This window comes from Podarcis erhardii, assembly GCF_964252035.2.
Source record: "Podarcis erhardii genome assembly, chromosome: 14".
In the NCBI taxonomy this organism is placed as follows: domain Eukaryota; kingdom Metazoa; phylum Chordata; class Lepidosauria; order Squamata; family Lacertidae; genus Podarcis; species Podarcis erhardii.
This window is the reverse complement of record NC_138503.1, coordinates 161907-233041: the sequence shown is the minus strand read 5'-3', so window position 1 is coordinate 233041 and position 71135 is coordinate 161907. Positions and strand designations below refer to the sequence as shown.

Sequence of the window (71135 nt, the reverse complement as noted above, 5' to 3'; positions counted from 1 at the left end):
TTGATTTGGTGGGATGACTTGGACCCCAGGAAATGTTGCATGTTTTTTTCTTTAACTTTTGCAACTGATCGTTCCCGATATCTGGGAACGTTTGAGAATCCAATATTGTGCAGTAAAAGTTTTTGTGACTGTATTGTGCCTGATATGGCCAATATTTCCTCTTCGCTCTCAAGAGCAGTTAATTTGCCAGGCCTGGGCATTTGGCAGAGCAGGCAAGCAAATACTTTCTGCAACAGAAAATTTAATAAATAATCATACTGGGAGTGGTATTGTCTGTTTGTTATTATGGTATGTATTTTTGAGTTTTTATATTGTAAACCGCCCAGTGATCTTCGGATGAAGGGCAGTACAGAAATTTAATAAATAATAGTAATAGCCACAATGCCTAGATTCTGTTTGTTCATGGCAAGAAACAAAGTGCTTTAAGTGAATGGTGTGTCTCCCAGTCCATAGGATTTATTGAATCTTCTTTGGAGTGTTACTTTAAAAAAGAAGAAGAATTGATTGCAATAGATTTTACTCCAAATGATTTTTGCAAGAAGTCTATTTCTAGGCATGTGGGTTTTTTTTAGAGAAGACAAGTGGCAGATAGATGGCAACTGTTCTCTAGACAAGAAACATGACACTTTTCTTCATTTTATTCCCAGCAGAAGACATCCAAGCCTGGACACAACAAGGTAAGTCCAAAAGTCCCACCCATTCACCCCCTCAAAGCCTCTTACAGGAGCAACTGCTTTTCAGCATTCAACATATCTGGGCAGATTTGTTTAGTTTTGGGTTAGATCAGAGCAGCCAGCAAGTGGCCCTCAATGCCTTTCTTGGCAGCCCTAAGCAAGTTTGGAGGCACCCCTACACACCTGTAGGCCTTGCACTGCCTTCCCAAAGCTGGGGAAGGAGGTGCTGGGCTTGGGAAAGGAGGCAGGTGTGATCTGTCAGGGTCCTAGAGTCCTCAGTTAGCTCTTTCCCACCTTTGGCAAGAAGTTGGGAAGGCTCTAGGTCCCGCCAGAGCCTCGTGCCTCCTTCCCAAAACCCAGCGCCTCACCTGCCTACCTTTGGGAAGGCAGCATGCGGGCCGGGGCATGTGTGTCAAATTTTGGCCTTGCTCCCCTCTCCCACACGACAAGTCAGTGTGTGGCCCACAGGTTCTGTGCTGAACTACTCTTGTGGCCCACTTGGTATGAGAAACTGGAGCACCCTGGTTTAGATGGTGCATATTCCTGCTCTGGCGCCTTTGGGTGAGGGGTGGATTACAAATACTTCCAGGGAATAAATGGTGCATTTTAATGTAGTTGAGTGTTTAATGAAGCCAAGAACTGTATCACAAGATTTGAAAATGTCAGAGTGCAAGGCATCCTTGCGTTGCAAGCTGCACGAGTCTGGGAGGTGTGGTCTGGTCAGTTCACATCAGAATCCACAGAAATATTGTTCTTCAAACCACCCCTATTATTATCCGGGATGAAAGGATCTCTTCAAATTGGTTCTCTAAGTGTCTCATTTCTCCATTCTTAAATTTGGTTCCCCACATTTCGCAAGAATCTGCTTACAGAATCACATTTATCCTCCATCCCTCATGATCAGCTTAGCTTAATGGTTGCCATCAATTTCATTTTAATTGATTTTATTTAATTTTTATAATGAAATGTTTTTAGAATGTTGTACTATTTTATTGTTGTTAGCCGCCCTGAGCCCAGCTTTGGCTGGGGAGGGTGGGATATAAATAAAATTTATTATTATTATTATCACTAATTGCAATCAAGAAAACGACATGTTTGACGTGCCTCATTCTCCCTAGGGAATTTCTGAGGCTATCGGTGTGGCTTCAAGCACCCATATTTCACAGGTGCTGATGGCAGTGCGGGACTTCGGCCACGCAGCCATTGCAAGGAATACTGAGACGTCTGAGGTAAGGGTGTGAAGTGAGGAAGGAGCATAGCAAGAGTGTAGGTCAGCCATCCCCAGCCTGGTGCCCCTTCCCCATCCACGTGTTTTGAATTGGAACTCCCATCAGCCCCTGACAGCATGGCCAATGGTTAGACGAAGATCCTGGTGGATTGGATCCTTAGCGGCTCTTTACATCCACACCAAAGCATGTTGGAAAAGAACGAATCCTGCCCCATTTCCAAACATGCTCTTTTTCAAGGGATGGGATCCTTACTGTCAGAGCCCCTGACACTTACCATTCCAAAAAGGCAATTGGATCTGCTCTCAGTATGGAAGCCAGACAGCTTCCTCTGTGGGTATGTCTCAGTCATCCTTCTGAAGTGGGCTCCAGCAGTCCTGTCTCTGTGGCTCCAGATCCTAGATCTGATCTGATCCCTTGGCTCAGTCAGTCAGTCAAACAGATTCGTTAGAAACCATTGGTCACCCCCCAAAGTACACTGACCCCTGTTTTTAGGTTGGTTGTCAGATGGTTGGTTGTCATTTCTTCAATAGTGGAAGCTAATGGGGACCCCCAAGGGTCATCTAGTCCAACCCCCTCCGATGCAGGAATCTTAAGCATCCCTGAGAGATGGCCATCCAACCTCCAATGAAGGAGAGTCCACAACCTCCCAAGGGAGAGTGTTCTGCTGTCAGAAAGCTTTGAATGAAGAACCTCTTAGAGTTTGGAAGAGGGGACACCTCTCCAACTGAGGGGAGAAAGCAGAACCCAAGAGAGAAGGCAGGCGGCAGGCTGGGAGAGGCAGAGAGAAAGAGGGGAGAGGTTTCAGCTGCATCCCCTGCCAAATTTGCTCTCGTGCAAGGGTTCTTCTGCCTTACGGGAGTGCCTGCTGGCCCCATTCAACTATGTTCTAGAGTAGACCCACTGAATTTAATGAAGATGACTAAGTTAGGCCCATTCATTTCGACAGGTCTACTTGAAGCAAAGCATAGTTGAGTGTCGCTCTCTGTGTTCACCTCCATATATTTGTCAATTAAGCAAATTATTACAAAGGCATGTGAGGAGAATCAGAACTTACAGGGTTAAACAGTTCTGTGTGACGTCTCACATTCTGAGGCGTGGTTATGTTCACATACGGGAATCTTTCTTTGTGTGTGAGTTACTTTCGTTTTTGGCTGAGAGGCGGAAGGATGTCTGCTCTTTCGCCGGGCTGATTTATGATGTTTTTCTACTCATTAAAAGACTGTTGGAGTTTAGCAAGAAGCCTGCATTCAGTCTGATTTATTATCCACACACAAGGCAACAGTTTCTGCCGCTGCAAAACTCTGCTAAGGACTTTGCTAAGAGAGCTAAGGGAGCTCAAGTTTTCTATCGGCACAGATGTCCATCGGCGCAGCAGAAGTGTACTGGGCGCCATCTTATCTCACAAGGCATAGTAACTGCGTGCGGATCTAACAGTTCCATAACCTGAGGGGGCCTTGGGGTCATGTGCCCCCGACTCTCCAATTCTCCAACCCAGCTGGAAGGAGATCAGATCCTTTTCCTTCCACTTTCAGTTAACTTCCCTCAAGCTTCCGGTCTCCGTTTTGCAACTGTGCTAGAGGAGAAGGGAGCAGGAGCCGATGAGTCCAAGGCTCATTCACACAATAATAAACCATAGTTTATCACAGAGGTAACCAGAATGATGCCCTTCAGATGCTACAGGCTGCAACTCCCATCCTTCCTGACCACTGGCCATGCTGGCTGAGGGTGATGGGAGCTAGAGGCCAACCTATGTTGATGCCCTCTGGTTTATTGTTACATCTGAACGCAGCCCTGAACTCTCTTGTGCTCTGCCATCCAAGAGAAATGAAACCCAGGAGTGTGGTACCTCTGGATTTTTGCTGTGAGTTGGTAAATGACCAAGGAAATTTCCCAACCCTCACTATGGAGAAGATGAGCAGATCCACCTGGTTCATTTTATTTTTTAAAAAGCAGCTCCCATGGAAAAGAGCACCAGTGGTCAGTCTACCCTACACTGTCCTGCACTTTCTCCCTGGTTGACTGACCGAACCCAAAGAGAACACCTTCATGGTTCCTCATCATCCTGGGGAAAAAGTGACCAGTGGGGTGTCACAGGGTTCTGTCCTGGCCCGTTGTTGTTCCATGTTTTTTTAAAATAAAAGACTTGGATGAAGGAATTGAGGGGATGCTCATCAAATTTGCAGATGACACCAAACTGGGAAGGGTAGCCAATGCCACAGAAGACAGAATCGGGATTCAAGATAACCTTAACAGATTGGAGAACTGGGCCCAAACTAACAAAATGAAATTCAATAGGGTCAAATGTCAGGCTCTACATTTAGGCAGGAAGAACCCGATGCACATATATAGGGTGGGGGAGCCCTGGCTTGCCTGCAGTTTGAGTTTCCTGGAGGAAAAAAAATACAAAATTTGTAAGTCTGCACAACAACTTGTTGTTGTTGCTTAGTCGTTTAGTCGTGTCCGACTCTTCGTGACCCCCTGGACCAGAGCACGCCAGGCACTCCTGTCTTCCACTGCCTCCCGCAGCTTGGTCAAACTCATGCTGGTAGCTTCAAGAACGCTGTCCAGCCATCTCGTCCTCTGTTGTCCCCTTCTCCTTGTGCCCTCCACCTTTCGCACAACAACTTACTGACTACTAATATTTTCCCAGCTGCTAAAAGGTCCCAACTAAATGGTGATTTGTCTCCAATTGCACTTAAGGTTCCCAAACTCACTTTCCCCATCCTTTCCCTCCAGAATACTAGCGAGACGAATGCCAATATCACCGTCATCCTTTGCTGTGGTCAAATGGCATCCGGGGCACGGCAGGATGACCTCCCCCTTTTTATAGACCTCATCACAGAGGAGCTCCTCTTCCAATTCCAGAACAGCAGGAAGGTATGGCTCTGATTATCACACGGACTCCTGTTGTTTGTTCTCTCAGCTATACCATACTTTTCCGTGTATAAGACGAGGTTTTTTATTATTATTATTAAAAAATTATGTTTAAAAATGAGGGTCATCTTATACACAGAGAGTGCATTGGGGGGACGTGGGTTTGGTTGCCGCTGCAAGCCGGAGATAGTCAACAGCTATTGTGTGCGTTATTGGTGGCTGCGGCAAGGGGTGGTGTTGATTGGCTGTCGCTGCGGAAATTGGGAAGACGATTGGCAGTTTCTGCCGGCGAGGGACAGACAATAGGTGGGTTTTGCGACATGTGTGAGTGGCAGCATAGGTTCAGCGGGTGAGCAATTTTTGGAATCCCCTCCCCCAAATAGCTGAACAACTGTGGGTAATCCTACCCCCGAAAAGCTCAGCAACTCTGGGCAATCCTTCCCCCATTTTCTTAATTTGGAGTCCCCCAAAATAGGGGGTGTCTTATACTCGAAAAAATATGGTATATTCTGCCTTTCTCCTGTCATACGTCTCCAGGAGGTGTGCAACCATTTCCCCCGTGGTCACCATCCAGGCACTGAGCAGACCTCCTGAGCTCCATCAAGGTCCTTGCACCACATGCCTTCAGACTGTGCCCTAGGGCAGGGTTTTTGGCTTCATCCACCGAAGGGTTGTAGACTGGGGTGTATACTGGCTCCACACTTAGGACCAGATGGGGCATTACAGTGGCACCTTGGTTCTCAAACTTAATCCATTCTGAAACCAAAGCGTTCCAAACCAAGGCATGCTTTCCCATAGAAAGTAATGCAAAATGGATTAATCTGTTCCAGACTTTTTTTAAAGAAACCCTAAAACAGCAATTTAACAAGACCACTTCTGGGTTAGGGTTAATTTTTGGATTGGTATCTGAAGAAGTGTGCATGCACACGAAAGCTCATACCTAGAACTAACTTAGTTGGTCTTTAAGGTGCTACTGGAAGGAATTTTTTGTTTTTGGATTGGGTTAGTGTTAGGGTAAGGATTAGAATTAGGATTAGGGTCAGTGTGGCTTTATGTTTCCTTGTGATTTTGATTCAAACTCAATTTCATAAAATCCCTTCTCCTTTCAGAATGAGGCTTTGAAGAAGAGCTTTATGAAGGCAGCAACTCTAACAACCAAGGCGCTTGTGCAATCGAATGTGGGATATGTCACCTTCCCCCACAAAGATGAGCTCACCTTCTGCATCACAGTGAGTAAAAAGAAAAAGAAAAAAAGAGGGGGAATCTCCTGGGGTTTCTTTTCAGAGCGTTTTTTCTTAAAAATAGCTGTGTAGATCTAGCTCTGGGTTGCATGTTCTGATCATCTGGCCCCAAACCATTTCTGGGTGGTCACGTTCTGCTCCAACTCAAGTTTCCAAACCCACTTGAAAGGCAGCCCTACATTGTGGCAACCTCAGCAGGATGTCACCAGTGCCTAAGTAAAAGAGGCTAGGTTCTCCCAGGAGGAGAGGGCTGTCGATGGCTCCCAGCCATGATTGCTATGTTCTACCTCCACAGAGGAAGGAAGCAATGTTTCTGAATATAGTTGCTGGAAGCCACAGGCGGGGAGAGGGCTCTTGGGCTCATGGTCTGCTCCCTGGTTTCTCACAGACGTCTGGTTGGCCACTGTGAGAATGCTGTGAGGATGCTGGACTAGATGGGCCCTTGGCCTGGTGCAGAAGGCTGATCTTATGCTGTTCTTATGCGGTAGTGCTCTGCCCAGGAGAAAAAGGGATCTTATTCCCAGATCCAGGAAGCCCACTCTCCTCCCCTAGGAGGACCCATGCCAATTGCAAAGAAGTTGTCAAGTGGGCTGGATAGAGAGCACAACTCAGGGCTTGGTGTGGTGGTGGCAGGGATGGTGCCTCCAGTTCCCTGACATGCTGTGTGCTTCCCCACCACAGGAGGTCATCAAAGAGGAGCCAATGGCATCACTCACCATCTTACACCCCGCAATGGAAACGATCATTCGCATGACGTAAGTACGGCCAGACACAGTACATATTTCTTCACCAGGTTTATGGACTGGTGGGTGCTGATCCTTTCCTCTCCCCTTCTTTCTCTTTTCAGTGCCTTGAGACCACGCATGGACCCCCTGCTCCGGTCTCAGCTGCTACAAAAAACCATCAGGAAGGTCTTCCAATTGCCATCATTGCAGGTTACGAAGGTCAAAGCCGGGAGCTCCGTGCCGGCAACACAGAGCCAGGTGACTGGACCTTCTGCTTCTGGAGGAAAATGGGGTTGCCAGGTTAAAGGATTTGAGGGCAAAGAGTCTGAGCCGTGTAAGCTGCAAAGAATGCTGCCCGAGACACTTGACCCATCACAATGATGTAACAGCCAGAGACTTGGGGTGTATATTTTTGATTTTAATCCTGTTTCCATATTTATTGCATTTCACCTTTGGCTAGAATGCATCCATGAATGATTCCTGCATGCCTGCATTTTGTGACTCTCATGCCTCCCTCCTACGCTGCATTTAATTTTATTTGTTTGCGTGTTTGTTTATATGCTGCCCATCTGACTGGGTTACTCTAACCACTCTGGGCGGCTTCCAACAAATTAAAACACAGCGAGACATCAAATATTTAAAACTTCCCTATGCAGGGCTGCCTTCAGATGTCTTCAGACGGAAGTATAATGATGTATCTCTCTGACATCTGATAGGAGGGTGTTCCACGGGGTGGGCCCCACCACCAAGAAGGCCCTCTGCCTTGGAACACCCCAAGGAAGTTGAGCCCAGTGTGGAGTCCTGTATCTTTATATCGCATGACCTGTAACCTTACATACATCAAGAAACGTTTGATGTTTATGACTCTTTGTGTGCCTTGCTTGAACCCCTGCATAAGCTTTGTTACGAATTTGGACTAGAAGGCTTCAGAGCATATGGGATTTCCATGGGGGTCTTCAGCTTCTAACTGCTTTTGCTTCTCTCCTTCCAGGACTGTTATCAAGAGACGATCTACATCTGGCTCAACATGCTCACCAGCTTGCTGTCGGAGGCCCCCTCTCTGGAGACGCTGCAGAAGATATTAATGGTAAGGGAGTCCCCAAGGTGTCAGAGCAGGGGGAAGCAGCAGCTCCCATGCCGGAGGACAGACCCTCTTGAAATGATTGCACGGGGGGCATCTGTGGCCAACTCGCTGGTTGTGGGTGCTGATGGTCAAGTGGGCCTCTGTTCTGCTAGCAATGCTTGTGCAAGGCACACAAGATATGTCCTCTGCTGATGGCGTATGGGGAAGGGCCATGGCTTGGGGCAGAGCATCTGTCTTGCATGCCCAAGGTCCCCGGTTCAGTCCTCAGCATCTCCAGGTGGGGCTGTGAAAAGGCTCTCTGCCTGAAAGGCCAAAGGGCCAACTGCCAGTCCTCATTACCTAGAATCATAGAATCATAGAATCATAGAATCATAGAATCATAGAGTTGGAAGAGACCACAAGGGCCATCGAGTCCAACTCCCTGCCAAGCAGGAAACACCATCAGAGCACTCCTGACATATGGTTGTCAAGCCTCTGCTTAAAGACCTCCAAAGAAGGAGACTCCACCACACTCCTTGGCAGCAAATTCCACTGTCAAACAGCTCTTACTGTCAGGAAGTTCTTCCTAATGTTTAGGTGGAATCTTCTTTCTTGTAGTTTGGAACCATTCCTCCGTGTCCGCTTCTCTGGAGCAGCAGAAAACAACCTTTCTCCCTCCTCTATGTGACATCCTTTTATATATTTGAACATGGCTTAATATCATATCACCCCTTAACCTCCTCTTCTCCAGGCTAAACATGCCCAGCTCCCTTAGCCGTTCTTCATAAGGCATCGTTTCCAGGCCTTTGACCATTTTGGTTGCCCTCCTCTGGACACGTTCCAGTTTGTCAGTGTCCCTCTTGAACTGTGGTGCCCAGAACTGGACACAGTACTCCAGGTGAGGTCTGACCAGAGCAGAATACAGTGGCACTATTACTTCCCTTGATCTAGATGCTATACTCCTATTGATGCAGCCCAGAATTGCATTGGCTTTTTTAGCTGCCGCGTCACACTGTTGGCTCATGTCAAGTTTGTGGTCAACCAAGACTCCTAGATCCTTTTCACATGTACTGCTCTCAAGCCAGGTGTCACCCATCTTGTATTTGTACCTCTCATTTTTTTTGCCCAAGTGCAATACTTTACATTTCTCCCTATTAAAATTCATCTTGTTTGTTTTGGCCCAGTTCTCTAATCTGTCAAGGTCGTTTTGAAGTGTGATCCTGTCCTCTGGGGTGTTAGCCACCCCTCCCAGTTTGGTGTCATCTGCAAATTTGATCAGGATGCCCTTGAGTCCATCATCCAAGTCGTTGATAAAGATGTTGAATAAGACTGGGCCCAAGACAGAACCCTGTGGCACCCCACTAGTCACTCTTCTCCAGGATGAGAGGAACCATTGATGAGCACCCTTTGGGTTCGGTCAGTCAGCCAGTTACAAATCCACTGAGTGGTAGCATAGTCAAGACCGCATTTTACCAGCTTCTTTACAAGAATATCATGGGGCACCTTGTCAAATGCCTTGCTGAAATCAAGGTAGGCTACATCCACTGCGTTCCCTTCATCTACCAGGCTTGTAATTCTGTCAAAAAACGAGATCAGGTTAGTCTGACATGACTTATTTTTCAGAAATCCATGCTGACTATTGGTGATCACAGCATTCCTTTCTAGGTGCTCACAGACTGTTTGCTTAACGATCTGCTCCAGAATCTTCCCTGGTATTGATGTCAGACTGACTGGGCGGTAATTATTTGGGTCCTCTCTTTTCCCCTTTTTGAAAATAGGGACAACATTTGCCCTCCTCCAGTCTGCCGGGACTTCGCCTGTTCTCCAGGAATTCTTGAAGATGACTGCCAGTGGTTCTGAGATCACATCTGCCAGTTCTTTTAATACTCTTGGATGCAGCTCATCTGGCCCTGGAGACTTGACCTGTGGATCAATGGCTGGGCTTGGTCTAAGGATGCTTCCTGCATTCCATTGCTATGGCTGTGGTGAGGTGTATGTTGTATTGTTGTAATTATCACACACACAAACACACAAATGACAGATTGCAGGGCAGTTCACAACATAAAAATACAAAATCAGAACAGAAAATGCATAATAAAACAAAAGCAACTCAAGAGCCAATTAATATCTAATTCTACTAAGCTGCCTCGAGTCCCTGTCTGGGAAAAAGGTGGGGTATTATTATTATTATTAATAATAATAATAAAATAATAATAATAATAAAAATAATAAAAATAAAAAAATAAAAAATAAAAAAATAAAAAAATAAAAAAATATTTTATTTAAAAATAAATAATAATAATAATAATAATAATAATAATAAAATAATAATAATAATAATAATAATAATAATAATAATAATAATAATAAATTGCAGCAAACTTTCTCCTTTACAAAACAACCCCCTTTTGCAATTTGTCCCCTCTATGAAGCTTTGTGAATTTGCAAACCTGGATTAAGGGTTGTCCTTCCATGTGATGACGATGATTTCTCTCCCGCAGCACACAAATGGCTGGATTGACTCCACAAAAATCAGTGAGAGGCAAAGAGCAGTCAAGACCACCAACGTACTCCTGAAATATGTCTCCGAGCATTTGGACTTTGATGTGAGTGACCAAGGCTTAACGCTGCAATTTCAAATCGTATTGCGTTGGAAAGTTCAGGTGTGAACTAGATGAAAGCTGTATGGCATGGCCATTCCAGGGGAAGGTGCCAGCCAGTGCTATTTTTCTAGAAAAAGAGGTGCCAGGACTCACCATGACTCACCACCCTTGTTCTCTTATAATGGCAATAGTGCCCATCTGAGAGGTGCCAGTGTTAGCTTTTTGCAGTATAGTAGCACTGCAGAGAGCTTGCTGGGGAGACAATGCATAAAAAGGGACTCAAAAATAACTTAAACAAGATTTTAATAACAATAACAAAAACTCCTTATACACCAAATACACCAACAACAAACCAGACCCAACCACCAACCCATCTCCCAGGGTAATGGGAAAGCCAGGTGCTGCTCCTTATATACTACACCCTGTGCCCCTCTGCCACCTTTGCCGACTGAGAGCCAGTGTGGTGTAGTGGTTAAGAGTGGTAGTCTCCTAATCTGGGGAACCGGGTTCACGTCTCCGCTCCTCCACATGCAGCTGCTGGGTGACCTTGGGCCAGTCACACTTCTTTGAAGTCTCTCAGCCCCACTCACCTCACAGAGTGTTTGTTGTGGGGGAGGAAGGGAAAGGAGAATGTTAGCCGCTTTGAGACTCCTTAAAGGGAGAGAAAGGCGGGATATCAAATCCAAACTCTTGGGGACTTTTGGGTTAGCGCCATCGGTAATGGCGGAATCCTTCTGACTAGGAGGGATCTGCCTCGAGGAAATCGGGTCTGTACCGCTACGGTGAAGTGGAGACCCTTCAGAAATCACAGGCGGGAGAAGCCTGTGAGTGTGGGATTCAGCGGGGACCTTTTGGGCCCCCCCAATTCGCGGGGAATACCGATTACGGTTCCGGAGCGAAGCGGGGTGAGCGGCGCGGTGCTGTGAATCAACTGCTTTTTCCTTGGAGCGAAGCCGCACAGCCGTTACCGGAGAGCGCTGACTTCTTCCTGTGACAATTCGACCTCAAAAGCAACTACCCGTGAATAGGAAAAATTGGAAGTATAAAAGGACGAAAAAGAATTTGGCACCGATGCGGGGAGGTTTAAACAGGAAGTCCTCCTTCTGCTTTTGTAAATAGATTTTGTAAATAGCTAAAGTTTTGGAAATCCGACTGGAAAGGATTAATTTCCTAACACAAAAAGTATCAACCCCCCCCCCCCTAGGAAGCAGGGGAAGGAGGGGGGAGTTTTGGACTATATATACCTGCAAGAGAGAGGGAAAGAAGTTAAAATCCACCGCTCAAAACTTGGGAACGGGTTGCCAATAGACAAAGACTGTTGTGCTTTGAACTGCGTATTAACTGTGAATAGACGACTTGCTGACAGCTAGCTCAGCAAGAGAGATACATTGTGGTTAGTTGTCCTCTTCTGCTCTTAAAAAGGAGGGAAAGTAATTGGAAAGTAACAAAAAATTGGAACTGTTTATTTTTTTTATTTGAGTTTAAAAGGTGTCATTTTGGACTATTGCAACTGTTTCCACCTAGAGGAAGTTTCTGAAATTGATACTAGGGGAATTTTCCACTTGCAAAGAGAAACTGTGTAGTTGGGATTGACCTTGGCTCTTCTATTGTTTAAGTTCCAGTTACAGATAGGTAGCCGTGTTGGTCTACCATAGTCAAAACAAAAAATTCCTTCCAGTAGCACCTTAAAGACCAACTAAGTTAGTTCTAGGTATGAGCTTTCGTGTGCATGCACACTTCTTCAGATACACTGAAACAGAAGTCACCAGACCCTTCTATATAGTGAGAAGGTGGGGAGGGGTATTACTCAGAAGGGTGGTGGGAATGGGTGATTGGCAGATAGCTGTGATGAGCCTGTGATGATACCAACATCCCACACAACGATGGTTTACAAGCTATAAGGAACACCATTTCAGATAAAACCACAGTGGACTTTGCTACCAAACTCTGCCAATTTGTCCTTACCCACAACAACTTCAAATTCGGTGATGACCTGTTCCTTCAGATCAGCGGCACAGCAATGGGCACCCGCATGGCCCCACAGTATGCCAACATCTTCATGGCAGATTTAGAACAACATTTCCTAAGCTCCTACCCACTCAAACCTCTCCTGTACCTGCGATACATTGACGATATTTTTATCATCTGGACACATGGTCAACAGACCCTGGACACCTTCCACCAGAAATTCAATGATTTTTACCCCACAATCAACCTAACAATGAATCAATCTATGCAAGAAATACATTTTTTTGGACACTACTATAAAAATACAGGATGGGCGCATAGACACCACCTTATACCGTAAACCAACTGACCGACAAACATATCTACATGCCTCTAGCTACCATCCCAAACATACCAAACAGTCCATTGTATATAGCCAGGCACTACGTTACAGCCACATCTGTTCCAATTCTACAGACAGAGACTCTCACCTAAGAGATCTACAGCAAACCTTTTTAGAACTAAAATACCCAGCAGATGAAGTTAGACAACAGATCAACAGAGCCAGACTGATACCCAGAGAGAACTTGCTGCAAGACAGACCCAAAAAAGAAAATAACAGAACATCTCTAGTCATCACATACAGCTCCCAAGTTAAAACAGTACAACGCATCATCAGAGATCTACAACCTCTCCTGGACAATGACAGTTCTCTTTCTCAAGCTCTGGGAGGAAGACCTTTCATTGCCTACAGACAGCCACCCAATCTTAAACAACTCCTAACCCACAATAATACTACAACCAGACTCAACACGGACACTGGCACCAGAGCCTGCAATAAACCCAGATGCCAACTTTGCTGCCACATACACCCGGACAACACCATTACTGGCCCCAACAACATCACACATACCATCTCGGGACTATTTAATTGCTCATCGTCTAACATTGTGTATGCCATCAAATGCCAACAGTGTCCTTCAGCTCTCTATATTGGACAAACAGGCCAAACCTTACGCCAAAGGATAAACGGACATAAATCTGACATCAGGAATCACAAGACAGAGAAACCAGTAGGAGAACACTTCAATCTCCCAGGACATTCTATACAAGATCTCAAAGCAGCTGTTCTATTACAAAGGAATTTCAGAAATAGACTGGAAAGAGAAGCTGCTGAATTGCAACTTATTACCAAACTTAAAACCATGGAGAGACCTGGTCTGAACAAAGACATTGGATTCTTATCTCATTATACATGACTGTCAGAGCTGCCTCTAGGTCCCAGCTCACAGAGGACCAACGCCAGGCTGATGTTATGTACAAAAGTCTTTATTGAAGTTTAATTTCCATTTCAAAGCCAGAGCGTGCAGCCCTACGTCTAAACTCTAGATCGGCGAAGTCCCGTCTGAGTCTCCGCCCCTTCCACACCAGTTTAAGATCCTAGCCCTGCTCCACCTCCTGCGCTGCTCTCTTCTCCTCTGGGTCCTCCTGCCCTCTGGGGCATTGCCCTTTCTGGACTCTTCCGACGCTGAGTCGCTTAGCTCCTCCCCCTGCCTCCGGCGTGCTTTAGGACCCGGTTCCCAATCCTCACTCTCTGCTGTCCCGCGCTCCTGTACATTTGAACTTGCTTCTCGCGCCAACCCAGTGACCTTTCTCCTAACCGTTACACTACTTCTATCACTGCTTCCCTCTTCCGGGACACTAGCCGGATCTGACCTCCCCTCCGTCGCCCGACTCTCCGACGGAGGCGTGGTCAGCTCTGCCTCGTCTTCTCTCCCTGGTGGGGAATGCACTGGCCCCGATGCTTGGGACTCTTCCCCCCCACTCTGCTCTGGTGGGGAAGCTGGTCCTGATTTCCAACTACTGCTCTGGGAGTCCCTGCTGCCCCCTTGCTCCTGGGGCGTTCCCCTTGGGACCCCCCCTGCCCCTGGCCACTGGCGCTCCCCTCTGTGAATCTTCCGATTCGCTGGAGAGGCTCATGGAATCCCTCGGACCACTGTCCCCTCCTACGCTCCCTTCGGATTCCTCCCCCTCGCTCTCCATCTCCCATCTTCCCTGTGCCTCAGCGCCTGAGCCCCTGACAATGACAAAGCCATTTTTCACCTTCTCACCCCTTGCTTTTTCCTGTAAGACCTATTGCAGTCGTTAAGAGTCATCAACAGGCTCATCACAGCTATCTGCCAATCACCCATTCCCACCACCCTTCTGAGTAATACCCCTCCCCACCTTCTCACTATATAGAAGGGTCTGGTGACTTCTGTTTCAGTGTATCTGAAGAAGTGTGCATGCACACGAAAGCTCATACCTAGAACTAACTTAGTTGGTCTTTAAGGTGCTACTGGAAGGAATTTTTTGTTTTGACTATTGTTTAAGTGTTATGGCACATGGGAAAGAAAAAGTAGACTCGTCATTCCCAGACAAAACAACAAGGTCTGGGAAGATTTGGCAGTGAAGACCATCAGCCGTTGGTCTCCCTACCCCATCTGCAACTGTACCAACACAATCTAAGCCTAGTGGAATGTCATCAGAAGATTTTTTAGCGATTGCACTGGCCAAGATTAATGAACCTTTGGAGCAACTTAATAAGAGGTTCGAAGAGACAAATAAGACGGTTGAAGAGACAAAGATGACAGTGGACGAGGCAAAAGTGAAGGTAGACGCAGCAACCACTAAAATTGACTTAAATACAGAAAGCTTAAATAGCTTGGGACAAAAGGTGAACACTAATACAGAATCTATTCAGAAATTGTTGCATGAATCTACTTTGATCCGACAGACTGCTGCTGTGGAATTTAAGATAACACAATTGGAAAGAGAGAAAGTCCCAGATCTACAGAGGCAAATTGAGGACCATAAATTGACACTTTCTATGATTGAACTTAAGGAAAAACAGACGAATTTAATGATTAGAGCTGTACCTGAATTAGAGAAGGGCAGTTTGATAGAATTTCTGACACAGGAATTTGCAGAGTTCTGGAAGTTGGATTTGAAACAAGAAGAATTCAAAATCGTGAGGGCCTTCAGACTTGGAAGAGGAGGAAACAAGAATAAAATAAGGGACTGTCTGATTACTCTCCGATCTAAAGAAGAGAGAGATAAAATTTTGGGTCTGCACTTTCAGAATTCTTTGACAATTCTGCAGTCAAGAGTGGAAATCTTTAAAGATATACCGAAACATCTGTAATGGTTATAAGGGGTTACTTGTGCGTAAGTTGCCGTCACTTTTGGCTAGATTGCCTGGCTAACCATGCTTTTGGCTGAAAGCTCTCACTCCATGGTCGTTCAGTCGCTTGCAGAATCCGTCAGTGGGTGTTTCTTTAACCTCTTCCAGCATAAGAGCTGTTTGACGCCAAGTCTCTGCCTACTCTCCCTGCGTGGGACTCTTCTGCGCAAGGAAGGAGTGGGCAGAGGCGTGCCCGTGCTCTCTCCACTGGTCTCAGATGAAGGGTCCTGGAGACCTCTCTCTGAATCCTCCATCTCCCTCCCTTCTCTACTGGTGTTACGTTGAATTCCTTCCCCCCTGCTGGTCCCCTCTCCTGCATCGCTTTGGAGCCCAGCTTCCACCTCACGCTCCAATGTCAGGTCCCTGACAACATCTTTTGGATCTTAGGTCCAACTTTGGAGATTTGGTTGCCCTGTTGAGAAGGAACAAAATCATCTTCAGGTGGGAATTTCCCCAAGGCCTATTCTTTAGCTTTAAAGGAAGAAAGATAAAGATAAGATCAGTGGAGGAAAAAGATAAGTTTTTGGGAAACCATGGAGAAGATCTGCAGAAAGAACTTGGAAAAGAGCCAGGAGTTTTGGACAGAAGTTCACCAAAAAGAGGGAAATCAACACCACTGACAGAAATAGATAAAGTACTAAGTGCTGTTGGAGGAGAAGCAGAGTAACTACATCATGGCACTGCAAGTATAAAGCTGGAATTTGAATGGACTCAACTCTCCGGAAAAAAGGCGAGAGTCTTTCATTTATTAAAAAAAGAACAATTGGATTTGATTTGTCTACAAGAAACACATGTGATAAGGCTACACAGGAAGATATTGAGCAATAAAAGATTGGGACATGAATTTATTTCATCAGACAAAGTTAAGAAAAGAGGAGTAGTACTTTATGCAAAATGAAATTGATGAATCAGGAAATAGAATGGAAGATCAAACAGATGAGACAGAAGACATTTGAATCGGCAAATAAATGTGGGAAACTGCTGGCTTGGCAAATGAAAAAAAGACAAAAGCTTAATACTATTACTAATTTGGAAGTGGAGGGAAAGAATATACAGAATCCAGTGGAGATCAGGAAGTGCTTTCAGAGGTATTTTAAACATCTATATACACAGGAGACTCAGAAAGAAATGGACATTGATCGATTTTTGAAAATAAATGGATTACAAAAAATCTCTCAAGAAAATAAGCTAATGTTGAATTATAAAATAACAGACCAGGAGGTAGAAGGAGCCATTCAGAACATGCAATTGGGCAAATCCCCAGGGCTGGATGGTTTCACTTCAAGATATTATAGATCCTTGAAAGAATGGCTAGTACAGCCTTTAAAGGAAGTTTGCAATGAAAGACTGGAAGGGAAAAAGGCACCAGAGTCATGGAAGGAAGCTTATATTACACTTATACCGAAAACAGAGTCTGAGAAGACACAGCTTAAGAACTACCACCCCATATCTTTGCTCAATGTGGATTACAAAATTTTTGCTGATATTATGGCTGAAAGACTAAAAAAAGGTACTAGTAGAAGAAATCCATAAAGATCAAGCGGGCTTTCTCCCGGGGAGACACTTGTCTGACAATACGAGGAATATAATTAACATTTTAGAAAAATTACAAGTGAATATTAACACCAAAGCAGTTTTGATATTTGTGGACGTGGAGAAAGCCTTTGACAATATTTCTTGGAGTTTCATGAAGAAAAATTTACAGGGAATGGGGGTAGGTCAAGATTTTGAAAACGGTATAGGTGCAATCTATTCAGAACAAAAAGCTAAATTAATTGTAAACAATGTACCAGTTACAGATAGGTAGCCGTGTTGGTCTGCCATAGTCAAAACAAAACAAATTCCTTCCAGTAGCACCTTAAAGACCAACTAAGTCAGTTCTTGGTATGAGCTTTCGTGTGCATGCACACTTCTTCAGATACATATGTATCTGAAGAAGTGTGCATGCACACGAAAGCTCATACCAAGAACTGACTTAGTTGGTCTTTAAGGTGCTACTGGAAGGAATTTGTTTTGTAAACAATGTAGTCACAGAGGAGTTTAAGACTGAGAAAGGAACACAACAAGGTTGCCCAATCTCTCCATTGCTTTTTATATCGGTCCTGGAGGTTCTGCTTAGTATGATTAGAAAGGACCAATTGGATAAAGGTATACAAGTCGGAGCTAAACAGTACAAATTGAAAGCATTTGCTGATGATTTGGTATTGACACTACAGGAGCCAGAATCTAGTACCAAAAGAGTATTGGAATTGATTCAAGAATTTGGTCAGGTTGCAGGATTTAAGTTGAATAAGTTGAAAACTAAGGTTTTAGAGAAAAATCTAACAGTGATTGAGAGAGAGAAGTTTCAGAAGGAGACAGGATTAACATTGGTTAAGAAAGTGAAATACTTAGGGGTTGACATGACTGCTAAGAATGTGAATTTATTTAAAGATAATTATGAAAAATGTTGGACGGAAGTGAAAAAGGATCTAGAAATATGGACAAATTTGAAGTTATCATTGCTAGGCCGAATTGCTGCGATAAAAATGAATGTATTGCCAAGGATGGTGTTTTTGTTTCAAACACTGCAAATTTTGGGCAAAATGGATTGTTTCAAGAAGTGGCAGAAAGATATCTCTAGATTTGTCTGGCAGGGCAAGAAATTTAAGATACTAACTGATGCTAAAGAAAGAGGTGGATTTGCCCTGCCAGACCTTAAGCTTTATTATGAATCAGCCGCATTTTGTTGGCTGAGAGAATGGCTGCTTCTTGAAAACATAGACATTTTGGACCTAGAAGGTTTTAATAATGTATTTGGGTGGCATGCATATCTGTGGTATGACAAGGTCAAAGCACATAAAGCGTTTAAAAACCATATTGTCAGGAGAGCACTGTTTAATGTCTGGATAAGATATAAGGATTTGCTTGAAAACAAAACTCCAAGGTGGTTGTCACCAATGGAAGCAAAGGCTCAGAAAAAGCTCAATATGGAGGCCAATTGGCCGAAATATTGGGAAATTTTGGAACAAGAAGGGGACAGATTAAAACTGCAGAGTTTTGAAAAACTAAAAAACAAAGTACGAGATTGGCTTCATTATTGCCAAATAATGGAGGCTTACAATTTGGATAAGAAAATTGGCTTTCTGGTGGAAAAATCAAAATTGGAAACAGAACTGTTAGATCCTAAAACTAAGAATTTGTCAAGAATGTATAACTTGCTGTTGAAATGGAATACTCAGGATGAAATGGTGAAATCTGCTATGATTAAATGGGCACAAGATGTTGGACATAACATTATGATGGCTGACTGGGAACAGTTATGGACCACAGGCATGAAATTCACGGCATGTAATGCCCTAAGAGAAAACTTAATGAAAATGATTTACAGGTGGCACATGACACCAGTCAAGCTTGCAAAAATCTATCATTTGCCCGATAATAAATGTTGGAAATGTAAAGAGACTGAGGGTACATTTTTTCACCTTTGGTGGACATGCCCAAGGATTAAGACTTTCTGGGAGATGATCTATAATGAAATGAAAAAGGTATTTAAGTATACCTTTCAGAAGAAACCAGAGGCCTTTCTCCTGGGCATGGTCGGCCAATTGGTGTCAAAGAATGATAGAACTTTCTTTATGTATGCCACAGCAGCAGCAAGAATACTCATTGCAAAATATTGGAAGACACAAGGTCTACCCACCCGGGAAGAATGGCAGATGAAGGCGATGGACTATATGGAACTGGCAGAAATGACTGGCAGAATCCGAGACCAAGGAGAAGAGTTGGTGGAAGAAGATTGGAAGAAATTTAAAGTTTATCTACAGAAACATTGTAAAATTAAGGAATGTTAGAAGGATGTTGGAATGAAGTTATGTGGTTTTAGCAGAAATGATATAAAGGTCTAAGTAAAAATGGATTGTTAATTGGTGAAAGAAGAGAATGTAAAATTATAGTATATTAAGATAAATTATTAGGATAAAAACAAAGATGGAAAGGATTTGCTGAAATATCTAATTGAACTAGAATACAAAAAAGGGAGGTGTGAGGAAGTCAAGGAAATAAGTAAAGGAAAGAAAGTTATGTAAAGGTTTGATTTGTTTTTTTTAATTGTCTGTTGTTGTTTTTTTGTTTGTTTAAATTGATATTTGTTTATCTTTTTTTCTAACCTTTAAAATCTTAATAAAAATCCATTAAAAAAAAAAAAAATCAAATCCAAACTCTTCTTCTTCTTCTTCTGAAAGCATGCCAGACGGTTTTCTCTTGCTGGGCTCTGTGGGACGAGGGCTGACTGTGCATCTCTCTCTCTCCACTTCTTAGGTATCCCAGGATTTCCCCCTTCTTGGACAGCTGGTGGCGCTCTTGTCCCTTCACCTCGCAGACAACGTGAAGGAGATTGGCCTGCAGTCAGCGGAGGCCTTATACCATCTCCATTACATCATGATAGCCAAAATGGGTGAGGGGGATGCTGGGAAATGGCTTGTTTCTTGTAAGCCGCAGGGTGGGAGATCTGTAGCCCTCCAGAGGCTGCTCCAACTCCCATCATCCCTGAGTGTTGACCATGCTGGCTGCTGCTGGGGTTGATCAGGGAGTTCAGGAGGGCCAGAATTGTGCTAGCACTGGCCTAACGCCAACACCCCATTGGCCAGAGATGAGAGGGCAGTCTTGGGGGAGGAATTCACTGCTGATGTTCATCAGAAAAGCCTTTTGGACCTGACCAGTGGCCCAGCCCAGTCCAGCATCCTGTTCTCACAGGGGTTGATCAGATGCTTGTGGGAATCCAGCAAGCAGAATTCAAGCTCTTTCTACTCCTGTACTTTGCTGCCTCTGACCATGGAGGCAGAGCATAGCCATCCTGGCTAATAGCCATGGGTAGCCTTCTATTCCATGAATTTGCCTCATCTTCTTTGAAAGCCATCTTGGTCCGTGGCCATCAGTGCCTCCTGTGGCACGGAGTTCCAGAGTTTAGCTGTGCATTGCAAGAAGAAGGACCATCCTGAAACTTCAGTTTCATTGGAGGTCCAGTTGTTCTCATGTTATGAGGGCAAGAGAGAAAGCTTTCTCTCTCCACTTTCTCCAAGCCATACATTGTGTCTCCTCTTCCTCGCCATTTTTCTAAACGGAACCGCCCCCCAAATGCTGCAACCAGCATTTGCTCCACAAGCACCCCAGTCCTTTTGGTTGCCCCCTTCTGAACCTTTTTTCCAATTCTGAATTATAATTTTTGAGGTGAAACCAATAATTGTTTTTGTTGGTCACAGCGGGAAAACTGGAGGTTTTGAGCAGGGAGCACTAATGCTGGGTTCTTTTGCATGCATATTCCAAAACCTGACCCTGCTTAGGTAAGGAACTGGAGAAGAGGAGGAATAAAAATAAGAAAGGCAACATGGTCAGATGGGTCCGAGAAGACTTCTTCATCCCTGGGCCCTCCCTCTTCCACTACAACATTGCAAAAGTGGCCAAGGTAGGGGTGGCCTTTTGTACTCTTTATTGCTAAGACCGCAGCCACTCCCAGTTAGCAAAGATTTGCTCACTCGGGCCAATGGGGCCCTGCCCCACCAACTTCAGCCTGCCCTCAGGCAGCCCACGCCTTCTAGGGATGAGGGAGAGATTCAGAGCAGTTCACACTGGAAGCCAAAGCTATCAAATCAAGGCTTTCAGAAACAACAGGAGAACTGAAACACAACCCGCCTTTGAAATTCACATGTCCTTGAATTTCGCAATGCCAAACAGTGTGTAAAAAAATCCATGCGTGAGCTATTAGTGTAATTAACATTCAGAAATGCATTGTATTAGAATAAATTGCTCAAAGAGAAGTGCCCGGTAGCCTAAACTGCATGCAGAATTCTACTTATTGAAATTCTACCAGGTGCTGGGAGACCTAGAGTTCAGATCCCCACTCACGAGTCAGTCACAGTCTCTCAGTCTAACCTACCTCATGAGACTAAAACGGGGAGGAGAGAGAACCATGCATTGCCACCTTGGGCTCCTCAGGGCGGAAAAAGAATAGGAAAAGTTGACTCATTCGATGCATCTTTCACAAGGCACTGCCGAGCCAATGGACTATGCCAACCTTGTGGTGGGTGTTTTTGTTGTATATTAAGAACTAAACGCACAGCCGGCAGGTTCCCACCCAGTCTGTTTGGCATTGGTTATATAACGGATAGCCACTATTATTCACCCTCTCTGTTCCTGGAGGAATTTTTTTTTTTTTAATTTTCTAGTCTGATTTTAGATTGAACCTCTTCATGTTCCAATGTCATAACCAATTTAAGATGTGGATCGAAAATAGCAAGGCGTCACCTGACTTTTAGTTGTGTTTGTTGTAAAATCTTTCAGCTACTTAAATAAACAGATAAATAGAATCACCAAATTGTAGAGTTGGAAGGGACGTGGGGGTCACTTAGTTCAACCCTCTCAAGGCAGAGTGGAGATGTCTTTCACTTGGTTTGTGAAGGCACCCTTGGACTACTGAAACGTGGTCAGAGTGTGGAGCAGAAGAAAACTCCCTCTTCTTTCTTCTTTGTGCCAGGCTTTTGGGGAGCACCTCACGCCCAGCCAGATCAACGAAGTCGTGTTGAAGGCGATTGACAACCTGACAGTGGAAGACAGAGCCGTCTCTCAGGCTGCAGGAAAGCTCCTGAGGTCCTTCCTTGAGGAATGCGGCATGGAAATGGTGGACGTAAGGCTCAAAACGGAGGCAGGGGGAGCAGGTTTCCTCTAAATCAAACATTCTCTTCGGACTTAGAATTAGCTTGTTTCTGGGAAGTAAGAAGGCATTGTGTGGGAAGTAAGAAGAGCCAGTGTGGTGTAGTGGTTAAGAGCGGTAGACTCGTAATCTGGGGGGGGGGGTATTACTCAGAAGGGTGGTGGGAATGCAATAGGTCTTACAGGAAAAAGCAAGGGGTGAGAAGGTGAAAAATGGCTTTGTCATGTATAATGAGATAAGAATCCAATGTCTTTGTTCAGACCAGGTCTCTCCATGGTTTTAGGTTTGTTAATAAGTTGCAATTCAGCAGCTTCTCTTTCCAGTCTCTTTCCTGCTTTTTCCTGTAAGACCTATTGCAGTCGTTAAGAGTCGTCAACAGGCTCATCACAGCTATCTGCCAATCACCCATTCCCACCACCCTTCTGAGTAATACCCCTCCCCACCTTCTCACTATATAGAAGGGTCTGGTGACTTCTGTTTCAGTGTATCTGAAGAAGTGTGCATGCACACGAAAGCTCATACCTAGAACTAACTTAGTTGGTCTTTAAGGTGCTACTGGAAGGAATTTTTTGTTTTGTTGTGGGGGAGGAAGGGAAAGGAGAATGTTAGCCGCTTTGAGACTCCTTTGGGTAGTGATAAAGCGGGATATCAAATCCAAACTCTTCTTCTTCTTCTTCAATTTCCATGTCTGTGGCTCGCGCCTCTGTTTCCATCCTGCTGCAGTTCGGCTTCCAAAAATCAACCACCCTGTTTTTCATCTCGCTGTCTGCTTTGGCAGTATTTTAATTACATTATTCCACCCTGTTCATTTCAGTGCAAAGGAAACACAATATGGACAACACTGAGGTCAATTAATAAAACTTTGCTATGATCAAAATGATCACCCTCCCAAAACTAACCTACCTATTCCAAACCCTCCCAATCTGGATTCCCCCAACACAACTCCACAGATGGGAGAGAAAACTATACTCTTTTGGACTTCCGGGTTAGTGCCATCTGTAATGGCGGAATTCCTCTGATCGGGAGGAATTTGCCTCGTGGGAATTTGGGTCTGGCCACCACGGTGAAGGCGGAGACCAATTAAAAATCACAGGCGCTGAAGCCTGTGAACGTGGGATTCGGCGGGCACCTTTTGCGCCTCCCCTACCCGTGGGGAAACCCAATTTCGGGGATCCGGAGTGACGTGGGGTGAGCGGCGCGGTGCTTCGAATCAACTGCTTTTTCTTTTTTTTTTTTAAAAAAAATATTTATTCAAAGTTTACAGGTTACAAAAAAAATAGTAAAAGAGAAAAAAGAAAAAGAAAAGAAAAAGGAGAAAAATACACATAAGGTAAAAAAGGAACAAATCAAACCTTTACATATTTACCTTTCTTAACTTATTTCCTTGACCTCCTCACACCTCCCATTTTTGTATTCTAATTCAAATTGTTAATTCAGCAAATCCTTCCAACCTTGTTTTTATCTTAATAATTTATTTAAAATGCTATAATTTTACATTCTCTCTTTCATTAATTCATTTTTACTAAATCTTTATGTTATTCCTGCCAAACCGCATAATTTTCTTTTTCAACCATCTTTCTAATCCTTAATTTTACCATTTTTTAAAAAACCACTTTTACTTTCCAATCTTAACTCTCATCCAAACCAATATATCTATACTTATTCTTAAAACGTTTCCCTAAGGTCAAAAAAGATTCCATTCCACAAATTTCCCAACTTTCATTAAAAAAAACAAACAAACAAAAAAAACAAAAAAAGATTGTATTATATGCACTTTGAGTTCCCAATTTCCATTCCACCAACTCCCCTCCCCGGTTTCAGTCCCCAGCATAGGTCCATCAATCCCAAAAACCATCAACCCGGAGATCTTAAGTCTGAGGCTCTTAAATCAGTTTCATGACCCCTCTGCCAGTCTTTTTGATAGTCTTTAATATTAAAAGCCAATTCTCGGGGGAGCTCCAACCCAGCAGCATCCACATTCCTTCCTGCCAAACCTCCATGGCTGAAAATAGGGCCTATAAGATGTTCCAAGTCCTGTTTCACACTCCTTTCAAATCCAAAGGTCCCGAAAACTCCAATCTCCACCTGGGTCAATTTTGTAATCCAAAGGTCATCTGGTCTCCACATAAGGAGATCTCTCCATCTTTCATTTTCCAATTCAGGCCAGGTTTCCATCTTCGAAAATTTACTTCTCCTTGTTGCCGTCATGTCAGGCCTCAAATTATAACTCGTCTTTTGCATCTGTAGGGTGACGGCTCCCCCTTTCTTCACTTCAGTCGCAACATGATTTTCCTTTTCAGAATTTCCTGTTTGTTCAGCTGAATAAATTTCCTGTGCCGAGATCTTATCAAGCTCTTTACTAGTGTCCACTCTTGTCTCCAAAGTTATAACATTCGAAGTCAAAACATTTATCTGACCTTGCAGCTTTCCCAAGAGAAAGAATGTCCTGTTCAATTCAAGCTGAGTTTCCTTCCCGAGCACCATTCTTAAACAATCCAAGGTCAAAAAACAGTTTCTCAGCTGTTCCTTAAAGCAATATCCCAAAGCTCCCTCTAGAGGAATTTAAGTTCCTTTTCACTCCTTTCAGCACAGACCCAAAGGTCCCATAAGTTAAATTGTAACAGTCATACCTTCATTGTATATATAAACTTGTAGCAAATATAGACAATAGAAACAAAGTCCTCTTTTGTATCTTGACAGCTAACTTGACAGCTGTCAAATTGATCTATTCAGCATCAACGGGCTCTCACGGACCACTCCCGGGTCCAGGGGGGTGGCACATCAAATCTCAAATTTTATTCTTCTCCTGCAGGCTACCCTGCTTCAAAAAAAAAAAAAATTCTAATAGTCTCAATCAGTAGAATTAAAGTCCTTTACATAAAACTCTCCATGACCTTAGTTGACAGGTTCTTTGCTTTAGCTTATTTACAGAAAGGGGAGGTGGACTTCCTGTTTGGACCTTCCCCGATCGATACCAAATTTGCAAATATTTTAAGAGTCCAATTTCCGTTTTACTCACGGGTTGTTGTTTGAAATCCAATTATCCACAGGAAAAAGTCAGTGCTCTCCGGCAACGGCTGTGCGGCTTCACTCCGCGAAAATAGTGGTTGATTCGAAACACTGCACCACTCTCCCCATGTCACTTTCGGAGCCCCCGAAAAGGGGTTTCCCTGTGAGTAGGGGGCGCTCCTGGTGTCCGCCAAATCCCACGTCCCCAGGCTTCCACCGCCTGGGGTTTTTAGAGGGTCTCCGCCTTCGCTGCGGCGGCAAGACCCGATTTTTGCGGAGCGGATTCTTCTGAGTCAGAGGAATTCCGCCATTTGCTGATGGCGCTAATCTGAAAGTCCGAATCAACTGCTTTTTCCATGGAACAAAGCCACATAGCCGTTGCCGGAGAGCGCTAACTTTTTCCTGTGGACAGTCGGACATTAAAGTAACTACCTGTGAGTACAGCGAAGTAGGAGAATTGGACTTTTTTTTTTTAAAAAAAAAAATTGATTTGGCATCGAAACGGGGGGAGGCTCAACACAGGAAGTCCCCCTTCCCCTTTTGTAAATAGACTGAAGCAATGAGGTTGTAAGCTGAAGCCTTGGAAAGCCTATCTGTAAAGGGCTAAACTTTCATTGGTAGAAAATATTAATATTAACCCCCCCTTGGATGCAGGAGAAGGGGGGGGGAGATTTGGACTGAGTTTGCCTGCAGGAGAGAGTGGGAAGAGAGTTAAAAGCACCACCGCTCTGACCCTGGAAACGGGCTGCTACTGACGTGCTTTGGAACGTTTGTTGACAGCTAGCTAAACAAGAGAGATACATTGAAATACATTGTTGCGACTGTTTCCGTCTGTGTTAAAAAGGACTAAAAGTCAAAAATTGAAACTAAGTTTATTTTTTGAACTGTATTTGGACATTTGGACATTACGGATTAATACAAATGGAAACTGTTTCCCCCTAGAGGAAGCTGCTATTGTTACAAGAGCTGGGCTAGGGAATTTCCACTGTAAGATAAAAACTGTGGGACTGTGGGACTGGACTGACCTTGAATCTTTAAGTGTTATGGCAGATGGAAAGGAAAAAATAGATCAACCAACTTCTGAAAAAACATTAAGGTCTGGGAAGACTTGGCAGCAACCAAGGAGAGCTTCAACATCAGGTCCCCCTTCCTCTGCGGCTGCTGTGTCAGTACATTCCAAATCGAAAGGAATGTCAACAGAAGACGCTTTAGCGGTGGCACTAAGTAAGATAAGTGACTCTTTGGATCAGCTTAATAAGAAAGTTGATGCGGCAACTACTAAAATTGATTTAAACAGAGAAAGTATAAATTTAAACACAGAAAGTATAAATAACTTGGGACAAAAAGTGAATACTAATACAGAGACTATCCAGAAATTGGTACAGGAGTCTACTTTGATACGGCAGACAGCGGAGGAAGCCAGGGAAAAAGCTGTTGCTGTGGAATGTAAAGTAACACAACTAGAGAGAGAAAGAGTTCCAGACTTGCAGAGGCAACTTGATGACCATAAGTTGACGCTTTCTGTGATTGAACTTAAAGAAAAACAGACGAACTTGAGGATCAGAGCTTTACCTGAATTGGAGAAGGAAAGTCTGATAGACTTTCTTATGCAGGAATTTGCTGACTTTTGGGATGTGTATTTGGATCAAGAGGACTTTAGAATTGTGAGGGCCTTTAGACTTGGAAGAGGAGGGAAAAAAGAGAAGAATAGAATAAGAGATTGCTTGATTACCCTTCAAACTAAAGAAGAGAGAGACAAAATTTTGGGTTGGCACTATCAGAAGAATTTAGAAGTACAACAGTCAAGAGTGGAAATCTTTAAAGATGTCCCAAAATATCTTTTGGATCTTAGGCCTAATTACGGAGATTTGGTTGCCCTGCTGAGAAAGAACGAAATTAAATTTAGGTGGGAGTTTCCCCAAGGTTTATCCTTCAGTTTCAAAGGAAGGAAAATTAAAATAAGATCAGTAGAAGATAAGGTAAAGTTTTTGGACAAATACGAAGAAGACCTGCAGAAGGAAGTTGGAAAAGAGCCAAGAGCACCAAACAGGAAATCAACAGATAGAGGACTTGAGCAAAGAGCATTGGATAGAAGATCACCAAATAAAGGAATAGTGGAGATAGCAGCATTATCTTTTGGATTGGACGCCCCCAGTGAACCTGCCGTCAACATTAGCAACAGAAGAAGAGCAAGCAGTTGGAGGAAAAGCAGAGTAATTACACTATGGCATTGCAAGTGTTGAGCTAAATGTGAATGGACTGAACTCCCCGGAAAAGAGGCGGAGAGTCTTTCATTTATTAAAAAAAGAACAATTGGATTTGATTTGTCTACAAGAAACACATGTGATAAGGCTACACAGGAAGATATTGAGCAATGAAAGATTAGGGTCATGAATTTATCTCATCAGATAAAGTTAAAAAAAGAGGAGTAGTTCTTTATGCAAAAGAAAGCCTTTCACCAAAATTTATATTCAAAGATGACCAAGGAAGATTTGTTGCAATTGAAATTCAATCACAAGGAGAGCAATTCTTGATAGTAGGCATCTATGCACCAAATGAAGGATAATCGGAATTTTTTAAGAAACTACATGAGACTCTGATGCACTATATGGATTACAATATGATCTTGATGGGAGACATGAATGGAGTGGTGTCTACAAATATGGATAAGGCTCAGAGACAGGTAGTCACCAAAGATGGTAGACTACCAAAAACCTTTTTTTGACATGACTGAAAATATGGACTTAGTTGATATTTGGAGAATAATAAAGAATCCTCTGGGAAGAGAGGGAACTTTCTTCTCCGAGCCTAAAATGACATGGACAAGAATTGACCAAATTGGGTAACTAGAGGACTGGCTCCAAAGACCAGCAAAGTGGAGATTTGCCCCAAGACTTGTTCTGATCATAATGCAGTGAAGATGGAAATGAAATTGACGCCAATTGGTTCCTTCAGATGGAGGATGAATGATACTTTGTTTAGGAATGAAGAAGTGATGAAGGCGGCCCAAAAAACTCTGAGAGACTACTTTGAGATAAATATGAACACAACAGTGGAAAAAAGAGTAATCTGGAATGCAAGTAAGGCAGTTATGAGAGGATTCCTGATACAACAGAATGCAATTAAGAAGAGAACCCAAAATGAAAAAAAGGATAAAATCTTGGAAAAAATAAAGGAAGGAGAGAAGAAGCTGAGAGCAAAACCAAAATCACAGGAGATCCTGAAAGAGATAAAGTTATATCAAGTACAATATATGAAATTGATGAACCAGGAAATAGAATGGAAGATTACAAAATTTTTGCAGATATTTTGGCTAAAAGATTTAAAAGGGTGTTAGTAGAAGAAATTCATAAAGACCAAGCGGGCTTTCTCCCGGGCAGACATTTGTCTGATAATACGAGGAATATAATTTATATTCTAGAAAAATTACAAGTGAATATCAATACTAAGGCAGTTTTGATTTTTGTGGATGCAGAGAAGGCCTTTGACAACATTTCTTGGAGTTTTATGAAGAAGAATCTACAGGGGATGGGGGTAGGTCAAGGTTTTGAAAATGGTATAGGTGCAATTTATTCAGAACAAAAGGCAAAATTAATTGTGAACAATGCAGTGACAGAAGAGTTTAAGACTGAGAAAGGAACACGACAAGGTTGCCCAATCTCTCCATTGCTTTTTATATCGGTCCTGGAGGTTTTGTTAAATATGATCAGAAAGGACCAATTGGTTAAAGGCATACAAGTGGGTGCTAAACAGTACAAACTGAAAGCATTTGCTGACGATTTAGTATTGACTTTGCAGAAGCCAGAATCTAGTACCAAAAGGGTACTGGAATTGATTCAAAACAAAGATCACCACAGCCAATCACAAACAAACAACCACACCCTAGGCCAACCCCAACCTCTCTCACCACCAAAGGAACACAAGTGAACGGCAGAGAACCGGCACGAGTAACGCTGACACCAAACCCTACATACATTAAGCAAAATAGAAACAGGTTCACCACACTTTCTCATCCTGGTCTTCTTTTATCTTCTTCCAGCTGCCTATGGTTGTGAAGGAGATTTACAACCGTCTCCACCAGATCCCCGACACCCGCACTAAAGAAGTGACACTTTCGGCTATTGTCAGCCTAGCCACCAAGCGCATGCAGCCGGTCGTAGACAGTCTGTTGGACTGTTTGATGGAGTGTGATGAGTAAGTTTTTGTGATGTGAAAATGGGGAGGGCTAGATTTAAGGGGTTTCTTAATTTATATTTATTTATATTGAATTTCGTACTTGCAAAAAATTGTGCTCCGAGTTGTGGTTTCTTTCTTTGCTAATGTATGTGCAATATAAAGAAAATATCAAAGGCCTGACTTTTTTTAAGAAAAGGAAAAAGGAAAAATTCTGTTTTGAAAAGTGCCACGGTGATCTGGAAGGCCTTGGTCGCTGATCAGTATTCCAGCGTCAAGCTGCTGAGACCCCTCCTGAAAAGGCTGCAGGATGAAGACCCCAAAGCGGAAGTCACTTCCAAGCGACGCAGCACTTCTCAAATGCCAATGGCGGTACGAAACCACTCAGTTTCTCTCTCCTGGATTGTTTTGAATGGGAGCTGGATGGGGCTGGGGGCTTCTTGCTGGGAGGGGGGTGCATCTTAATAAGTGGTCCATCCTGTGAGCACCTGCTTTGTATGCAGAAGGGCCCCAGCATCTCCATGTCGGGGAGTTCCTTGCCTGAAACCCTGGACAGCCACTGCTAGTCAGTGTAGACAACACTGAGGGAAATGGACCGGGGCTCTGAGTCGCGTCTGAGTCTGAGATCTTGATCTGACGATGACCTCTGCTGAATGCCGTTCTCCTGTCTTTGTCCCTCCAGGCTACCAACGCTCTGTGTCATATCCTGTCGTTCCCTGAGGCTGCAGGTATCCTGAAGAGCAAGTTCCACCACCTGCTGTTTGCACTTAGCACTCAGATCTGTTTTGTCCATGAGGCGAGAAGAAGAGGTTTGAGGGCGGCAAGTCTAATCCCCGAGCCCTCTTCGCATCTCGATCCACTGATGTAAGGGACCTGCTAATGCATTTGGGGGGAACCTCCCTTCTCTCTCTGACCCATAGTGGTGATGGCTCAGCCCTCCCCCAAGAGATAGGCTTCATTTGGACATGGAGGTTCTGCTTAGGTTAGATAGCTAGGAGACCCAGGCTTCCCCAACCCCTGTGCTCTTCAGTCGCTTTGGACCACAACTCCCACCAGCCCCAGCCAGCACAACTGGGCTGAAGATGGGAGTTATTGTAGCCCAAAACATCTGAAGGACACTAGGATGGGAGAGGATGTTGTAGACTCTCCCGCACGATGGGCTGATTTGGGTGTGGTGGGACTCACGTGTCATGAAACCTTAAGTCTCCATCACAGCTGAAAGGTTGCCGCTTGTGCTGGAAACATGGGGGAGGCTGCAGGGGGTGATGGTTGGGATTGGACTGCAAGATGTCAAGGACCTAAAACTCCCCAGATGAACCTACCCAGACCTTGTGCTCATCATCGGAAGCCCCTCTTTACGTGCCTCCTCCACACAAGAAGGGGCCTTTTCTGTGGTGGCTCCCCATTAGTGGGTTGCTCTCCCCAGGGAGGCTTGCCTGGTGCCTTTAGATGCCAGGCAAAAATGGTCCTCTTCAATCACGCCATTGGCTGATTAATCTCCTATGCCCTTTCAACTGCGTTTGTTGGAGGGAGAGGAGTTATTGGTTTGCTTTGGTTCTTGATTTTATTCTGTATTTTGTGCTTTTTAACTTGCATTTTTATGTTGTGAACTGCCCGGAGATCTACGGGTGAAGGGCAGTATACAAATTTTTAAAATATAATATTCTTAATTCCTTCACTTGACTCAGGACCGCTGTGCAGGCCCTGAAACAACTGATTGGGCGTGTTGAATACCTTGACGAATTTGAGGTTTTGGGGTTGCAAAGCTGCTGGGATATGCTGTCAAGTCCAGAAAGCTTTTTCAAAGGCATTCGTCTTCTGGCAAGGTAAGAAGGTGAAAAGGACTGGCAGGTGAGGCATGAAGAGCAAGGCCTGCTTTCTGGGGAAATGGGGATAAACTTCTTATTTATTTCAGAAAATGTACCATATTGTTCACTCTATAAGACGCACTTTCCCCCTCCTAAAAAGTAAGGGGAAATGTGTGTGCGTCTTAGGGAGCGAATGCAGGCGAGAGGCTCTGCTCAGCGTTCAAGTAACCTGGTGGTGGTTGTTGTTGTGCAGGAACGCTGGGTGGTTCTTCCTGCCAGCTTCAGACTTGTGAATTCTTTGTCTCTTACTCTTATGTTTCAGGACCTTGTTCACCTCCTCAACAGAACAGTACCAGAGGATTGCCCGATTGGCACGGGAATATATGTGCTGTCCGAACAACAAGAAGAGAGCCATTGGCATGGCGTTTTACTTGGAGGTAGGAACTGGAAACAGGGAATGCCTGTTCTAATGTTTCTAATGGTTTCTTTATTCCTCACAATTTAACTGTCAAATGTTCTTTAGTATTTACACATTTTTTATTTAATTGTACAACTTCAGCTGCATTCACTGCTATCATGTCTAATATATATGGACAGTGTTTTTTTGATAGAAGATGAATGTATACATAATAAAAGATGCACTTACAGTGGCTTTGCTCCAACTTAGGGGATGTCCGACTCTGATACAGACACTTCCGTGACCTAGCGCGCAAGTTACTGCAGGCAGCAATCATACAGGTATTCCGTTAATGGATGAGCAAGTCTTCACCTTTGGAAGGCTAAGATTTTTCTTAAATTACATTTTTATATGTACTATTGGAAACACATTAAAACTGGTATAAGTTGATATGTGTCAGGGGCTCAGGAGCAGAGGCACAGGAGAGGGAGGAAATGGAGAGCGAGGGGGAGGAATCCGAGGGGAGCGTAGGCGGTGACAGTGGTCAGAGGGATTCCACGAGCCTCTCCAGCGAATCGGAAGATTCACAGAAGGGAGCACCGATGACCAGGGCAAGGGGGGTGCCAAGGGGGAAACCCCAGAAGGAAGGGGCCAGCGGGGACTCCCAGAGCAGCAGTTGGAAATCAGGACCAGCTTCCCCACCAGAGCGCAGTGGGGGGGAGGAGTCCCAGGAATCGGGACCAGTGTTCTCACCACCAGCGAGAGATGAGTCAGGATTGACCACGCCTCCATCGGAGAGCGGGGAAACGGTCAAGAGGAAGGTTACCGGCCGGGCGCACGCGCGCCAAGTTCAAATGTACAGGCGAGCGGCACAGCAGGTAGCCCGGATAGGGAGCCAGGTCCTAAAGCCCACCGGAAGGAGGGGCAAGACTCAGGGGGGTCAGCGTCAGAAGAGTCCAGAAAGGAGGAAACCCCAGGGGGCAGAAGGACCCAGAGGAGGAAAGAACAACGGAAGAGGTGGAGTAAGGCTAGAGTCTTAAACTGGTGTCTAGGAGGCAGAGACTCAGATGGAGCTTCGCCGGTCTAAGATCTAAGACGTAGAGTTGCATGCTGCGGTTTGGAAATGGAAACTAATCTTCAATAAAGACTTTTATACGTTATTACTGGCTAGCGTTGGTCCTCTGTGAGCTGGGACCTGGAGGCAACTCTGACAATATGTATTTATTTTTGCCTGCTTTAAAGATTGATTTTTGTATGTCTGCTGGTTTATTATATATCTTTTTTTCTCTTTGTTCCGCTATGTATCGGGGTGGGGAGACATAATAATAACAATAACAACAACAATAATTCTTTGCTCGTCCAAATAAGCTTTTTTCATATATTTATTGAGGCCACTAAGTCTTTGAACTGAAGAGATTTCTCCAGTTTCAAGCGTCATCTCATGCTCTTTATGAGCCAAGTCCAAACCCTCCTGCAGTTCAGACCCAGCTTAGGATGTGTTTGGTTCAGCATGATTCCAACCAGCTCATACTCTTTCCTTCCCTTTCCCACCAAAATGTACCTGACTGTGAGAGTAGAGGTGAATTAGATTGGGAGGGCCATGCCCAGCCCTAGAGGTTGGAAGGCGGGGTCCAGGCCCACCAGAAACCAGCAGAGAACTCCATAGTTCCAAATGGAAGCACCAGCCTAGCTTCTGCTGCAGCCATGTTGGGATGAGAAGGGGCAGGAGGGGTCATGCGTGGCTGGGTGCTTCTTGCTGGAGACCATTGAACTGAAGTGAGCTGCTTTGGGGGCCAACCTGAATCAATCCCAAAATAACCCGTTCAAGAGGTGCTTTTTAGAAACTGAGCTCACACTAAAACTGCAAAACTATGAAAATATATGCTTATGAAATACATGATATTTGTTGTCTGATAAGGGGGGGGGGGGCGGCAGCTCTATACCTTCCATGGGTCACAACAAGCCTGGGGGTCAAAATAAAGCACCACCATCTCAGGTGAATATCAGGATTGAGTCCATTGCTCAACTTTATCTGGTGTCACGTAGGCTTTGCCAGTGAGACCACTTGTGCTGCTGCCACTGCCCTGTCTGGCTGTCAAAGCCTCGACGACCTGCGCTGCTGCTGCAGCACCATCTGACAGTCAAAGCCTCGATGACCTGCGCTGCTACCGCTGCCCTGTCTGGCTGTCAAAGCCTTGACGACCTGCGCTGCTGCCTCTTCCTTTTCTGGCTGTCAAAGCCTCGAAGATCTGCGCTGCTGCCTCTGCCTCTTCTGGCTGTCAAAGCCTCGATGGCCTGCGCTGCTGCCTCTGCCTCTTCTGGCTGTCAAAGCCTCGACGACCAGCACTGCTGCCTCTTCCTTTTCTGGCTGTCAAAGACTTGATGACCTGCGCTGTTGCCGCTGCCCCTTCTGGCTGTCAAAGCCTCAACGATCTGCGCTGCTGCCGCTGCCCCTTCTGGCTGTCAAAGCCTCGACAATCTGCGCTGCTGCCTCTTCCTTTTCTGGCTGTCAAATGACCTGTGCTGCTGCCGCTGCCCCTTCTGGCTGTCAAAGCCTCGACGATCTGCGCTGCTGCCTCTGCCTCTTCTGGCTGTCAAAGACTCAACAACCTGTGCTGCTGCCGGGTTCGCGTCTCCGCTCCTCCACCTGCAGCTGCTGGGTGACCTTGGGCCAGTCACACTTCTCTGAAGCCTCTCAGCCCCACTCACCTCACAGAGTGTTTGTTGTGGGGGAGGAAGGGAAAGGAGAATGTTAGCCACATTGAGATTCCTTCAGGTAGTGATAAAGCGGGATATCAAATCCAAACTCTTCAATAAAGTATATTGGATTGGACTGGTTTTTAAAACTGAACTGTAATGATAAATATAAATAACATTAATAATAACCACCATAATAATAGGTGGAGGAATCACAGTTTATTGATAGAGCACATGGTTTGTATGTTGTAAACAAAGAAACTTCCAAGATAAAATCTCCACCTTAGAGAACTGGTGTCAGTCAGAATAGGTAATGGTCTTGCCTGACCTGGTACAAAGTAGCTTTCTATTATGTTCAAAGTACTTCAGGTTGGAACTGGCAGTCAGCCCTCAACTGAAGCCTTTTAGGCTACATATATAGCCAAGCTTGTGAAGATTTCAAGAAGGTAAGGGTTTTTGTTGTTTTAAGAAAACTGCTTTTTCTATTCCTTGTTCCATGCTGGCTGGAGCAGCCCATAACAAAAGCATCCCTGGAGGCAATTGCAGCGTTTTGTTTCAGGGCCCCCTATCCCACAGTTCTACTGCAAAACATGGTGACTTTGGCCTGATCATTAAAAGTCTGGATGGATGAGCATACTGGGAGCTCCACTAGCTCTTATTCCATTTCCAGGCACAAGTCAAAGTCCTCCTGGTCTGTCTGCTCCTTCGATTATGCAGGGCAGGTTTTCCTCGCAGGGATAAACAGGCAAAGACAGTTCCAAACAGTACAACTTCCAAATCACAAGAAGAAAACAACCCATCTAGAAACAGGTTTGGCCTCTCCCGGATAGGTCCATAGCCTCAGAGCTGTTTCTGGATTTGGATGCCAAAGTGGCACCACACAGGGGCTGGTGTGCCAACTGATGCAGAGCTGGCTATTACATTGGGACAGCAGATGCAGTTTGCCCAAAATTTACAGCTTAAGATGTTGACAAAAACCAGGCATTGGGAGGGAACATGTTACTCCAGAGCAAAAGCAACTGCACTGACTTCCTCATTCTTTGAGCCCAATTCAAGATGCTGCATTTTACATTAAAGATCAGACTTTAGCAATGACCTACATTTCTTTTTTACGGGTGTTTTTAAACACCGCATTGCCGCTGTCTTAACTGCTTTTATTTCTTGCTCTGCAATTCTGTTTAGTTTTGCAATTGTTTTATTGTATTTTATGTTTTTTAAGTTGTGAGCCATCTCAAACTTTTCTAAGGAAACACAACACTGTTGTGTGGAGCCGCCTCTGGGTTTGGTTCAGAAGCACCAGCTGATGGGAGAACGCAGCGACCGGACTGCAGTGGTGGCGGTGGGCATCTGGCCATTGTTCAAACAGCTGCACTGGCTGTCCACTTACTACTGAGTCAGGTTCAAGGTCCTTGCATTGCTTGACAAAGCCCCAAACAACTTGGGTCCAGCATACCCCATCATACCCCAGTTCAATCACAGAGGTCATCTGCAGAGCCATCGTTGGTTATTCCCTGAGTTGGTGAGGCTCGTCTGACAAGAAGGAGTCGCGCCTTTGGTGTCACTGGCCCAGTCCTGTGGAACTCCCTGCTACAGGAAGGCGAAGCGGCTGCTGGAACAGGAGCGGGACCAGAGGGCGGGGCCTGCTTCTGCTTCCAAGCAGAGCCCCAAGAGAATCTCGGGGGGAATCAACTGCTCCTGCCCCCCCCCCAAGTTTTGCAGTGGGCGCGGGGAGGGCGGCCGCGGAGGCTGTCCGGGGCGGAGGGTGCTGCGTCTCTGGAGGGCTCGGCCTGGGACTCCAGCTCAGCGACCTCCCCGCCTCAGTTTCCACAGCCCTAAAATGGGGTCGGGGCCAAGCCTCCACCCGGCCGCTGCCATGGCGACCGCACGCAAGACCCATGCGACGAAGGAAGGCGGAGCGGGCGGGGCAAAGCGGGCCGCCCCTTTTATTCGCTGCTTGCTCCTCCAGGGGGCGCTCGCAGCCTCGCCCATTGGCCGGCGGGCCCGAGTCCGCTACTGGCCGCCCTCAGCGTCCGTCTTGGGCTCCGTCCTTCCTGAATGGCCCTCCTCAGGGATCCCGCCCCTTGTCCTTTCCGCGACCCTCATTGGACCAGCCGCTGGCCTTGGCCTCCTCCTTCAGCTCGCGCAGGAAATTGCCGCGCAGGCGCAGTCCGCGCGTCAGGGCCGAGGCCGTGAGGCGCGCCGCCGCCCGGATAGGCCTCGCCTCCGCCAGCCGCTCCAGGAGCCGGTGGTCGTTCAGCAGGGCGAGCAGCAGCCGGCGCAGGACCATCCTCGCCGCCGACCGAAAACTCCAGGCGGGAGAAGGAGCCGCGTCGCGAGCGGCGAGTGGGCGGAGCGGGCGCCGGGCAGGTCACGTGCTGGCCTGGCGTCGGGATTGGCCGCGGGAGCGGAAGGCCGCGCATGCGCCGCGACTGGCGTGAGTTGGTCCGCCTGACCATAGAGTAGCGGGTCCTGTGGGCGGAAGTGAACGCAGCTTCCGGGCCTTTGGCTGAAGGGCAGCTAGAAGTCAAGACAAACCTAGACAGCATCTTAAAAAGCAGAGACATCACTTTGCCAACAAAGGTTCGTATAGTTAAAGCTTTGGTTTTCCCAGTAGTGATGTATGGAAGTGAGAGCTGGACCATAAAGAAGGCTGATCGCCGAAGAATTGATGTTTTTGAATTGTGGTGCTGGAGAGTCCCATGGACTGCAAGAAGATCCAACCTCTCCATTCGGAAGGAAATCAGCCCTGAGTGCTCACTGGAAGGACAGATCCTGAAGCTGAGGCTCCAAGACTTTGGCCACCTCATGAGAAGAGAAAACTCCCTGGAAAAGACCCTGATGCTGGGAAAGATGGAGGGCACAAGGAGAAGGGGACGGCAGAGGACGAGATGGTGGGACAGTGTTCTCGAAGCTACCTGCATGAGTCTGACCAAACTGCGGGAGGCAGTGGAAGGCAAGAGTGCCTGGCATGCTCTGGTCCAGGGGGTCACAAAGAGGCGGACACTACTAAACGACTAAACAACAACAACAAAGAAGTCAAGACAGCTGAGGTCACTGGAGAGAGAGCTGTCAGGAGTAAGCATGGGCCAATGGTACCCGGTAGTATGGGAAACCGCTTTCTTGGAAAACTAACCGACAAACTGAAACTGATATGGGGACAAATAGAAGAAGACACCTTCAGCTGGTATGGCTCCCTTCTATCACATTCACAGTCCAAGAAGACAATGACAAGAATCCACCAACAGCAAAGGAATCCCTCTGGCTAACCTGATTCAAAAACAGCCCCAGCCCCCACTCACACACAAGAAGAAAGCTCACCACAGCCAACCCCACCCATGGCCAACCCCAACCTGTCTCACCACCAAAGGAACACAAGTGAATAGTAAAGAGAACCTGCTCAAACGATGCTGATGCAAAACCCCACAAATGTAAAATAGAAACATCGCCACCTGACCCTAACCCCACCCACCATGGCCCCCTCCACCTCTTTCCCCCTTTTCTTTCTAACGTAACACTACTGTCTCAAAAAATGAAACTGATCTGTAGAAAATGTAACATGAAAAAAGAGACATTGTACATACTTTTGTAAATCAATAAATATTTAATAAAAATAGACTTAAAAAAACTACATTTATAATAGTTGTAAAAAGCTTTTGGACTTTATTATGAAGTTGCTGTATGAAATATTTTTTTCTTAATTAAAAAAACCCTATTAAAAACAAAACAGCCAAGGTCACCTCAGTGCTTTCTCTCGCAGCAGCAGCAGCCACGGCAGAGGTTGTTGTGTGCATTCCTCTCCACAGCCCAACCTCCAGCTGCAATGGGGTCTCATAAGGCTGGCCTGGTTTGTGGCGGCGGGAATCCGTCTCTCAAAGTCGGAGTGAGCTGCATTGCTGGGCTGCTGTAAGCTGCTCCCTTCCAGCCCAGGCTCTGGTAACAAGTTGTGTTGGGATGGGGAAAAGGTGAGATATATATCACCTATATATATATTGCATATATGATATGTGTGTGTGTGTGTGTTTGCCCCACCATGTAATGCCATGTGAGTTCGGAAGACTGGCCTCCTCTGAGCCCGTCGGTGTGGTGGTGGTGGGGATCCACTGGTGCCCAGATGCACTTATTGTACAATCCTGGATTTCTCACCCGATTTCTAAACTTGTGAAGTGCCTGAGGTCTTGTGATGAAGGGCGGAATATAAATCTAATAAATAAATAAATATTAATAAATAAACGCTTCTTGGTGTTAGAGATACAATCCATGTAGATATGTGCCTTCTCACAATGCACAAACATAGCTCCAAAAGTGATAGCGGCTAATAGCAGCCTTTTAAAATTTAAATGCCCCCGCCCTTTAAAATTTAAAGGAACTAAAATCTCCTTGTCATGGAAATGCAGTTCCTCCTAGGTAGGGTACCGCAGTTCCTCTTAGGTAGGGTACCACTCCGGCAGGAAGGTAACGGCATTTCCGTGCGCTGCTTTGGTTCACCAGAAGCGCCTTAGTCATGCTGGCCACATGACCCAGAAGCTGTACGCCGGCTCCCTTGGCCAATAAAGTGAGATTAGTGCTGCAACCCCAGAGTCGGTCACAACTGGACCTAATGGCCAGGGGTTCCTTTACCTTTACGTAAGGAGCCTCAAAGTGGCGTACAATCTCCTTTCCCTCCCCCCCCCCACAGCAAATTTTCTGTGAGGTGAGTGAGGGTGAGAGACTCACTCTCTCAAGAAGTGTGACTAGCCCAAGGTCACCCAGCAGCTGCATGTGGAGGAGCGGAGACGCGAACCCGGTTCCCCAGATTACGAGTCCACCGCTCTTAACCACTACACCACACTGGCTCTCAGTTTTTTATATGGAAGATGCCTGATGCATATGGGGGCCTGGAAAACCTTGCCTGTAGCATTTCCAAATGTCAGCTTAATAACTGAGAGAGGAAAGTCCCTGAAACATACCAGAACTGCTTTGTTATCTTTCCACAAAATAAATACATCTATATATCACCTGTTGGTTGGACGCCACCCACAATCTCTGCTGAGGTTTGGCAAGATTCCAGGGGAGTCCCAGGCACTTACCCAGGGTCTGTGTTCCCTTGAGAATGAAGGCATGGAGGAGGCTGTTGTAGCTTTAAGAAATATGATATATTGACATATCTACACCTGAATTTGGATGGAAGGAGTCCAGATCTAACAAAGTGGTCATCCAAGAGGGGTTTGTTCCCCACAGCAGTGCAGCAGTGGAGTCCAAGGCATCTCTCCCAGCCTCCCTTCAGCCATCCTGCCAAAATGGTTCTCTCCTTTGTTCTCAGCCCCCAACTCTATATATGACATCATGCTCTGCTACCCCAGTAACCTTCCAAATCTCCTGTCTCTGTTTGTACATCTGGGCAGGGGGGAAGGACAGTTCTCTTGCATTACCAATGGCCCTCAGTGACCCTGCATCACTTCTTAGTAGCCCTAGCGTAGCCAGGTTGTTTTGCATAAGCTTGCCCATAATTCGTCTGCAGCTTGTATTTTCCCTTCATATTCCAAATGGATGCTTTATTTGAGATTCCTGCATTGCAAGGGGTTGGACAATAACCCTATGAATCAAAACCCTATCATTTATTATTTTCTTGGGGTTGGGGGGGTTCCCCTCCCAAATTCATAGAACACCTATATTGCCGCTAGAAGAATTTGTTCAAGCACATGTCAGCAGGATTGCTGCTCTTGAGGGACAGGCTCATCTTGGGCTTCCTTGAGTGGGAATTGACCTCCTGAGGGTGACATGAACATGTTCCTCATCAACAACATCTGGAAGAGCTACCCAAAGGTAGATGTTGGTCTATGTCCCACCGTCTCCGCCCTGGCCCGCCACCTAAGGATACCAGCTGCTGCAGCATCTGGCTAGGCTGGCTAAGCAATGGACATTATGTTTATTTCAATGAACTGAATAGAATGAAAGATTATGAGTCATGGGGGCATGGAGAGTGCGTGTATTAACAGCGCTTGGTTTATTTTTTTAGTTGCTAATACTGTTTTATAGATTATAAATGCTTTGTTAATCATATAATATGATTTTTGCTGTAATTGTAATGTTTAGCATATTTTTGTTGCCACTTTGTTAATACACTGGTACCTCAGGTTACAAACACTTTGGGTTACAAACTCCACTAACCTGGAAGTAGTACCTTGGGTTGAGAACTTAGCCCCAGGCTGAGAACGGAAAGCACGCCTCAGGTACCACTGTTGTGTTTTCTAGGCTGTAATTGTTTTTACTGATGATTTGTTAGGCTGAAAGAGCTGCTCAATGCCCCAGTGCTGGGTCTGAATACAAAACACTCTGAAAACTTGGGGAACCTGCAGCCCAGACCTCCTACAAACCCAAAGGAGCAGCAATCTTATCTCCTTCAGAAATGTTACTAAAAATAGCCTAACTGCATGGACAAGAGTCAATGTGAAAGCTGTGCAAACATTCTTTCTTCTCTTCTCTCCATTCTGGGAGATTAGATGACTTCCAGGTGCACACAGGACTCCGCATTCTCAGTGAGGCCAGCTTGAGAGAAGAGAACATGCTGTGGCTGGGTTGCAGTTTACTGCTGGCGGCTCTTGCAGGTACAATCCCCCCCCCCAAAAATCTGGACAGTTTATCTGCCCAAGAATAGACATGAAATGTTGGGTGAGGATGAACAAAACTGCAGTACAGAAGCTGGAATGCAAATCCACGGCCATCAATCCAGAAGAGGGCTAAGATTTCAGTGTGCAAGTAGAGGTGTCCTGCCAACAGAGGAGGGGAAGGAGAACCAGGCAGTTAAGCCAGGAAACAGAAATGCAGGAGGGCTATCACCGTTGTCAGTCATACTCAGATTTAACCCACTGATATTAATGGGCATGCCTAACTTAAGTCCACTGATTTCAGTGGGACTACTCCGAGTATTACTTAGTTGGATACAACCCAAAAACCCACTCTCTACACTGACCATTCAGACTATTCACCCAGTCCCACTTTATTAAAAAAGCTCAGTGGTGTTAGACTTACCATAGCAGCATTTGGTCAATCTGTGCTGTCCATCACTGAATTTGTTCTGTAACAGTGTGTGAAACTGACATATCCCTAAGCAACTTGGTCCCAAAGTACCATGAGACCCCAAAGTACTTACTTTCCAACGTGACCACCAAGATCTGTTGATGGGGCACTTCTGCTGGTCTCCTCACCCCAATGAACCCTGAGGTTTAGCTGGACGTCATTAGGGATTGAGCCTTTGGTGTGGCAGCCACTGCCCTGTGGAAGTCCCTGCCACCAAAAGCCATCCCTCCCTTCAGACATCTTTTGAAAACTTTAATGTTTAGAGAAGCCTTTGTAACATGAATCTTATTTCATAGTATTGCAGAGTTGGAAGGGACCCCTAGGGTCATCTAGTTCAATCCCCTGCAATGCAGGAATCTCAACTCTGTTAACTAATTAGTATTTATTGGCATTTTAATGATGTTTTCATGCTGATTTTATTCTCATATATAATAATACACATATACAGTACATATATATGTGCAGGTTGTAAGAAAATAAATTAACAGCTCATATCAGAATAATTAAAAGCAGTCAATTATTTGGGTTGATTGTACAAAGAGGAAATGTCACTATTATATGGGGCAAACCAGCAGTGTACTATAGTTACTGTTTTGGAATAGTCTACAATAATACATTATTATCTTTCCTGTGATTTAATATCGTGGCTTTTATTTTAGCAGTATGAGTATGTAGAACTCTGGCAGAAATTAATCAGGAACAGTTGCCAGCCACACTTACTTGCAATATGAGACCAATAATTCAAAGGATTCCTATGCAGGGAGATGGAGGTGGAAAGCAGGATATGGTGGCAAGAAGTTGAGCCTTTGTTTACTAGCAGGAAGAGATTGCATGCAGCGCCCTCATCTAGCTACCGTAGTCTGGCTGACAGATGCCATGGGATAGGCTGGATGCCATTTCCTGAGTTCACGAGGCCACATTGCATTTTAGCATGTTCCTAACCAGTGAAAAGGTCTTGATTTTTCTCTCTACCAATTATATATTGAGCTGTTGCAGCTGCTGAGAAGTTGGTTGGTAGTGCCAAGTGCCAACAAGATTCTGTGCCATGGGAAGTCTCCCTCCAGTCAGTGCACCATGTCTGCAGTGGGGCCCTCATCAGCCAAGAATGGGTGTTGTCCTCAGCTCAGTGCAGCAGGAGGTGGGTATAAGCCTGCTTCACACCCTTTGCACACAATCTGTCTCCCACAGGGAATAAAGTCCATTCTCTGCTGTTGGCTGCTCTGTTCTCATTTGAAATAGGAGGGCAACTTGTGCATTTGACTGCCTGCCCACAAGAATCCTTGAGGGTGAGCAAGGAATCTTTCAACCCAGGCTGAGGCAGAAAAACTCTAGGGAGAACACTATTGACCCTCCTGCTCTTCTTCCAGCAGCCCAGACCACATGGAGGTCTGGCTTGGCCTACAAGTCCCTGAGACTCTTCCTAAGGAGAAGCAACAGGTCATTGCTGCTGCCAAGCTGGTCCCTCATAAGCAGTTCAACAACTACACACTGGACTATGACATCATGCTCATCAAGCTTGCACAACCAGCTGTCCTGGGTGAGCTAGTGCAGCCCATCAGTTTGCCCAGCCAATGTGCCATAGCTGGGACCCAGTGCCTGGCTTCAGAATGGATCAGCAGCAACTGTGAGTACAGAGAGGGTGGTGCTGAGAGACTAACCAGGACCAGCAACAACTGTGACAGACTGGAGCAGGGGGCTGCTGGAAGATGCCCCTCTTTGTGGTCTTGGGGGATTGTGGTGGGGACACGCAAGGGGGCACTGAAGTTCCTTAGTGATGCATGGGATAAATGACACCGTGCAAAAAAGGGAAGGGTAGATGAACGGCAAATGGTGGGAGGGAGGCACCAACAATTCATTGTTCTATGATAGATTCATGGCAGGTGGCAGTGCCCCCTTGAAGCAGAAAGAGCTCAAGGAGAGAGGGGTGAGGCCTGAGCATAAGAGTCTCCCTCCTGCCTTGCCCCAGGCAGCTGCTCAGGATCAACATATTTTGGGCTTACAGCTGATGGAACAGACAACCTTCTGCAGTGCTCCTACCTTCCAGTCACATCTGATGCCACGTGCAACAATGTCTACCCAGGACGGTTCACTGACAGGATGCTTTGTGCTGGACAGCTGGACAGCAGCCAAGATGCCTGCAAGGTGAGGCTCTTCTCTTTTTACTGGCAAGTCCAGTGATTGGGGGTGGTGGTGGGGAGCAGACAAGCAGAGGCATACCTTGACTCCCTTGCGATCTTGGCCAGAAGCTGTATCAGTACATGTGAAGCTGGGAGAGACCATGGACCAGAAACTCCAAAAGTTTGCTTTTTGTCACCTTTCATGCTCTGCCTGTGATTTTCTCTATGACCATCAGGACTGCTCTTCTTCCTCTCTCCCTCCCTCTCTTCCTGCAACTCTCACCTGCTGTCTCTATCTTTCTTCTATCCAAGCGCCGCTTGGCACTCCACTCACAGTTCCAATAGCACCACTGGCCAACCTGGGAGATGGTCCTGCAGGGCTGATGAGATGGGTGCCTAGAGGAGCCTTCATGCCTTGCCTGGCCTCCCAGATGGGCATGTGTGCTCCTAGCCACTCCAAGACATGGGTGAGAGGTGCGGTTTTGGTGGCCCCCTGAGCCTGCACTTTTTGGTGGGAGGTAAGGTTGTATAGGTGTCCCTGACTTTGAGTTCAGTAACATGGTCTAATTATGTGCATCCACACACACCATATAGATGAATGCTTCCCTTCAGACTAGAGCTGTCTCCAACCAATTCACTCACAAGCACAAGCACGCTCCGTAGGCAGGCTAGTAGCTACTGGCCGAACATTAACCACAACTAAACAACAAAGCATAATATATTTGAAAAGTACAATGAAAAGGCACCGTGCCAAATCCTCCCCATATCAAAGTTAAATAGCATTTATGTCATTCCTACATTCTTGAGAGGGCCAGAGGGGCTGTAAGCGCAAGCGCACACCCACCCCAACAGGGGAAGGGAAATTCTCCAGCTGCAAGAGCCAACCTCTTGGGAGGTACTTGTGGCTGGGGAAAGCCTCACACAACTCCCTCTCTCCTGCTGCAGGCAGTGCTCCAGGGCCTGAGAGTTCAAATAACGACAGTGAGAAATTGCCATGATTTGATCCTGTCCCCTGGAGAGTCCCAAAGCTGTTGTCTGTGTCTTAGGGAGATGTGGGCAGCCCCCTTGTGTGTGAAGAAGCCCTCCAAGGACTGCTGTCCTGGAAGAAAAGCTGCAGTGAAGAGAACCGGCTGGGGCTGTACACCAAGGTCTGCATCTTTGAAGACTGGATCCACTACACAATTGCCAACAACTGAAGAGCAATAAAGCCAGATTGAGCTCTGACCTGGTATCTCGCTGCTCTGAGAAAGACCCTGTGATCTGGCACCACCAGCAATGCAATGACTATACAGGCCTGGTTACTGTGGAAGAGAAGGCTTCTAGGAAGTCCACCCCCCAGTCTGCCCACCACCAGAGGGGTCATGGCTGAGGCAAGGGAGCAGAATCGAATGATTTGCTCCCTCACTCCTCAGCTTCCGGCACACCTCCTGGAATGGCTTGATTTCACATTATGGTAGATGTTGGTTAGGTTTTACCATGTAGGTGAGGGAATATATTAACTATATTTTATTCCTCCACAAACCTGGCCAACAGACAAAACATCAGCTTATCGCTTGTGTTTAGAAGCACAGTGCTGAGCATCTTAAACAGTAAAAACAAAAGCCTTTAGGCTGATCTCCCCCTTCTGTTACCCTGTTTATTATAGAAACAGGCTACCGACTGAAAAGTATGGCTAAAACATATAGTTTACTCACAGTCAAGCACCTGTCCTTACCAACAACAGCAGTAAAAATAAATGCAGGTAAAATACTTGTATTTACAGTGAAAGCAGCCTCAGGCATGAGCCTGATGCTGGAGCAAGCAGATACAAGTCTTCTCCCAGTGGCTGGTTGAAGAGAGAGAGAGAGAGAAGGAACAGAAAATACTTCTTTGCTTCTTCCCTCCCAAGAGAGGAGGGGAAATGAAATAACACAGAGCCTTCTCTACAAATTGCATTGGTCTGAGTCCATCTAACAGCAATACTGCTCTGTGATTTTTAATCCCCACACATGCTTACGAGTAAGAATATGCATTTTTAGATTTGATTTCTAAACTCCCACAATATTCACTCTATAGAGCAGTTTCGTTAGCATCCCAGCCTTCCATGGCCTAACACAGTCAAAGCTCCATGAAAGAACCTACCACACCAGCACCCACCTAGAGCTGGCTCTGAAGTCTGCTTGTTTGTGAAGTGAGGCACTTGGGGTGCTCAGAGGCCCGACCCCTCCAACGGATGTAAGTTGCAGAGCTGCTGATTTCCATAACCCCTAAGGTACCCATCTCACACACCCCTCTGCGACTTTACTGTTTCTGCCAAGAAAGTGCCTGGTAGGTAGAGGCACAACCTCTTCAGTTCTTTGCTCTTCATCCAAACTGGCTATCAGTTGTACTTAAGGAGGCCACCCAACAGTCCCTTGCCTGAGCTAAGCCAAACCCCCTTGCCCACCTCACCAGCTTCTTACAGAGATCTCAGTTCTGTTTCCCCATCATTGCCAACCACAGAGATGCCAACTGAGAGTGCCCACAAATGGCAAGTTTAGTTGACTGTGCTCATACGCTATGTCATTGCACTGAATGTTTTTTTAAAAATAATATTTATTACTTTTAAACCTTACAAAAAAGAAGAAAAAGAAAAGAAAGAAAGAAGAAGCAAAAGAAAGAAAACACAATACAATACAATATATAAACAATGCACAATGCAACATTAACACATTAGACTAAACAAAACAAAACAGAGCAAAAACAATTTAAAAACATACATCATACCATTTCAAAGCCTTATCTTCCATTCCCTTGTTTCATCGACCTCCTCTCACCTCCCTTTTTGTATTCCACTTCTATTAATTGTTTCAGCAATTCCTTTCCATCTTTCTCTGTTTTCTGTCATATAATTATCTTAACTTATTTTAACCTTATTTTCCATTAATACTATAATACTTATTTATGTTTAACTCCTTATAACATTTCTACTAAAGCCATATAATTTCATTCCAACATTTTTCTGACACTCATTAATTTTACAGTATTTCTATAAATAGACTTTAAACTTTTTCCAAAACTTTTTCTTCTTCCACCGTCTCTTCTCCCTGGTCTCGGATTCTGCCAGTCATTTCCATCAATTCCATATAGTCCATCAACCTGGTGATCTTCTGTCTGAGGCTCTTAACTCTTTTCCAAGTCCCTTCTGCAGGTCTTCTTCATATTTATACATGCACTTTACTTTGTCTTCTGCTGATCTTGTTCTTAATTTCCTTCCTTTGATACTGAAGAGTAGATCTCGGGGAAGCTCCGACCTAGCAATGTTTTTATTCCTTCTCGACAGGTCAGCCAAATCTCCGTAGTTAAAACTAAAATCCAAAAGATATTTCAGGACGTGTTTCAAAATCCCTCCAAATCTGAAAGTCCCCACAGCTCCAATCTCCTCCTGACCCAGGTCCAGGTCCCAAAGGTCAGTAAATGCCTGCATGAGGTGATCTATCCAACTTTCCTTCTCCAGTCCAAGCAGGGCTACAATCCTCAGAATCTGACTTTCTCTGAATTCAATCATAGAAGGCAACAACTTATAGTCATCAGATTGCCTCTGTAAGGCTGGGGCTCTCTCCCTCTCCACTTGTATTACTTTAGGTTCAACAACAACAACTTTCTCCCTCGTCTTCTCCCCAGTTTGCCGTGGCAAAGTAGATTCCTGTATCGATTCCTGAATAGTTTCTGTATAGATGTTCACTTTTTGTCCCAAATTAGTCACTTTTTCTCCCAAGTTATCAATTTTGATAGTCATCAGATCCATCTTCTTGTGGAGCTGTTCCAATGAATCACTTATCTTACATAATGCAATCACTAAGGCTTCTTCTGTCGACATTCTTAACCAATCCAAGGTCTATCCCTGGTTCTCATGGTTTTTTATCTTGTAGCTGGAGATTCCACCAGCTCAACTCTTGTAACAGTTTCAAAGGCTCCCTCTAGAGGGAAACAATTTCTATTTGTATAAGTCCTTTTAAGCACAGTTCAAGCAATAAAATTAGTTTCAATTTTCAGTTACTTTTACTCCTTTTTAAACGCAGGAGACAATGGAAACAATGTATTTCTCTTATTTAACTAGCTGTCAACAAACGTTTTATTCACAGTCAGTCTTACTAGCAGCCCGTTTCCAGGTTCAGAGCGGTGGTAATTTAACTTTCTTCACTCTCTCCTGCAGGCTTACGCGATCCAAAATTTCCCCCCTCTTCTCCTGCTTCCAAGGGGGGTTTGATGATTTTAGCCGATGGAAGTCTAATCCTTTACAGAGGACTTTCCAAGATTTTAGCTTGAAAGCTCTTTGCTTCAATCTATTTACAAAAGGGGAAGGCGGACTTCCTGTTTGAAACCTCCCCATTTCGGTGCCAAATTAAGATGTTTAAAAATCCAATTTTCCGTTCTACTCATGGGTAGTTGTTTAGGATCAAATTGTCCACAGGAAAAAGTCAGCACTCTCCGGCAACAGCAGTGCGGCATCACTCCGTGAAAGAAGCAGTCAATTCGAAGCACCGCGCCGCTCACCTCATGTTGCTCTGGATCCCCGAAACTGGGTCTCCCCACGAGTAGGGGAGGTGCAAAAGTTGCCAGCCGAATCCCACGTTCACAGGCTTCTCCCGCCTGTGATTTTTAGTGGGTCTCCGCCTTCGCCGTGGTGGCCAGACCCTGATTTCCACGGAGCAAATTCCTTCCGATCAGAGGAATTCCGCCATTGCCGGAGGCGCCAACCTGGAAGTCTGTTACTGCACTGAATGGTGCCCAAAGCAGCCTGAAACAAACACCAACTGATTATCAAAACACAGCATCCTTGGAGGTTGCTACTGCTGCTGAAAGCTCTTAACTCTGTCCCTTGATAAAAACAGGGCTATGACAGGAGGGATGCATTCCATTGTCTCTGCAGGCAAGGGCGGAGGAAGGAGGTGCTGTGGGTGGGTGTCACCCTGGGCGTCACCACTGAGGAGGGTGACAAAATGCTGGGTGGCACTCACCACGAGGCCTGCAGCATGCCCAAACCACCAGTGGTCAGGACCTCATTAGCAGGACCAGTGGTCAGGGATGATGGGCCTTGTATTCCCACAACATTGGGTGACCCAAGGTGGAGAAAGGCTGCTCTGCACTGACTGGCAACCACTCTCTATCTCACACGAGGAGAGATACCTGGGTGCATTGGGTTCGCTGATGCATTTGGTGCAGAAGTTTCCCCTACGCAGGTCGCTCTCTCTGTGGTCTTTGTGGTCTTTAAGAACAGGCAAAAAAGTCCACTGCCAGTCCTTTGGCAAACACACAGGGCAGAAGTGAAACCAATTGAATCATCTAAAGCAAACTTAACAATAATACAAGGCTATGGCTATATGCACACTAACTTGAAATGAATTTTGTTGAGATCAATGTGACATTTTGGAACCTGGGTGAAACTACCCTGATACGGGCAAGTCAGCATAGAGGTCTTTTTTTGGTTTTGTCTTTTGTCTTTACATGGAATGGCTGCAGGTCTGTCCTGCACATTTTTCTGGAAGCAAGTCCCAAATTTATGGGTTCAGGGAAAGGCCCAAAGAAAAAATCTATGCCAATCCAGGCTATTTGCCACAGAAAGGCCTTCATTTGGCACCAACACCCAAGCTAAACACTCTGTCAGTTTGCCTCAGATTCTAGAGAATTGTAGGCTTCAGAGATCCCCAAGGGTCATTCCAGCCCACCCCCTGCAATGCAGGAAGTACACTTTGATTGCAACTGACACTCACTCACTGTTGCTCATGAGCACCAGAAGCAGGTGTTGTCCCCTTCCAACGAAAACCCAATCTGTTTTTGGAGATCTTCACACACCTCCTCAGGTTGGGCAGGTGGCCATGTTTCCATTTCACTATTTCATGAAAAGTATGTGTTGCTTGATTGTAGAACAAAAAACCTCAAAGCAGTTTACAAAACCAGCAAAAGCACAGGCAAGCGCAGCAAAATCCTTGGCAGTGAGCATGGGGGGGGGGGGGCAGGGAGCAACGTAGGATTCTCACTTGAGTAAATGCAGGACAGGATGCCAGTATGGCTGAGAAGCATAGCTCTTGCAGGGGAACCTCCATGGACAGATGCAACCTAGCAGGGAATGGGCTAGGCTGGGGAGGGGGGTGAGCGGAGACCAGAAGCTGAACGCTGTGATGCAGCAGCAGCAGCAGCAGCAAAAAAGGCGAATGCTCTTCTCGGCTGCCTCCACAGAAGTCTAGTGTGCAGATCCAGGGCCCAAATCCTGGAGAGTCAGTGTTCAAGTTCAGAGGCAAGAGCATTTATGTTACAGGCAAATCCTCACTGGTATCTGCAAAGGAAGGCTGGGAGAGACCGCCACCATGCCACCTGAAGCCCTGGAGAGCAGCAGCCAGTCAGTGTAGAGGTGGTGTGGCATAGTGGTAAGAGCAGTGTTTCTCAAACTTGGGTCCAGACAACAGCTGGGAAGAAACAGTGGATCAGAATGTCGGTCTAGGGCCCGGGAGGCCGGGGTTCAAATTCCCTTCTGGCCATGAAGCTCACTGGGTGACATCTGGCCAGTCACTCACTCTCAGCCTGACCTCCCTCGCAGGGCTTTTGTGAAGACAGAATGAGCAGGAGTGGCAGAGCCTAGGATAAGGGACGGGCCATCTGTCGTTCTCTCACTTTAGCCTGGAGGCTGATGCCGTAGCTGGTGAAGGCATACTGGCAATGCAGCAGCCCCAGGTGGGTGATCAGGAGCCGGCAGTAAGCGGTGAAGGTTGTGGTGAGGAAATGCCAGTAGAGAGCTCGGTCCAGAAACCAGATCTCAGAATGCGGGGTGACAACTGGAAGAGAGAAGAGAGACCGCAGGATGAGAAGAACAGACCACACCACCTTTCAAGGGGGCCTAGGGATGACGAAGTGGGCCTCGGTGCTTTCTACAAAGGATAAAGGCGTTTCCAAGGGAAATTCATCCTCTGAGGCCCTTCTTCGGGTGCCTCCTCCCCGAGAGGAGGGTGGCTACACAAGAACAGGCCTTTTCTGCAGTGGCTCCCTGTTTGTGGAAGGCTCTCTCCAGGGAGGCTCGCCTGGCACCTTTGCGACCTATCTGTAGGCGTCAGGCGAAAATGTTCCTCTTCAACCCAGCCTTTGGCTGATTGACATCTGACAGCTTTCTAAATGTGTTGCGTGGGGGGGATGCTTGTTTTTCTTCTTATTTTTATTATGCATTTTGTGCTTTTTATATTGCAGTTTTAGGTGGTAAACCGCCCTGAGATTTGTGGATGAAGATAATAATAATAATGGGGAAAGATGAAAACCAGGCATAGCTTGCTTCAGGAAGACTTCATCACAGGCCATGATAGAGAACAGCCTTTGTCAACCTGGTGCCCTCCAGATGTTTTAGACTATCAGATCAAAACTTTATTAGCAAAGCCAACAGGCCACAGCTATACAAGAATTAAAAATAAAAATAAGAATAAAAAGAAGAAAAGAGCAGGCAAAAGGAGGTCCGTCAGATGAACAAGACTATCCGTCCAAAGCCCATCAGTCTCAGCCAGCACAACTGTATGGTTCAAGGAACAGTAGTCCTGCCCTATTCCATGACGGGGACTCAGAGAAATAAGAGGGGCTGAAGACCTATAGGGAGTGGGGAATGGGGCAATCCGTCGTCCAGGAATGGCCCTACTGCAGCTAGCGAACCTGACAAAGCTGGTAAAAGGCACTGCTAGCTCCCTGACACTTTCCATTAGCTCTTGCTAACATTAGATGAATTTGCAAGTCACAAGAAATAGTTGATGCAAATGAGCCGCAGTTTCTCTCTGGCACGCATTCTTCCCCCACCTCCTTTCCTTCTGGTTTTCCCTTGGCAACCCTTTCCTGTTTTGTGGGGGCAGTGGGGCGTCTTGCAGTAGGACTCCCTCCTAAAGTGGCTCTCTGCTATCAGCCTAGCTTCCTTCCGGGCTTGAGAATCTCCGCAGCCAGTTATTTCCTCCCAGCCTAACCTGCCTGCAGGGTCGTTGTGATGACAAAATGTGGGAGAAGTTAATGACGTGCCCCATCTTGGGCTTGTCAGAGCAAAGGTGGGATATAAATGTAATGAACAAAAATGCTCCAGGGCTAATTTTTTATTGCATTTTTATCCCACCATTTCCTTCAAGGTGGTTCTCTCCCTCTTCATTCAATCCCCACAACAGCCCTGTGAGGTAGACCAGGCTGCCAGGCATTGACTGACCCCCCACCCCATGGCCAAGTGGGGATTCGAACTCTGGTCTCCCAAGGGGCAAATTGTACTGTACAGGGAAGGCGTACAATGGAATTTTATGAAAGCAAAACAGTACAGTTTATTGATTTTAAAAGGTGATCAAAATCCATATAAGAGACTGTCTGTCCTCAAAGAGTACTATTTACATGGACACCCTAAAAGCTGAGTAGAGAGTCTCTCTGAACAGAAGGCTGTTGTGTACCCCAATATTATCTATAAATATAGAAAAGTCTTGGAAAACTGCTTATAATGAGTACTATTTTAGGAAGACTAAGGACAGATCGTTAAGTTGAGGCTCCAATACTTTGGCCACCTCCTGAGAAGAGAAGACTCCCTGGAAAAGACCCTGATGTTGGGGAAGATGGAGGGCACAAGGAGAAGGGGACGCCAGAGGACGAGATGGTGGGACAGTGTCCTGGAAGCTACCAGCATGAGGGAGGCAGTGGAAGACAGGAGTGCCTGGCATGCTCTGGTCCAAGGGGTCACAAAGAGGCGGACACAACTAAACAACAAAAACAGCAAACTAGCAGCTGGAACCTTGTCAGGAGATAGGAGGCAGATATTATGAAGGGGACTTAAAATAGCTCAAGGAAGACACAGGGCAACAAGAGAATAAATGCCTTTAAAAGAAGCTTGTAAGATTTAAGATTGCTCGGAAGAGACCAAAATGACAGAATGTACCCCCAAAGCTAATAGGGAGACCCCAACACTGAAAGAAGAGAACAGTAAGTGACTGCTCTTTAGGAAATCCTTGCAACCTAGATCACATTCACCCAGGAAGCGAGAAAACTGGCCAACTCCGGAGAATGGAAGACCCTTTGAAGATAAGAAAGCGGTGCTGTAGAATTGCATCCTGTGTCATAAATGATGTCAGAGCAGCAGTTTTCATTGCTCCTACGTCATGAGGGGCTTGCCTTTCGAAATGGGTCCAAGGTCTGGCCTGAAGTGCATACATCGCTTCAGTCTCTCGAGATTGGAGACTAGTTGCAACTAATCAAGGGCGGCTTTCCCTCAAATCCTTGGTCATTTTGATTGGCTAAGAAACTCGTGCTTCAATTCCGTCTTCCCCCAGACCTCTGGGAGATTGGCAGCTGATGGAAGCTGTCGTGCAGTGGTTGTCATGCAGCGGTGAGACTTGACTTGAGAAAATAAACTTGCTCCTAAACAGCACAGCCAAAGAGCATACACAGAGTGCTCAGAGTGGCTCCTTACAGATTAACTGCGGTCCTGGAGCCACTCTGCCTTAGTTTACACAGCAGCAGCAGCAGCAGTAGCAGCAGCAGCCCAATTCCACAGACTTCTCCTGGCTGAGACACCCTCAGGCCCACAGAGCACCTGGCGGCTATTTCATAGAATCATAGAATCATAGAGTTGGAAGAGACCACAAGGGCCATCGAGTCCAACCCCCTGCCAAGCAGGAAACACCATCAGAGCACTCCTGACACATGGTTGTCAAGCCTCTGCTTAAAGACCTCCAAAGAAGGAGACTCCACCGCACTCCTTGGCAGCAAATTTCACTGTCGAACAGCTCTTATGACGAGAACCTGCTCGCCATCCGTAAATAATCAGTCTCACACCAAGATGGGTTGCAGAAATCTGGCCGCAGCTCTCTCTAGAAGCTGCTGCAGTCCCAACCTTTATTGTGTGCCGAAGAAAAGATACAAATTCAAGGAGAGAGCTTTGCCTCAGTCCGCAGATAAAAGACAATACAATACATTAGTCTCATGTTCTCACACCAGACCACACAGTTGATCATGCTATGCTACGTGAACCAATCATCGGATGGCATGAGCTGTCCACGCGCTGCTCATGCTTCCAAGCAATGCTTTCTGCTATGAAATCACCTTGCAATAATAAACTTTTGCCCATGCTCTTATGGACAAATGACCATATTCCCACACTCTTACTGTCAGGAAGTTCCTCCTAATGTTTAGGTGGAATCTTTTTTCTTCTAGTTTGAGTGTTTCCCAGCTTGATCGTCAGGGTTTTAAGGTGGTGTTTGCTAAATCTCGCTGTGAAATTCGTCAAGGTGGCAAGCTCATTCTATATGCAAAATGTGTAAATGGTCTGTATCAATTGCCTTTTGTTTCAGGTACAGGTACTGCTGAAGCAACTGAGAGTGTTGCAATTTGTCTGTTGATAAGAATGAAAAGTTGCATGACCAATGTATTCATTATTACCACCGTGTTTATGGTCATTTGAATTTCCAGGCTGTGGCAAAAATGCCTGATATGGTTCAGGGTATGAAGCTAAAAGAATGTCCCTACCACATGAAATGTGTTTCTTGTGCTGAGAGTAAGGCAAAGCAAGCTCCCAAAGGTACAGAGTCTGGGAGAGAGGCCAAGAAACCATACGAAGTCATTCATGCAGACTTAGTGGGGCCTCTAGCGCTCTCTAGAGGCAATTCAAGGTTTTTCATGGTTTTGATAGACTCCTATTCTAAATATGCATGGGTCTATATGCTGCAGAAAAAGTCTGAAGCCTTTACTAAGTTTCGTCGGTTTTGTAAATGGCTCAGGAATGTACATAGTGAGAATCTATGTTGTATTTTCACTGACAGGGGTGGAGAGTTTTGTTCAGAGGAGTTTGAGGCTTTTCTTTCTGAACAGGGCATTGAGCATAGGACGGCCACGCCCAGATCACCCTGGCAGAATGGTTTATGTGAGAGAATAAACCAGACCCTGCAGCAAGGAATCAGAACACTGTTACATGATTCGGGGCTGCCCAATCCTTTTTGGGCCGAAGCTCTTTCGTTTTTCTGTCACGTGTATAACAGGAGGTACCAGTCCGCAGTAAATTGCACCCCATATGAGATGCTTCACGGAAGGAAGCCATGTGTGAAGCACTTTAAAATTTTTGGGTCGGAGGTTTGGGTGCACACCTTGCAGGGTGACAAACTGAGTAAGCGTGGAGAACATGGTGTTTTCCTAGGATATGAGAAAGGGTCTTATCGTGTCCTGATCACAGACATGAAAACCATAAGGCTGACCAGGAGCATTGACGACAATCCACAATGGGACAGAGTTGGCGTTTTTCAGTGCCATCCCATTTGTGATGATGGTGCAAAAGGGGCAAAGACAGTTAAGAGGGAGGCAAGTTCTGTTGTAGTTGGCGATAATTCTGATGCCAATGTAGACCCAGATGATGGCACAGATTATCAGAGCCCAAAAGCCTCAGGTGAGTCTGACGCTGATTCAGACTTAGCAGCTTCATATACTTTAGCTCCCCATTCTCCCAAAGAGGAGGAAGCACCAGAACAAGAGGATCAAAGTTTTGCGCAGATCCGAGAGAACCACCAAGGGTGTACCACCGAAAAGGTTTTCTGAAGAGTTCACTAAGGCTGCGGTCACATGCAACTCTGGTGGGGTTTTTAAACCTAGCATGAAGTGTGCTGAGAGTAGTAGCACAAAACACTTCATTTATTTCCTTACCTGACATTTGAAGGATCAGGATTGAAGGAGCAAGCATGTGTTTAAAGTGGTTTGTTCAAATCTGCCTAATTAGAAATGTCAGTTTGTATCTGAGAGGAAGAAATGTGTGTGAAGATTTTTCCAGAAGCTGCTTATTCATTTGTGTATTCACAATGTGTATTTTGTGTAAACTGAAGGTTGAGGTTTATGTTTTAACTCTTTCCTAATGGACACAGAGTGGTTGCAGTAACCGATTAATGGTATTGTTAAAGTGTATTAGTTAAAGATTCTTGAAATGGTCGGATGAAATGGGGGAGGATGAGGAGATTTCACCCCTCCCATATCCAAGAATCTCCTGAGGAGCCTGCTGATTCTACAGAGAGGAGGAGCAATGTTCTGCTTTCTACTTATTCAGCTCCAGCAGCACATAAATCTGTGAGTCAGTGAGTGAGTCAATTAGTCAGTCAGTGTATCGGAGAGAGAGTGAGTGCTAGAGATCGTGTCTAGAGATAAGGTTGCTGCTAAGAGCAGCTGCAGACTCTCAAAGTAGCATTGATTTATGCTCAGACTATTTAGCTCTGTATATAGTTTTGTATCATAGTTGTAATTATAGAATAAAAGGAAGATACTCTACAGAGCTGCTCTCCGAGTGGTTTATACTCTGCAAGACTCTGCAAAACGCTGCTGCGCAACGACTGTATTATTGTGCAAGTGAATCCGGTGCTCTCAGCTCTATGCTGTGAGTCCACAGCACTGTGACCTGTCCCTGTGAGAAAGGTGGTCTCTGGCAGTGCTACCCAGCTCGCCTAGCCCAGTCGGGGTTGAAGTGCATGAGTCCAGTTGGTACACTGGCTCAAGGGTGATGCTGACAGATGCTATACTCCTATTGATGCAGCCCAGAATTGCATTGGCTTTTTTAGCTACCGAGTCACACTGTTGGCTCATGTCAAGTTTGTGGTCAACCAAGACTCCTAGATCCTTTTCACATGTACTGCTCTCAAGCCAGGTGTCACCCATCTTGTATTTGTGTCTCTCATTTTTTTTGCCCAAGTGCAATACTTTACATTTCTCCCTGTTAAAATTCATCTTGTTTCTTTTGGCCCAGTTCTCTAATCTGTCAAGGTCGTTTTGAAGTGTGATCCTGTCCTCTGGGGTGTTAGCCACCCCTCCCAGTTTGGTGTCATCTGCAAATTTGATCAGGATGCCCTTGAGTCCATCATCCAAGTCGTTGATAAAGATGTTGAATAAGACCGGGCTCAAGACAGAACCCTGTGGCACCCCACTAGTCACTCTTCTCCAGGATGAAGATGAACCATTGATGAGCACCCTTTGGGTTCGGTCAGCCAGCCAGTTACAAATCCACTGAGTAGTAGCATAGTTGAGTCCGCATTTTACCAGCTTCTTTACAAGAATATCATGGGGCACCTTGTCAAATGCCTTGCTGAAATCAAGGTAGACTACATCCACTGCGTTCCCTTCATCTACCAGGCTTCGAGGGATGTTTAAAACAGAAATTTGAATGTTGTTTTTCTCCTGTCCTTGTTTATCTCCTCTCTGGCAGGTTACTTGATTGGATTGCTTGGGGAGCCCGGCCAGTCTTTCGTAATGATAAATACTTAGTTCCTGGGCTGGTCACAGGCTCACCCTATTTAAACAGAGACATACCCATAAAGACAGGATTTGTGAAGGAAAAGACAATGGGGAGGCTTTTCCATTTTCCTTTCACCTTGCAGAGAAAACATTTGGTCAGTTAGGGAATCAAAATGGTTCCAGGTCAGTCTTCCTGTGCTGATCTATGTACGTGCTTGGTTGGTGCACTTATGAACATTTAACATATATCTAAGACCTCAAAATTCCTATCACAGGGAGGAGTCCCATGTCCCAGGGATGCAGCATTTGACTGCTAACAGTTAGGCTGCAAAAGATGTGCAGGCCTTGCCAGGCCTTCTAGGCCTTCCTGCTTCTGCTGACCAGAAGCTTGGTCTCAGGTGTTGTGACGTGGGGTTTGTGATTTCAGCTCTCTTGACATAATATGCTGGAGACAGTTCTCTAGTAACACTTCTTTATTAACCAGTGGCGTAGCGTGGGTTGTCAGCACCCGGGGCAAGGCAAGTGATTTGCGCCCCCTAACCCGTGGATTTGCGCCCCCTAACCCTAACCCCCAGATGTTGCGCCCCCCCTGCACCCCCCACGCTACGCCACTGCGGAGTCGTCCGCCATCCTGAGCCAGCGGACCGACCGATCGCTCGCCCGCCCGGAGCCGCTGCGGCCGGAGAGCTGCGCCCGATCGCTCTGCGCCCTCTGCCCGCCGCTGGCTCTAGGCCAAACCCCGGGCCCGACTCGGGAAGCAAATACCGCGCATGAGAGGAAAAGATGCGCAAACCCCCGGCGCAGGCGCCCCGCTTGTTGACACGGGAGGGGAGGGGGGGAGAGGAAACGCTGCTGGTGCCGCTGCTCCTCAGCAGCGGCTCCTCCTCTTAGCCCGCCCTGCTTACATTTGCGCCAATCCCCACCCACTAAAGCCTTCGCGCCTCCCAATGGGAAGCCTTGCCGGGCGGCGGCCTCTGCTGCCTGAGAGTTCTAAAGCCACGCCCACTTTCCCAGAGACTGGCTGTTCTGAGGGATCCAGGGCAGGGCCGGCGTGCGCGCGCGCTTCTTGCTGCCCGGGCGCTTGCTCTAATCCCGCCTTCCCTGGGAGGGAGGGATGGCGGTGGCCGCGAGCGTCTGGGGTGGGGCGCGCGCTGGCTCTCCCTGGCGGCCCCCGCGCCTGGCGTTCTACAAGCGCGCCCGCCCGCCTCCTCTCTCTTTCCCCACCCATCCTCCACGTGCTGCGCTCTAACCCGGAGTTAGAAGGGAATTAGAACACGCCCCCCGTGTGGGGTGGTTTTTTTTTTTTGCTGCTTCTTCTTTTTTTAGGGCTTTAAAGTTATGCTTAATATCTGCAACACATTGAGTGCTCGTCCAGAAAAGTTGAGACTCACCCTCCAGTGCTATGCTCATGAGGCGCTTTCCTTCTCGTTGCTTAGGACTTCGTAGCAGCGGGGGAACCGCCAAAAAAGCCCCTTCGGGCGCGCGGGAGGAGCGAGCCGCCCGCTTTCCCGCCCTCGCCGGCCTCCTGGGGCGCACGCAGCGCTCGCGCCCTCCGCAGCCCGCCCAAACGCGCGCCAATGCCGGGCGGGCGACGCGCCCCCCCGGGAAGCGCGATGTAGGCGCCGCTCCTGCACCCGACGGCCTTTTCTGCAGGGCTTCTAGCTGCAAGCGAGTGTGCGCGCAGAAGGCGGCGCCTGGGCTGGGGAGCGCGCAGCCTCGTCCTTTCCATCGCAGCCAGCACTGTGAGAGAGAGAGTGAGCCACCAGGACCAGGTAGGGGCAGAGAGCTCCGAGTGCGCCCCCAAAAATGTTGCGCCCGGTGCGGCTGGCACCCCTTGCACCCCCCACGCTACGCCACTGTTATTAACACAACAAGACTGAAACTTGAGGAGGGGAGAGCTACATTTATAGGGACAGGGAACTAGCTAGAAAGGATACATTTTGGAGGGAACAATATCAGGCAATCACAGTCCTGCCTTTTGGAGGCAACCAATAAGACAGAGGATCCAAATACAGCAGCTTAAATGAACCAATAGTAGCTGTACCCTCTGGAACCAAAAGGCAGTTACTTTACCCTAATGCAAATACAGACAATAATAATACAGATATAAAATCCTTTGACTCAATACACAACACCCCTCCCCCCCAGTGAGCACAGCAGACGTAATCTCTCAGGTACTGTGGGGTCCTACAACTTCTACTTGATCTCCTGACAACAGGTGTTGCCGGTTCTGGATTGGGTGTCGCCTGTGGTAGGGGGGCTGCTATAGGGGTTTCGTCAGGAACAGATGGAGTCCCAGACATCTCAGGGTCCCCTACCTGTACCTCGTCATCCTGAGGACTAGCAGACCCTGGTTCATTTGCTGAAGCCCCTGGTGAATGCACCTCTGGGCCATTTTCACTCTGGTCTTGCAGCTCTGCGTCGTTAGCCAGGGTTGAATTATCAGACTCCTCCCTGCTGAGCGCCCGGCGCCTCAGCTGATCTATATGTCTCTTCCAAACTTCCCCATTTTCCAAGGTCACATAATAGGACACAGGTCCACTAGCCCGGGTGACCACACCAGCCACCCACCGCGAACCTCGTGAATAGTTCCTCACCCAGACCAGATCTTCAGGGGCGAAATACCTTGTTGTGTCAGTCTCAGCCTGGGGGTTTGCTCTTGAATTACGGTTTGGCATTTTATCCGGGTGGACATAATCCAGCACCGTTACCAATCTTCTACCCAAGAGCAGCTCAGCTGGCGACTTGCCCGTCGCAGCACATGGCGTCGCATGCTGCAAAAATAACATTCGCGCGATGCGAGCTGACCAGTTACCCTCCATTAAGCGCGCAATGGATTCTTTGGCTGTTCTTACCATGCGCTCTGCCTGCCCATTGGAGGATGGGTGAAAGGGCGTGGATGTGACCCCTCTTATGAAGTTATCAGCCAAGAATGCCTTGAATTCTTGGGATACAAAAGCTGCCCCATTATCTGATACAATGGTCTCAGGTAACCCGTGGGTTGCAAACAGCTGCCTCAACACCTTGATTACGGCAGCTGATGCCATGCTAGGGACCATCGCCACTTCTAACCATTTGGAATATGCATCGACGATAACCAAAAAGACCTTCCCCTGGAATGGCCCAGCAAAATCTAAGTGCAGCCGGCTCCAAGGAGATCTGGACTGCTCACACCAGTGAACTGGTGCTCTGGCCACTTCTGGCCACACCTCTTGGCATGCCTTGCATGTTTGTACCCATTGCTCTATGTTCTGGTCCATTCCAGGCCACCACACATAACATCGGGCTAGCGACTTCATCCTGACCATTCCCGGGTGTCCCATGTGAAGCGTCTCAAGAACCCTGTTTCTCAGTGGTGCTGGGATGATCACCCTATCTCCCCACAGGAGACAACCCTTATGCATGGATAACTCGTGCTGCCTTGTTGCATAAGGCCTGAATTTGTCTTCATGCGGACCACCTGGCCACCCCCTCCCCACCCAAGTGAGCACACGGGAGAGAACAGCATCTTTCCTCGTTTTCTCAGCAATATCAGTAGCCGTTACAGGAGCCCCTGGAAGTGTTTCCAGCATCATTATGTGCTCCGCTGGAGCAGGATCCTCATTTCTCCCGCCAGGAAGGGGCAATCGACTCAGCGCATCAGCGTGGCACAACCATTTCCCCGGCACATGGGTCAAGGTGTAATGGAACCCGTTCAGGAATATAGACCAACGCAACATTCTGGGGGAGAGAATTTGTGGCATTTGTTTGTTTGGTGTTTTGTGGTCCGTTTCAATGGAGAAATGGCGACCGTACACATAATCATGGAACTTTTTGATTCCTGCCACAATTGCAAGCGCCTCTTTGTCAATTTGAGCATAGTTGCGCTCCGTGGGCGACAACGTACGGGAATAGAAAGAGATGGGCTTTTCCGACCCATCCGGTTCCCTATGACTCAGCACCGCCCCCAGGCCGTATTGAGAGGCATCACATGCCAGGACCAACGGCTTCGATTCATCATAATGAGCCAGGACGCTCTTGCTACTCAGCATTCCTCGCAAGGAGTCAAAAGCCTTCTGCTGCTCCTGCCCCCATCGCCACACATTCTTTTTCTGCAACAGTCTATGTAATGGTTCAGCTACCGAAGCTTTCTGGGGTAAGAACCAATGATAAAAGTTAATAAGTCCCAGGAATGACTGCAACTCCGTCTTGTTCTGTGGTCGTGGTGCCTCGATGATGGCCTTAACCTTAGCATCTGTGGGGTGGATGCCTGATGCATCAATTTTAAACCCCAAGAATTCCACAGTTGGCACCCCAAAACTGCATTTTTCCTTTTTTAGTTGCAACCCCACCTCCTTGAACTTGAGCAACACTGCACGGACACGCGCAACCAGTTCCTGTGGGTCTTTTCCAGCAATCAAAACGTCATCAAATAATGGCAAGACCCCCGGCAGACCTCTTAACAGGCGTTCCATGAGCCCTTGAAAAATCCCTGGGGCCACACAAACTCCAAATTGTAATCTGTTAACTCTGAACGCCCCTTTATGTGTGACAATAGTCTGTGCTTCCGCTGATTGTGGGGTTACTGGCAGCTGTTGGTAAGCTTGTGCCAGGTCAAGTTTGGCGAACACCTTGCCCCCAGCCAGTTTAGCCAACAGATGTGATACGACTGGAATGGGGTATGAATTTCCCCTGAGTGCCTTATTGATAGTACATTTGTAATCAGCACAGATCCTAACTTCCCCATTTGCTTTAAGGGGCGTGACGATTGGAGTCTCCCACTTAGCGGAGTCCACGGGTGAGAGAACTCCCTGCTTGACCAATTTATCCAGCTCTGCTTCGATCTTGGGTTGCAGTGCAAATGGCACTCGCCTTGGTTTGAGTCGGATTGGGGCCACCCCAGGGTCCAATTCGAAGTCAACTGGGGGCCCTTTATAACAACCCAGTTTTCCATTAAAGAGACCAGCAAATTCTTTGTATAATGCCTCGCTCATCTCGGGGCAGGTTTGGATTGAATTAAGCCCTGATATATTCAGTCCCAGGGCGGGAAACCAGTCAGTGCCCAAGAGACTGGGGAGACTGCCCTTCACAATCACCAGTTTGAGTACTGCCTGTTTGTCCCGGAACTGTACTCTCACGGCACACATTCCCATGACATGGATGCGGCCCGCTGAGTATGACTGCAAAGTTGCCGGGAAGGGCTCCAGAGGGGGCAACTTACCCCTGGGGAAGAATGTCCTCGCGGTCTGGTCCGACACGATAGTAAATCCAGATCCGGAGTCCACCTCCATGTCGCACAGCTGACCCTCAATCTTCACCTTGATGTGTGCCTTGCCTTGCGCTGGAAACTGCACGACCCTCCCGTTGATCTCCGTTACGTAGTTGCAGTCTTTTAGAACATGGTTTGCTGTGGCTGATCTGCGATGCTCCAGTCTAGGTGCTCCTGTCGCTCCTAATGCCGCCAATCTACAGACCCTGGCGATGTGACCTGTCTTTCCGCACGTCCGGCACATAGCATCCCGGAAACGACAACTCTTCCGCTCATGGTTTCCGCCACAACCAGGGCACCTGCCTCGGTGATCTTTGTGCACTGTGCAGGCCTGACGCACTGACTCGACCCCACGAACTGGGCTCTGGCTCGGAGTAGCCTCTAGCTCGTCCATGGCATGCGCAACTTCTATCTGTGGCTTAGGGGCCCTGCGACTGGCATCAAGCTCCTCTCTTTCATAATTCTCCGTGGCGGTGGCCTCCTTCAAGGCTGAAGCAAGGGTAACCTCTTCTTTAGCCACGATGCGTCTTCTGGCTTTCTTGCTGCTCAGACCACCGACAAACCGATCCAGGAGAGTCTCTTCCAGATCTTGGAAGTCGCAGTGCTGAGCGAGCTTCTGCAGTTCAGCTAGAAATGCAGATACAGACTCCCCAGCACGCTGCTGCCTCTTATGAAACTCCATCCGCCGGGCCATCTTGGTCTCAGTAGGCGCTAAATGGCTTGTTAGGCAGGCAAGAATATCTTTGAGAAATGTCTCACTTAGCTTCGCTGGGGCAAGCAATGCCTTGGCCAGCTTGAAGGTCTCAGGCCCACAGTAGCTCAGGAATGTGGCCCTTCTTTTGCTGGCATCGGTGATCCCTTGAGCCACTGTGAAGAACTCGAAGCGTTCGACGTAGTCTTCCCACGTGGGGCTCTGATGGCTGGAAGGGCTCCAATACCCTTGGACTCTCCATTGTCCTGTGGGCAGGGTCGTCTTCTCAGCTGGCCAGTGAGTCTTGTTCTTAGCTACAATCCGGACTCTGAGGCAGGGCTGCGTTTAACCGCTCCTCAGCATTCCAGATCCCATCCTCGTCGCCAGTTTTTGTGACGTGGGGTTTGTGATTTCAGCTCTCTTGACATAATATGCTGGAGACAGCTCTCTAGTAACACTTCTTTATTAAAGCAACAAGGCTAAGACCTGAGGAGGGGAGAGCTACATTTATAGGGACAGGGAACTAGCTAGAAAGGATACATTTTGGAGGGAACAATATCAGGCAATCACAGTCCTGCCTTTTGGAGGCAACCAATAAGACAGAAGATCCAAATACAGCAGCTTAAATGAACCAATAGTAGCTGTACCCTCTGGAACCAAAAGGCAGTTACTTTACCCTAATGCAAATACAGACAATAATAATACAGATATAAAATCCTTTGACTCAATACACAACACCACAAGGGTGTCTGGATGCAGAGAATTGGGGGGAGGCCCAAGCTGGGGAACCCCCACGGGAAGAAGGCTTTTAGAAGCAAAGAAAGGCCCTCAACGACTAGGACCCAAATGATTCCACCTCCCTCATGGAGAATCTCTGGTGGTTCCCAGCACCCCTGAGTTTCATCTAGTCTTCACTAGGGATGTCCCCTTTAGTGTGACAAGCCAAGCCCTGTGGAACTCCCTGCTACTAGACATTTGCGGGCACACGCGCTAAACACTGTCTGTGGTGCCTACCCTTTTCCCCAAATGATAAGACAAGAGACCAGAGTATGGATTCAAATTGGCCACAACTTGATTGAGCTTCAGAAGTGGGGAACTTGGCACAGGCCTTGGCAGGCAACCCTCTCAGCCCACCTGGCTGAGGATATGCAGGCAGTTGAGGCCCAGTGAGAGGGGACTGCAAAGCGCAAACTTACACAGCATGCCCTTCCACTGACCTCATCAGGGGAGTTTGACCTACATGCCGCCGCTCTAGGGCCAGGGACTCCCGGTTTTGCCCTTCAATGGGCCCTGCAAGCATGACTGCATCCCCCCCCCAACTTGATGTTAGACTAAAGGCTACCATGCCAAGGCCTAGAACCGCCACTCGAGGCCCTAAGGGGCCTCGCCGCCAAGTCCCACAACCGAGGACCAATTAAACCCCGCAATCTATCCAGTCCCCAAGGGCTCGTCACAAGTCGTGGAGCCAGAAGTCATTGCCCAGTGGGGTCAGGTGCACCCCGTCCCCCCAGAATAGGTCAACTCTATCTGCTGTGATGGTGGGATGTGGGATAGAGAACCCACCAATTTGGCGCATGGTGTTGCGCGTGGCCCTGCTAATTTTACTCACTGCATAATTGAGGCGAGAGGGATTGGAAACCCCCCTCCAGTGAAGACGGAGTAGGAGATTGGACCAGCCGATGGTCATTGATCGGTACAAGGCATGCAGGCTTTTTAAATCTGCCCTTGCAGCAAGGGCAAGGGCAATGCCTTTTTGCTCCACTAGATCATTCTCCCCCGGGTTGGCCCCTCCGGCAATGGCAGAGCTCCTCCGATCGGGAGGAACTTGCTCCGTGGAAATCAGGGTCTGAACCGCCGCGGCGAAGGCGGAGACCCACTGAAATCACAGGCGGAAGAAGCTTGTGAACCTGGGATTCGGCTGGCACCTTTTGCGCCTCCCCTACTCACGGGAAAACCCTGTTTTGGGGATCCGGAGTGACATGGGGTGAGCGGTGCGGTGCTTTGAATCGACTGCTTCTTTCACGGAGTGAAGCCGCATTGCTGTTGCCGAGAGCGCTGACTTTTTCCTGTGGACAATTGGACTTTAAACAACAACCCGTGATTAGAACGGAAAATTGGATCTTTAAATATATTAATTTGGCACCGAAACAGGAAGGTTTTATTTTTTTTTTAAATAAAATTTTATTAGAGTTTTAAAGGTTACAGAAAAAAAGGAAAAAAATGCAAATAACAGTCAAAAAAGAAAAAGAAAAAAACAATACATACAAAAAAATCACCAAAAAAAAAACACAGAAAAAGAAAAAAGTATAAAAAACGAGTCAAACCTATACATCACTATACATCACTATACATCACTATACATTCACTTACTTTCTTGACCTCCTCTCACCTCCCATTTTTGTATTCTAATTCGCATAGATATTTCAGCAAATCCTTCCAACCTTGTTTTTATCTTATTACTTTGTCTTAATATACTATAATTTTGCGTTCTCTCTTTCACCAATTCATTTTTACTTAATCCTTTATATCTTTTCTGCTAAAACCACATTTTCTTTTCCCAACATCTTTCTAACAATCCTTAATTTTACAATATTTCTGAAGATAAACTTTAAATTTTTTTCCAATCTTCTTCCACCAACTCTTCTCCTTGGTCTAGGATTCTGCCAGTCATCTCAGTCAGTTCCATGTAGTCCATCACCTTCATCTGCCATTCTTCCCGGGTGGGTACTGTGCGGAGATTGATAGATTGGTAGCGCGACCTTGCTGATTCTTTTACGATCGCCAATCAGCATTTACAGCGGGTCCGGCACACTTCTGCAGAGACTGCGCCATTACTGCTTCCCTCGGCTTCCTCCCAGGTCACGCGTAGCAGAGTAAAACGGCAGCGGTGTAAAACTGTCACTGAGTAACACAGCAGGCTCTTGTGTCCATAAACAGCTATTTATTGTGGCATTTCAGCTACAAAGTCCATCACTTTTCTCAGCCATAGCAAATCATGTCTTTTTCTCTCAGACACACGGAGAGAACTGAACGTACAGACTCCTCCCAACTCTTCCCAGCTTCTAAAGCTGACGTCATAAGGTTACACACACCTCAGAACACTTAACCCTTTAAGTTCTGAACTATCACAGGTACATCTTGTGTTTTCCAATACTTTGCGATGAGTATTCTTGCTGCTGTTGTGGCGTACATAAAAAAAGTTCTATCCTCTTTTCGCACCAATTGGCTGACCATGCCCAAGAGAAAGGCCTCTGGTTTCTTCTGGAAGGTATATTTAAATACCTTTTTCATTTCATTATAGATCATCTCCCAGAAGGTCTTAATCTTTGGGCATGTCCACCAAAGGTGAAAGAATGTACCTTCAATCTCTTTACATTTCCAACATTTATTATCGGGCAAATGGTAAATTTTTGCAAGCTTGACTGGTGTCTGTCAGTATATGGAAGACAGCCAGTTTGTTGACACAACATGATGCCTTATCTCTGGGAAAGAATTTCCCAGGACGTTCATAGGCTGGATAAGTCTTTGTGAAGAGTGCAACTTAAAACCTTCCGTGTGCGCATGTACAGGAAGTTTGTCAGACTTGCTGGAGGAACTGAACTGAAAGGACGTGTTTTTCTCTAGTGCTGTAATGTCAGAAATAAACATCATGTAAATAGATTTCTGACTTATTTTATTTCCACTGCAGAAGCAGGAGGGGTTGTGCATTTTGCCCATGCTTGGGAAAATGTCACCTATCAAAATCTCCCTGGTCTGTCTGGATATCAGCCAGAGGAGGTTACCGGTAAGCAAGCTCCGAGGACAGTGAGAGGGGCCAGCCTCTATGGAGGGGGCTTGCAAACCAACACTGTCAAGTACCACCTGTAAATCATTTTCATTAAATTCTCTCTTAAGGCATTACATGCCGTAAACTTGATACCTGTGGTCCATAACTTTTCCCAGTCAGCCATCATATTATTATGTCCAACGTCTTGTGCCCATTTGATCATAACAGATTTAACCATTTCATCCTGTGTATTCCATTTCAACAGCAAGTTATACATTCTTGACAAGTTCTTAGTTTTAGGATCTAACAATTGTTTCCAATTGTTTCCACATGAAAACCAATTTTCTTATCCAAATTGTAAACCTCCATTATTTGATAATAATGAAGCCAGTCTCGTACTTTGTTTTTTAATTTGTCAAAACTCTGCAGTTTTAATCTGTCTCCTTCTTCCAAAATTTCCCAATATTTCGGCCAATTTGCCTCCATATTGAGTTTTTTCAGAGCCTTAGCTTCCATTGGTGACAACCACCTTGGAGTTTTATTTTCAAGCAAATCTTTATATCTTATCCAGACATTAAACAGTGCTCTCCTGACAATATGGTTTTTAAATGCTTTATGTGCTTTGACCTTGTCATACCACAAATATGCATGCCACCCAAATACATTGTTAAAACCTTCCAAGTCCAAAATGTCTGTGTTTTCCAGAAGCAGCCATTCTTTCAGCCAACAAAATGCGGCTGATTCATAACAAAGTTTAAGGTCTGGCAAGGCAAATCCCCCTCTTTCTTTAGCATCAGTTAAAATCTTAAATTTTACTCGAGGCTTCTTGCCCTGCCAGATAAATCTAGAAATATCTCTCTGCCACTTCTTGAAACAGTCCACCTTGTCCAAAATTTGCAATGTTTGAAACAAATACAACATCCTTGGCAATACATTCATCTTTATCGCGGCAATTCGGCCTAGCAATGATAACTTCAAATTTGACCATATTTCTAAATCCTTTTTCACTTCCATCCAACATTTTTCATAGTTATCTTTAAATAAATTCACATTCTTAGCAGTCATGTTAACCCCCAGGTATTTCACTTTCTTAACCAATGTTAGTCCTGTCTCCTTCTGAAACCTCTCTTTCTCAATCCCTGTTAAGTTCTTCTCTAACACCTTAGTTTCCAATTTATTCAACTTAAATCCCGCAACCTGACCAAATTCTTGGATTAATTGCAATACTCTTTTAGTACTGGATTCTGGCTCCTGTAATGTCAAGACTAAATCATCGGCAAATGCTTTCAATTTATACTGTTTAGCTCCGACTTGTATACCTTTAACCAATTGGTCCCTTCTAATCATATTGAGCAAAACCTCCAGGACCGAAATAAAAAGCAACAGGGATATTGGGCACCCCTGTCGTGTTCCTTTCTCAATCTTAAATTCTTCTGTAACTACGTTATTCACTGTCAGAGCCACCCGAGGTCCCAGCTCACAAGAGACCAAAGTCCAGTCCAAGTTATGTACAAAAGGATTTATTGAAGATCATTGTAGCCATTACATCCCAACTCCGTGGCTCCGCATCTGTTACCCTTAGATGTTAGAAGTCCCCTCTGAGTCCGTCCCTCCCCTGCACCAATTTAAGAGGCTTGTACTGCTCCACCTTTTCCTCTCTTTCCTTTTCCGCAGGGTCTTCCTGCCCCCCTGTCTTCCCTCTTTCCGGGACTCCCCAGAGGCTGAGTCTTCTCCCGCCTGCTCCCCCCTCCTTCGTGCTTTGGCACCAGGCTCCTCCTCAGAGCTCTCCTCATTTCCGCGCGCCTCTATATTTGAACTTGGCGCGCGTACGTTGCCTCTGACCTTCCTTTCTACAGTTACGCTGCTCTCGGTACTACACTCCTCCCTTTCAGGCAGGACGTCTTGCTCCGAACTCCTCCCCCTTCCTCCTTCCTGTCCTGCTCTTTCTGACACACTGGCAACTCCCCCCCCTCCACTCCTTTCCGACGGGGGAGCTGGTCCCGCTTTGCCACTCCCACTGGGGATTCCCTCTTCGTTCCCCTCTTTCTGACTGCTTCCCTCTCTATTGCCCCTTGGCCTGACCAGGGGGGCTCCCTTCTGGGAATCCTCTGATTCGCTAGACGGACTTTGGGACAACCTCGGCTCGTTGTCGTCCTCTTCCTCCTCGCCCTCGCTCTCTGTCTCCTCTCTCCCTAAAACCCTGACATTCACTATTAATTTAGCTTTTTGTTCTGAATAAATTGCACCTATACCGTTTTCAAAACCTTGGCCTACCCCCATTCCCTGTAAATTTTTCTTCATGAAACTCCAAGAAATGTTGTCAAAGGCTTTCTCCACATCCACAAATATCAAAACTGCTTTAGTGTTAATATTCACTTGTAATTTTTCTAAAATATTAATTATATTCCTTGTATTATCTGACAAGTGTCTCCCCGGGAGAAAGCCCGCCTGATCTTTATGGATTTCTTCTACCAATACCTTTTAAAATCTTTTAGCCATAATTTCAGCAAAAAAATTGTAATCCACATTGAGCAAAGATAGGGGACGGTAGTTCTTAAGCTGTGTCTTCTCCAACTCTACTTTCGGTATAAGTGTAATATAGGCTTCTTTCCACGACTCTGGTGCCTTTCCCCCCTCCAGTATTTCATTGCAAACTTCCTTCAAAGGCTGTACTAGCCATTCTTTCAAAGATCTATAATATCTTGAAGTCAAGCCGTCCGGCCCTGGAGATTTGCGCAATTTCATATTCTGAATAGCTCCTTCCACCTCTTGATCTGTTATTTTATAATTCAGCATTAACTTGTTCTCTTGAGAGATTTTTTGTAGTCCATTTATTTTCAGAAATCGGTCAATATCCATTTCTTTCTGGGTCTCCTGTGTATATAACTGTTAAAAATATTTCTGAAAGCACTTCCTGATCTCCACAGGATTCTGTATATTCTTTCCCTCCACTTCCAAATTGGTAATAGTATTAAGTTTTTGTCTTTTTTCATTTGCCAAGCCAGCAGGTTCCCGCATTTGTTAGCCAATTCAATTGTCTTTTGTCTCATCTGTTTAATCTTCCATTCTATTTCCCGATTCATCAATTTCATATATTCTACTTGATATAACTTTATCTCCTTCAGGATCTCCTGCGATTTTGGTTTAACTCTCAGTCTCTTTTCTCCTTCCTTTATTTTCTCCATTTTTTTCCCCTTTTTTTCATTTTGAGCTCTCTTCTTGGTTTCATTCTGTTGTATCAAGAACCCTCTCATAACTGTTTTACTTGCGTCCCAAATTACTCTTTTTTCAACAGTGGTATTCATATTTATCTCGAAATAGTCTCTCAAGTTTTTTAGGGCCTTTTTAGTCACTTCCTCATTCCTAAACAAAGAGTCATTCATCCTCCATCTAAAGGAACCAATTGGTGTTAGTTTCATTTCCATCTTTACAGCATTATGATCGGAGCAAGTTTTAGGGCAAATTTCCGCTTTTTTAATCTTCGGGGCCAGCCCCCTAGTTACCCAAATTTGGTCAATTCTTGTCCATGTCATTTTGGCTTCAGAGAAGAAAGTTCCTTCTCTTCCCAAGGGGTTCTTAGTTCTCCAAATATCAACCAAGTCCATATTGTCAGCCATATCAAAGAACGTCTTTGGTAATCTGCCATCTTTTGTAACCACCTGTCTCTGGGCTTTATCCATATTAGTAGACACCACTCCATTCATGTCTCCCATCAAAATCATGTTATAATCCAAATAGTCCATCGGAGTTTCATGTAGCTTCTTAAAAAATTTCGATTCCCCCTCATTTGGTGCATAAATACCTACTATCAAAAACTTCTCTCCTTGTGATTGAATTTCAATTGCAACAAATCTTCCTTGGTCATCTTTAAATAAGAATTTTGGTGACAGGCTCTCCTTTGCATAGAGTACTACTCCTCTTTTCTTAACTTTGTCTGATGATATAAATTCATGTCCTAATCTTTTATTACTCAAAATCTTCCGATGCAGCCTTGTCACATGCGTTTCTTGTAAACAAATCAAGTCCAATTGTTCTTTTTTAAATAAATAAAAGACTCTCCGTCTCTTTTCCGGGGAGTTGAGTCCATTCACATTCTACTCTGCTTTTCCTCCAGCAGCACCCAGTAGTTTGTCTATATTAGTCGGTAGTGTTGGTTTCCCTCTTTTTGGTGAACTCTTGTCCAAAGCTTCTGGCTCTTTTCCAAGTCCTTTCTGCAGGTCTTCTTTGTGATTTCCCAAAAACTTGTCTTTTTCCTCCACTGATCTTATTTTTATCTTTCTTCCTTTGTAGCAAAAAGATAGGCCTTGGGGGAATTCCCACCTGAAAATAATTTTATTCTTTCTCAGAAGGGCAACCAGATCTCCAAAATTGGATCTAAGATCCAAAAGATGTTTCGGTATGTCTTTGAAAATTTCCACTCTTGATTGCAGAATTATCAAAGGATTCTGGAAATGCAACCCCAAAATTTTGTCTCTCTCTTCTTTAGATCGAAGGGTAATCAGACAATCCCTTATTTTAATCTTCTTTCCTCCTTTTCCAAGTCTGAAAGCCCTCACAATTTTAAATTTTTCTTGTTTCAATTCCGACTTCCAAAACTCTGCAAATTCTTGTGTCAAAAAATCTATCAGGGTGCCCTTCTCCAATTCAGGTACAGCTCTAATCCTTAGGTTCGTCTGTTTTTCCTTCAATTCAATCAT

At 46.0% G+C, this 71135-nt stretch overlaps 2 protein-coding genes across 6 annotated transcripts; both read left to right on the top strand.

Annotated features, from left to right (window-relative positions):
* Positions 1-1741: 1741 nt before the first annotated feature.
* Positions 1742-30317, top strand: LOC309329686 (maestro heat-like repeat-containing protein family member 7; the record flags this gene model as incomplete). Its single annotated transcript, XM_081840701.1, has 13 exons — positions 1742-1903; positions 4640-4780; positions 5887-6006; positions 6700-6773; positions 6866-7001; positions 7735-7830; positions 10308-10412; positions 19879-20014; positions 20967-21022; positions 22091-22240; positions 29316-29470; positions 29677-29821; positions 30132-30317. Exons 1-13 carry the CDS (start codon positions 1847-1849, stop codon positions 30315-30317), a joined length of 1557 nt encoding a protein of 518 aa, XP_081696827.1. The 5' UTR covers positions 1742-1846.
* A 7805-nt stretch (positions 30318-38122) lies between these two features.
* LOC309329444 (trypsin-like) lies at positions 38123-44748 on the top strand. 5 transcript variants are annotated; one of them, XM_081840204.1, is made up of 6 exons: positions 38123-38313; positions 40831-40935; positions 42395-42545; positions 42775-43031; positions 43374-43549; positions 44470-44748. In XM_081840204.1, the coding sequence occupies exons 2-6, from the start codon at positions 40893-40895 to the stop codon at positions 44728-44730; spliced, it is 888 nt and encodes a 295-aa protein (XP_081696330.1). In that variant the 5' UTR covers positions 38123-38313; positions 40831-40892; the 3' UTR covers positions 44731-44748. The 5 variants fall into 5 exon arrangements, with proteins under 5 accessions (XP_081696330.1, XP_081696331.1, XP_081696333.1 ...); XM_081840205.1 differs by lacking the exon at positions 38123-38313 and having other exon boundaries at positions 40551-40935; positions 42778-43031; XM_081840207.1 differs by lacking the exon at positions 38123-38313 and having other exon boundaries at positions 40551-40935; positions 44571-44748.
* The last annotated feature ends 26387 nt before the right edge of the window (positions 44749-71135 follow it).

Bases quoted from the DNA above. Each gene is read 5' to 3' on its own strand.
- LOC309329444 (XM_081840204.1), top strand. From the start codon at position 40,893: ATGCTGTGGCTGGGTTGCAGTTTACTGCTGGCGGCTCTTGCAG. The intron at 40,936-42,394 runs GTACAATCCCCC...TTATATATTGAG, and splicing joins ACTGCTGGCGGCTCTTGCAG to CTGTTGCAGCTGCTGAGAAG. The intron at 42,546-42,774 runs GTGGGTATAAGC...CTCTTCTTCCAG, and splicing joins TCAGCTCAGTGCAGCAGGAG to CAGCCCAGACCACATGGAGG.